At 49.0% G+C, this 71040-nt stretch overlaps 1 protein-coding gene across 1 annotated transcript; it reads left to right on the top strand.

Annotated features, from left to right (window-relative positions):
• The first annotated feature begins 21124 nt into the window (after nt 1–21124).
• On the top strand, nt 21125–47435 carry TRIB2 (tribbles pseudokinase 2). Its single transcript, XM_042933648.1, has 3 exons — nt 21125–22802; nt 27551–27843; nt 44935–47435. The coding sequence occupies exons 1-3, from the start codon at nt 22533–22535 to the stop codon at nt 45401–45403; spliced, it is 1032 nt and encodes a 343-aa protein (XP_042789582.1). The 5' UTR covers nt 21125–22532; the 3' UTR covers nt 45404–47435.
• The last annotated feature ends 23605 nt before the right edge of the window (nt 47436–71040 follow it).

Here is a 71040-nt window from a genome sequence, read left to right as displayed (position 1 = left end):
CATTTTTCTAATTTTTCTTCTATATCTGTGATCTTTTTGTCTCCCACTCTCTGTCCCTTCCTCCCACCTCGAAATTTTCCCTTAATCTGTGCCTCTTAAAAATCCAGGATTTGAGGGCACCTTGGTGGTTCAGTCAGATAAGCATCCAAATTCGGCTCAGGTCATGATCTCCAGGTCTATGGGTTCAAGCCCCGCTTCGGGGTCTGTTCTGACAGCTCAGAGCCTGGAGCCTGCTTCAGATTCTGTGTCTCCCTCTCTCTCTCTCTGCCTCTCCCTCCCTCACACTCTGTCTCTCAAAAATTAATGAACGTTCAAATTTTTTTTTTAACCCAGGATTTGGGTCAAGACAGTTCTGCGTAAATACGTTTCAGGGCAATTTGTGATAGTGCAAGGCTCTGATGTTCTTTTTAGGTACTACTTGCATTCTTTTAAATGTCCTGAAAAATCACCATTCATGTTTCCTTAGGAGAACCTCTCTAAGAAGCAGCGAGAAATTCCAAGATATGGTCAAAAATGGGATCCTTTTTTGTTGTCACAAGCCAAAAAAGTTTTAAAACCCTCATTTTAAAGCCATATCATTACCCATATGCCAGCTATAAAATAGTATCTCAAGGGACAACTCTGTGTCCTGTCCGTTCTTATATTGCACTGGTCTAGAGGAAAAGCGACATGTTTCAGAGTCTTTGCTGCAGCACGTGGCCGTAGAATGTCAGAATAAACTGGTCACAAAGGGTTTCAGAGAATGTTACGGTGAGCTTCTGGCACAAAGACCAGGAGATTTCAGTGCTTCCTTATTGCTCAACGTGACACTGAATTGTCCAAGCAAACAAGCGTGATAAAAGGGTTTTCTGTACACCACGAATCGTGTATACAAGAGTGTACTTCCCTACCCTGCGCCTCTATTAGTCATTTCTATCTTTATTGGAGGCTTAACCATTAATGCCTCAGGGCTAATGCCTTTTAAAAATAGCTCAGACAAGAATGCTGAGGCCATTTTAATGTGACGATGTATAAGTTGTCAGGCATGTGTCTTTGGACCTCGGGATCCTAGTTATAAAACACATATGTTCCGGGGTGCCTGGGTGGCTTGGTTGGTCAAGCATCCGACTTCGGCTCAGGTCATGATCTCACAGTCCGTGAGTTCGAGCCCCGCGTTGGGCTCTGTGCTGACCGCTCAGAGCCTGCAGCCTGTTTCAGATTCTGTGTCTCCCTCTCTCTCTGCCCCTCCCCTGTTCATGCTCTGTCTCTCTCTGTCTCAAAAATAAATAAAACCCTAAAAAAAAAAAAAGTAAAACACATATGTTCCAAAGCTCATAGATATTTGCGAGAACTTTGCACCTGAAATGAAGGCAAGGTGAAGCAATCCAACAGTGATCATTCATGCAATCCCAGAACATTCTAGATACAGCTTTGGTCCATGCGAGCGGTGTAATCACCGTTCTCACGTGGCTGTGACCCTTTTCATTTTTAGGTGACACTTCCACATATGTCATTTCATTGGATTTATGCAGTCAACTTTGAGGAGGATAGAACGATGTTACAAGTCTCTTATATTTTTATAGAAAAATTAAAAAAGAGCCAGGTTTCCCTTTTTCAAGTGTTTTTGTTTTTTACATGACTTCATTTGATCCCGAAAACAATCTGATGGGAAAGTCGGCATAAAATTAGACCCCCTCTGTGCCCAAGGCTGTTGGAGTTGAAAGTAACATCTCGCAACCTCGACCGGTTGAAAGGGAAATTTATTGAGAGGATTACCTTTCCAACTCACGTGACAAGTTAACAACATCCTACCAGGCTGACTGCATAGGAACTGAGATAGAGAAGACGGAGGCACTCTCTCTCCACCACGGGTCACCCTGAATTTTTGATTTCTGCTTTTCTTCATCTATTTGGCTCGATTGATTTCCTCAGGACCCACCATGGCCGGCAGCCCCCAGCTCCCTGTCTGACTACATAGTCCCCCCCAATCCAACACCATCATCTGAGTATTTTCGGAGTCTCCTAAAGACATAAAAAATCTGCACTACTCACCCCTTCCTGTGAACTTGTTCCCTTGGGTTAAAGTGTTACCTTCACCCAATCAGCCATGGATGGGGATGTGAGAAGTTTCTGGAAACTGTTGCATCCAATTCATTTCCAATAACATTCTCTATGTTCCAGACACTGGGATAAATATTTTATATGAATTTTCCTATTTTATCTAGTTAACAACAGTATGTACAGGTAGTATCATTATTTTTATTTTCCAGATGAGGACACATTCACTGACTTGTCAAATACCACAATTAGAAAGTTGTAGAGCCATTCTTTTTTGGACTGGGCATTTGAATCCAAAGCTGTGCTTTTAGTCACTGTGCCATACCGCTAAATTTAGTACTATCTCAACTTTAAGAAATCATTTTGAGATGTTGATGGAGCTTAAGCTTTGATCCCAAAGTTTATCTGGATCCTTAAATGTCTCAGAATTACCGAAAAATAAAGGAAGACCAATGTGGGATACACACATTCATAGACACACACTGACTAAAACAGTGTGGCAGGGGCGCCTGGGTGGCTCAGTCGGTCGGGTGTCATGATCGCATGGTTTGTGAGTTCCGGCCCCGCATCAGGCTTTCCGCTTTCAGCACAGAGCCTACTTCAGACCCTCGGTCTCCCTCTCTGTCTACCTCTCCCCTGCTCACTGTTGCTCAATCTCTCTTTCTCCCTCCCTCCCTCTCTCTCTCTCTCTCAAAAATAAATCAGCATTAAAAAATTTTTTTACTATTAAAAAAAAGCAGTGTGGTGTGGTAAGGTTCAAGGTAATAAAATAAGGATTTCAGAAAATGATCCATTTTACATTTGATGAAGCTAATAATTCGATCGCCGGAGGAAGAATAAACTCTCCACAAAATGGGGCAAAGCTATTAGGTCTCAGGACAGAGTGATACTTCACAACATACAGAATTTTTCATTTTAAATTCTGGATGCATTAAAGGCAGACATTATTTACTTAATACATATTTACGAAACATCACTATTACTTCATGGTACACAAGCCAGCATTAACTCCTATGCGAAATGATTCTTATATCAGTTACACCATGTCAGTTCTCCTTGAGTCCAATTTTTCACTCAGCAAACATGTACTAAGCACTCTTTCTGGGTCAGGGACAGGACAGCAAAGTTAAAAAGCACAGTCTTCGCTCTTAATTGCCAACTGTGTTATCCTTCGGTGTTTCTCATAAAACCCAGTTGAATTCCGGTCTACAAAGAGTTTTGAACACTCATTGATGGCCAAGCACTTTTCAACCCTTTGAGCACATAGTGGAAGAAAAAGAAAAGGAAGAGGACGAGGAGGAAAAGAAGGAGGAGGAGGAAAGAAAGGAGAAAGGGAGGGAGGGGGATATGATTCGTCCCTGCAATTAGGAAAAGTATATTCCAGCTGAGAAGATACACAAACAAATTATTTCGATATCATATGACAAATGCCAAAAAGGATGTAATGGCAGACTGCTCAGAATGCACACAGGAAGGGCATTTAGCTGAGTGTGGACATCCCAGGAAGACTTCCTCAAGGTGGTGACGCCGGAGGAGAGACATCAACAGAAACCAACCAGCAGAATAAGGAATAGGTACGTATTGAATAAGTACGCGCTGAATGGATCGAATAGACAATGAATGGTTCATTGGATGGATCAATATAAGTGGATGGAAGAATCAAAAACACCTAACATGTGATTTCTGACCCCTAGGCTTTTAATGCCCCCACTGGGGAAAAGAAACAGAAGCACAGGAACTCAATCATTCAACCAGGACAAATCTGTAGAGAACTTCCCTGTCACAGCGCTTTGGGCAGCGGGGAACAGAACACAGGACCGAAACAAGGCCTAAGGCCTAAGTGTTTGAAAATGAACCTCCGGGCTCACGAACTCTCCAGATAGGAGTTTGGTTATTCACAGCTCCACTCTACCAGACCTCTGGACAACTGTGGGCCAGTTCTTCTGGACAAGAGAAAACAACAGCCCTAGGGTGTGTTTCCTTTGCTCATACTACCCTACCACAACGCGACTTCACTTTGGACACTAGGGGCGTAGATTTTCCTCACATCGGGCAATTCTGTGACATGTCCTACTACATGTCCTACTAAATAGTGGATGTCCTACTATTTAACTCGCTTCTGACCTGGAGATAGTGTCAGTTTCCACACGTTCAGGACTCGGTCTAATTAAGATTGCCCTTTCACTGCCCAACACACACACACACACACACGCACGCACGCACGCGCGCGCGCGCGCACACACAAGCTTCAGATGCCAATCACAAGTCCAGTTCTCACCAGTGCTTCCAGCAGATAGGTTATAAATCAGAAGTTCCTACAACCCCCTTCCAGGCTTACGTTGCATTTGCCAGAGCAGCTCACGGAACCCAGGAAACCAGTTTGCTTACCAGAGTACCAGTTTATTACAAAGGATATTTAAAGACACCAAAGACTGGCCAGACGAAAAGATACCTAGGGCGGGGTCTGGAAGGGTCCTGAGCACAAGAGTTTCCGTCCTCATGGAGTTTGGAGTGCATTACCCCCTAGTACGCAGATGGTTCACCAACCTAGGGTTCTCCGAATCTACTTTTCTGGGTTTTTATGGAGGCTCTTTGACACAGGCATGACTGAGTAAATCAGTGGCTGTTGGTGCTGAGCTCAGTCTCCAGCCCCTCTCCATTGCCTGGAGGTTGGAGGTAGGGCTGACATTTCCCACCCCGTTATCAAGGCTGGTTCCCCTGGCAATCAGCCCCCTTCCCAGGGGGCTTTCCAAAAGTCAGCCCATTAACAGAAACTCAGGTGTAACTGAAAGGGGCGTGTCATGAATGAGAGAAGTCACCCAACTCACCTTTACTGTCCCTGGAGCTATTTCGGCAACTGAGGGCAAAACAAAATAACAAAAGATGACCCCATGGCTCTCAGGTAGGAAATCACAAGGATTTTTTTTTTTAGGAGCTGTGTGCCAGGAACAGGGAGGAAGACCAAATACGTATTTATTATAAGTCACAGTATCCCATCTTGACTTTCCCTTTAAGGTCGCAAGATGCTGTTAAAGCCTCAAACATCACATCCTCACATTGCAATTTCAAAGGCAAGAGAAGGGCTTCTCCCTGGGAAATACTTTTTTTTTTTTTCACCAGAGGGAAAGGGAAACCCCTTTCCAAAGTTTTCTTAACTATCCTTAGTTCCCTTGGTCAAGATGACAACGTTAGGCCTTGCTCCTTTGCAAGGAAGGCCGGGAACAAAGCATCTGGCATTTCACGTTCCATACAGGCACCCGTAGAAAGGTGGGAGAATGGCTATTGACTATGCAGACAATCGTGACTGCACATCAGCTAAGCAAATACGAAAACCTGTGATGATGCTCTATACGCTAAGGTGATACATGGGAACATCAATTCCTAGGTATGAAGAAGAAGTAATAATAGTTCTGTAACTTTTACTCTTTCTTCATGCTTCTTTTATGCACAGGGCTGTCCCCATAATAAAAGAAGCACCTTTCTTTTAAATATCATATTCCTAGCAATGCAGAAAACACCTTTTTCTCTTCCTTGGTCTTATACGTTACAGCAACACCATGGTAATGAATGACTCCACTAGAAGGCTGGAGCTGAGAAGAAAGGAACGTCTATTCCATGTGGGGATTTTTTTTTTTTTTAATCTTTATTTATTTTTGAGAGACAGAGAGAGCACAGGTGGGGGAGGAACAAGAGAGAGAGCGAGACACGGAATCCGAAGCAGGCTCCAGGCTCTGAGCTGTCAGCACAGAACTCGGACGCGGAACTCGAACCCACGAACCGTGAGACAATGACCTGAGCTGAAGTCGGACGCTTAACCGACTGAGCCACCCAGATGCCCCCCTTGTGGGGATCTTTACTAGATGCCGGTCACATGTCACGTCCTGAAGTTGTTCCATTAACCCCGTGGGCCAGACAGACATCTGATGGAAAGTGTGGCCCAGTGGGTCAAGTATTCGTCCGAAGTCAGAGAGCTGAGAGCTTGGTCCAGCTTGGTGTCCGTCTTTGGCTTATCTGCCTCTGAAGAGCATCTTGCTATTAGAGCATCGACACGTCCGGAGGTGATTTCACGAGTGCTTGAATGTGCCAAACATTCTGCCCTCGTAAGCACTCCTGCTGGAAAAACTCAGCACTGACAGAATGCAGAAGATGTCTCCTTGAAGCCCACTGTTCCTTATTAATTTATTACATCACTGGGCCTCACACTGTGGCGCCCATTTCCACAGTCCAGGAAATTTACACAGATTGTGCAATGCCAACCATAAATCATCGTCGAAACAACTATGAGAACAAAAATACCAAGGGTTTGCCTGAGGTTTGCAGAACCTCTCATCCGAAGGATTACGTAATTTGTTTTGAACCTACACATTCATTATTCATTCAACAGATATTAACAGAGGGTCCGCCATGCATCATGTCCTGTGCACTGGTAGCTGTTTATAAATGCTGACTTGTGACCAGTCTCTAATTCAACAAACAGTTCCTGATTGTCTACCAAGCGCCAAATGATGTGGTAGATTCTGAAGGCTTAAAAAGGTAAAGGAAAGCAGGGTCCCTGCATTCTAGAGCTCTGTTTGAGAAACGTGTTTCAATCTCTCCCGGAAGAAGATATGGTTCGGCCCTTTTCTCTGACGTAGGAGCGTAGTAACATGTATGAAGTCATAGGACAGGTGCTGGTATTTCTATTTTCAGCCCCTCCAGATGTATTCTCTACTCACCTTTTCACTTCTCGGTGCCACACTGAGACCAATTCCTGCGGCCTGCTTACTCTGCGCTCCCTTGCCTGATGGCTTTGGGTTTGACCAACCAGAGGCACCGGTGAGAAACTGGACGGGGAGAGGGGAGAAGATACAACTAAGGTTATTTCTTCTGTGCTCCGTCTTTGCATCCATATTGCATGCCTGGGACGGGCCGTGGGACCTCTGGACGGGGTCTCCCACCGGGTGGCCTCTTGCCAAGTTCTGGGTGGGTCTCCTCCAGAGTGCCAATTCTCAATGGGCTCCAGTAACCCTGTTTTCCTTTGTCCTTTGGCCGTGGGAGTGGTAACTGCTTCGTGCCTATTCTCCAGTGCTCCCCAGCTAGTGTCTGGGTGCCTAACTAATTCTTCCTTATTTGTTCTCTTAACCCGCACACACATCTGCAAGGGGGAGCCTGTACTGAAATCTCTTCGTGTGAACCATCTGGGGCAAATTCTGTTCCTTGCTGGGACCGTAGCTAATCAGAATATCAAAGCTGATGAAAATTGAGAAATCATCTGATCTCTCCTTTCCATTTTGCAGGGACAGAAATCAGATCCAGAGAGGGCCCGCCTCTCCAGCCAATGTTCCTGGATGTGCATCCCAGACCACCCCCACCCCACATCCCCCCCGCCAGGGTGAGGCTAGTTTCCCCTGCGGGGCCTGACCTTCCAAGCTTTGGACAACAGCCCCTCCTGCAAGCTTTTAAGCTTGCAAGCTAAGGACATGAATGAACTGAGTCATCCCTGTAGAGCTTCATTAATTTTAAGGCAACTTAAGATTTCTGAGTCATAGGTTTCAGTCATTTAGACTTTCCCAGCTGGTACTGTACTTGCCCACACACATTTTTCTTTAAAGATTGCATCTGTGTCTAGATGTGGGGCTCTGCCCACCCTTCATCAGTTTCTGAGAGAAACGACCTCATAGAGGGAGACGTGCAGGGCTGTGCCTCTCCCATTTGCATGTGTATTTTAGTCTCTGCCTGTCTCTAGTCTCTAGTCTTAATGGAATTAGCAGTCTGCAGCTTGATCCAGACTCTCTCCACCGGAGACATGCCCAATTCCAAATTCTATATCCAACACAATATTTTACCCAGCCTCCCGAGGAAACTCAGTTATGCCATATGGTGACTCCACTCACTGAATAATATTTAGCAACTTGATGAACAAGGACTGAATCATATCTTAACCATCTTGGCCAAATATTGTTTTATATAGCAACAGTATTAGTAATATATATGTTTTATTTTTTTTTCCACTAGTGCTTCCTGCTACGCCCACTGAAAATTAAGAGCTAGACCTCACCGAAAGTAGACTGCACAATAAGAATTCTCGCTCATTAGCGATCGTCAATTCAATATTGCATTGTATGTATGATACATTCAGAATGTCTGCTTTTTCTTTTCCTCTAGAACAGCTGCTGGGATTGAGCAATAGTCTCCCGGGGTAACGCAGCAGGGAATCCTGGGGCATTTCCCAGACACTGAAAACAAAGACGATGTATCCATGGGGAGCACAGGGCTCTAGCTCTCTCCCTCCCACCAGGGAGAAGTCCCAAATTCTCAGGATGTGGGGAAGAATATTAGCAAACCTCTGGGGGCGGGGGGGCGGGCTCTGTGTGTGGCTAGGTGATCTTAAGAAAGTCACTTTCCTCTTTGAGCCACAGTTCAGTTGTCTAACAGGGATAATAAAGAACACCCATTATAAACTGTAATAAGACACAAGGGCTGGGTCAGTCAGTTGTAATGTGCGGGTGCTGTTTAAGCCTTACAGATGCAACGGTGAGTGAGATATGATCCATGCTTTCAGCGAACTAACAAGTTGAAAATGGGAATAGGCAGAGATCATCTCAACGAAAAATGGCTTGGCTGAGATAGAGCTATGCGCAGTAGAGAGACTCTTAGCTCAACCCGAGAATTCCCGAGAGACAGTGCTCAAGATGAATCTTGGCCAGATTTATGGAGGTGAGTAGAATATTCCACACGGTCAAGACCACTGAGCATCAGTTACTGGAGCATATATTGCATTGCACAGAATGATTAAAAACAAAAAACCAAAAAACAAGCCATATGTGTAGCTGTTAAAAATATTAGTTATTAGTGCAAACATCAGTATTATCTGAAAATCCAGAAAGGGGTGTTGGGGGGAGTCTTCATACTATGGCAGATGCAACTCACCTCCCCAGACCCTCATGGCAGCTACTGTGCCCATCTCCATGGGAAATTGTTTGCTGTAAAATGTTGAACTTATTAGAACTAGGAGAAAGGAATCATCGTAAATTATCTAGATGCTCCTTAGTATGCAAATCCCTAAAGAAGGGAACCCACTATCTTCCTCTTCAGAGAAACATGTGTTGCTTTCCATAATCTAGTAAAGTTTCCTATGGCAGCTGGGCTACCAATGTTTGAAAAATGAATGCTAAAAAAAACTCCTCGTTGGAATACTGACTGTTAGAGATGGAGGAGACTTGAGCATCATTTAATCTAATGTCCTTAAGTTACAGACGAGGCAACTGAGTTCTGGAGTGAAAAATTAACTGGATCATAGGCCCAGTGGCAGAGCAAGAGCAGATATGAGGTCCCCTGGATGATGTCAAGGCTTTCCTAAGGATGGGATGACTTCTAAAAACCTCTAGACCAAAGCAATCATTGTTTTCTTGATGGATTTGCATTCTCTGGGCAACACTGGGTACATAGGTACCCAACACTGTGACAAATGCAGAACAGAGGAGACAAGAGAAGACTAGTCCTTACTCCTGATCCCCTGAGAAAGTAATGTTCACCTCACACAATCGTGACAGATTAATCAGCATTCATCATAAAGTCATTGTCAAATGATGCTGTGCTCTTCAGGAAAGAAGACATTTCCTTAACGCGTTTGTCAGAAGAAGGAGGGCTTGAGATTGATTCAGCCTCTATTTATGAAATATGTTCTCATTATAGGTATTTTTTTACCCCTCTGGGTATGACTTCTGGAAGAATTGCCTAGCAGACTGAGTAAGATAACTATACTACATTATCCCAGGTTTCTATTACTGAGTAAAAAACTAAGCTGATACTTAATGGTGTGTGTAGAACAGCCACAACTTTATGATATCATAATTTTGTGGGGCAGGGATTTGGGAAAATGGCATAACTGGGGCACCTCTGTGGTATTCTCTTGGTTACTGCTCTGGTGCAGAGGAATCAAGTAAGGTTTATTCTTATGCTTGGAGCCTTATCAACATTTGTCTGGAAGGCTTGGTTCCCTTTGGCCCCCTCCCTCTCCAAGTAGCCTTTTGGACCTTTCTGGGTGGTTTTGTCAGCAGGATAGTCGATCGGACTTAATGCACGGTAGCTTAGGGTTCTGAGAGACTAATGAGGAAGCCTCCAGTCTTCTCAAAGTCAAGACCTTAGCCTGGCCGTGCATAATATCCACCATTGTCTACTGGTCCAAGAAGTCTCAGACCAGTCATTATATCAAGGGAGGCGAATGAACCCCACCTCTGAATGGGAGGAGTGTCAAAAATGTATGGTTGTCTTTAACTGGCACATTTATCTTTCTACTGTGGTTACCTCGTGTGTATAAGAAAATCTTGGTAATTTACAGCCCGAGGAAAAATGTGACAAAAAAAACATGAAAACTCTCAGAAAATGCGAAAACAGAGCAGTGTATGAGAAGCCTTTGTCATTACGTTGTAAGTTCTTCTGTGGTGCTTGATGCATAGAAGGTGATCCATCAACAGAACTGAGCTAATGGACAGACATTTGTTACTATACTTCTTGTTATGTGAGTGAATTTCTCACACTGAACCTCCCAGGAAAGGTGCCAGGGGAATCTTATTGCAAAACTAGCAGTTTATTGGGTTGACAAAGAGAACATTCAATTAAGGCGATTTTCAGAACACAATGGAATCATTTTAGTTGTGAAATGTGGACTTAAAAAGTAATCATTTAGAAACGTCCAGAAAATATTTGAAGACCGGATGACAACATTGCAGCCCCTTTCACTCAAGCACAGGCAGAGGGCCCTGGGTGGACAGAGAAGTACAGAGGCACAGACGGATTTGGGTCAATCCCAGGTCCCTCTGCCCCACTCCAAGGTCCAGCCTCTTTTCACAACCCTAGGCTTCTAAGAGAATGCCATTCATGGATCGACTTATCCAGAAAACAATGAGAGCAACCAACATGTGCCCATAACTGTCCTAGTACTATGAGTATAGAGGGAAATCAAATATGGCCCTAAGTCTCAAGGACCTCCATGTCTCCAGATTGGGGCGTTTTCTACCCATTCTTAGAATCCAGGGAAATGGTTGTTTGTCTTGAGGTGGATCAAGATGGTGGAGGGGCAGAGAAACTGAGATACCCCATTGCCTAGCCACGGAACCACCATGTCAGAGGGAAAAAATCCTTCAACGATATCAGAGGTGGCAACTCTGTCAGTGTGGGCCAATAACTTTTAGCTTCTACCCCTTCCAGTTAAGCCTAATAATCTCCATCCCAGCTTCTGATATGTCAGCCTAGGCAATGCCAAGGCAGGCAGCTTCTAAAATGGCTCCCAATCATCCCTGTCCCCTGGTAGGCACATCCTTGTGTAATCATCTCCTGTCGAGTTCGTGGTGGTCCTGGCTGCTTGCTTTGAATGAGTAGAATATGGCGAAGTGATATGGGATGTCACTTCCAAGGTTAGGCTAAAAAAAGATGGTGACGTCCGTCCAGCTTGTCCCCTCTCTCTAGCCCTTCTCAAATGGTTGCTCTAATGAAGCAAACTGCCATGCTATGAGCCGCCCTATGGAGAGACCCAGTGGCCCAGAACCAAGAGTGGTTTCTGGTCAACATCCATGGAACAAATGAGACCTTCAGGCCAGCCACATGCAAGGACTTGAATTCTGCCAGGAAGTCTATGGAGTTGGAGGCAGAAGCTTTGGAGAGCAATTTGTAATGCAGCAATCAATAATACAACATAAAAGAAGAAAATTCAGTGAGGTCAGCTCTGAGTCTAGTGTACTTTCTACTACATCATGTGATTTCTGGCGAATAAGCATCTTTCATTCAGAGGCCAGGGAACATCTGGCCGGTGGAACGAAGGCCAAGCATTTTAGCTCAACTTTCATACTCCCCGTGGTCTGGCAGATACATCCCCCTGGCTATATCTTCTCCTAGAAGACACCTGCTGATGTTCTTGACCTGCTCATGTCCTGCTCTGACTTCAAGGTCGGCTCAAATGCTTTCCTTGCTTCATGACCTGGTTAGAAAGATTATTTTTCTTCTCCAGAATTTTATAGACGTATATGTCCCCTGCTCTGTGCCAAGGAGGACTCTAAAGGACCAAGAAGCACACCAAATCCCCTGTTTTCCCTAGTTTATAATTCTCTAGTTTTACAATTGTAGTTTTTTATGACTGCTTTTTAGAATTTACGTCACTGTTGCATGCCTCAACTCAATGATTAATTCCGAAGACGAAGATACGGTCTCAGGAATCTCTGTGATGTTCATAGTAACAAAGTCCCAGAGCGCAGAAACCGCCAATCACTAAATAGTGTCCCTGCTCCCATGCATATGTTGAAGTGCAGACCCGCACAGATGCACAGTGGGACCGTATTTGGAGACGGGGCCAGTGAAGAGGAAATCAAGGCCAAATGAGATCATAAGGGTGAGGCGCTAGCCCAGTAAGACTGGCACCCTTAAAGAAGAGAGAGACACCAGGAGTGTGCACACACAGAGAAAAAGCCACGAGAGGACACGGAGAAGGTGACCATCTGTAAGATAAGGAGAAAGACCCCAGGAGAAACCAACTCTGCCGACACCTTGATCTTGGACTTCCAGCCTCTAAAACTATGAGAAAACAAAATCCTCTTGCGGAAGCCACCCAGTCAGTGGAACTGTGTAACCTGAGCAGATTAATACACTGTCTTTGGACAAGAGCCCAGGCAGGTGCCACGGCTCTAACGACACCTGAGGATGGACTATGGGTAGATCCATAGCGGTGTGACAGAGTCCAAAGCAGCGGGTTCAGACTCATGTGAATTCCAATTCTCTCTCCACCCCGTACCAGCCAACGAGAGCACCTCACCCTTGCTGTATCTAGGCTTTCCCTTCCTGGAAATGGGGTTTGTCATGCCCAGTGGACACGAGGATCATGAGGAAGATAGGGAGGTAGTGTTTGCAAAGTGCTCTTCACGAAGTAAGTGCAGAAAAACATTTACTTGTTTCCTTCTTCCTTTCCTTCTTTCTCCTGGGGAAAGACAGGATCAGAAACGCGGCCAGAGCCGTCTTTTGGAGCCTGAGGCAAAAGGAAACATCACAAATGCTGATCTAGTCTTTATTTAAAATCTGGCTATGTTTTTCATCACGGATAATTTTTTTTCTTTGATTTTTATTATTCTTTCAGATATTGCGTGAAAATATGATTTCTCTTGATTACTGAGGTTTTTGGGGTCCCTTTAAATTTTGTCCCTGAGGCAGGTGCTTTACTCTCCTTAGTTAGTTTGGGCCCTGGCTACAGAATTCATAAAGAAAGACTCCTTTGGCCTGAGTAGCAAGTGGGTTAAGATTCTTTTTGACTGGGATACGTGGATGGCTCAGTGGGTTAAGCTCGTGGTTTCGGCTCAGGTCATGATCTCCCGGTTCGTGAGTTTGAGCCCCGGGTGGGGACCTGGCCTGATAGTGTGTAGCCTGCTGGGGATTCTCTGTCTCCCTCTCTCTCTGCCCCTCCCTCTCTCTCCCTCCCTCTCTGTCTCTCCTCTCAAAATAAATAAATTGGTTCTTTTTGATTGTCCCTACCTGTGAATCAAAGTCTGGCCCTGCACCCCAGACTCTGGCAGGCAGTATATACAACTCCGTGGTCTGTGATAAGGGCTGACTCTCTCTTGTCGCTTGGGGATGAGGCCTCCTTGTATGCATCACGGCTTTTTCTTTTTTCTTCTTTCTTCCCGCCTGAGATGACATAGGGAGGGGCCTTGGAAGGAGAGGAGATGATGAGGTAAGTAAAGGATTTTCAAAATGTGATCTTTTGTCAGTTTCACCCGTGTTTCCCTGAGGAATTTTCATGGACTTTGAGAACAGGAATGGATCCCAGATGGCAAGGCTTTGCAAAGCTCCTGATGGAACCTGAATTTCTGGCTGGGATTCCCAGCAGGGCTTTTGGACTTGAATGCTGTGCCCCAGGGGCTGTCTCTCCTCACCAGAGGGGAGGCAGGGGACCTTCTTGTCTCTTCAGCTTTATTGTCCGGTGCAGGGTCTGGGGCGAGGCAGGGAGAGAAGCAGGGGGACTAGGAGGAGGGGCAGGCCAGCGAGGAGGAGCCACGTGTCCTGGCAGTGCTTAGTCGTGGTGATGGTGGTGCCCCTGTGGTGGTACAGGCGAACCCAAGTGGTCCACTTGTGTCACTTAACTCTCAAGACAACTGTGAGGTCTGCCCTGCTATCGTGACATTTTAAAGAAGGAGAAACTGAGGACGAGGGCTATCCGTAACGGACCTAAGGTCACAGAGCTGCTGAAGTTCAGAGTCAACGCTCACCAAACGTCTTCTTGACCTGTTGAGTGATGGTTGTTTGACTTTTGCCCTGAGCTCTTTCCCAGATGCTGTCTCCTCAAGTCTGTTAGGGATCAAGCCCTGTGGTCACTGCACAGCTGTGCCCTATAGAAAGCATGGTACTTCCAGGGACAAAAATCCCCCAAAGGGCATAGTTTTTAGTAGGCTCTTTTGTTATGCAAATGAAGAGAATGAACCACGGGCCAGGTGCAAACTCGTATTTACAACAAGGGACTTTGTTTCGTCAACCTGTCTAGTTTACACACGGGGCACGGTGCGCCAAGCCCCCAGACTCACACATACAGAAGGACTCATTTCCTCGGGTGTTGGGTTCACGGCTGGAAGAACCATCCATCCAATGGAGAACAAGTCTCAAGCTTTCTGACTTCTGGGACCCAGTTTGAAGGATATAAAATGCCATGTTGTCTCCAGTGGTGGCAACTGAACTTTGGTACATTTTTAATGGCCCCATTGGGAAAAACATATCATGAAACCGGTTACCTGTTTACATTTTGTACTGTATTAACCACAAAAGCCCATGTGCGTATTTCAAAGCAAATCACACAGAGAAGGGGGGACGGGCCATGCGCTCTGCCTGTGGTCGGCTGAGCGGGCTGCCCCACGAAGAGCTGAGTTGCCATGCTGTGACCTGGTCTGGTGTCAGCCCGCCTGGGGCTCTAGGGCTCACCTTTCTGCTTAGATATACCTTCCCCGTTCGGACCTTTTCCAGGGGCAAACAAATGAACTTGTACGTAAGGACCCCAACATATGATCCCCACACTGTTGTAAATGTAAAATGATATTTGGACACAGATGGAAACAGAGAGAGGAGAGAAATAGAGGCGGAAAGGGGGAAAAAGGAGCAAGGACAAGAAGGAAGCAGTGGGTAGGAATCAGGGCTGTATTATAAAGCGCACACTGGGTATGTTATCAGATGGACTGGTTTTGCGCTCACGAGCTAGCAATTTAACTTGCTTGAGCGATCATTTGATTTAGCCTAGTCCCCCTGTAAGGAAAGTATTAACTCCACTCTACCAAGGCCAGGAGAGTGGCCTTCAGGGCCCTAAAACTTGTGGGACTTCTCCTTCTGGGTGGATCTGGGGGCTAGGTACGGAAACACACAGCAGATTTACCAGCACACCTGCAGACTGAGTCCCTTTTGACAGAAATCTAGCATTAATAGCCTGGAACAAGCTGGTTCATTTTCCCTGCTTTCACTTCTCTGTTAGCTGCTCAGAAATAGGTAACCGGAGTCTGTCTGCAAGACCCAGAGAATTCCCCGGTGCTGGGGTTTCTACCCTCTTCTTATTTGGAGAGCAACAAAAAAATCCTCGTCTATTCCTTTCACTGGGAAGTACACAGCAACTATTTTCTTGTGGGGGAAGGAAAGCGACAAAACCGGGGCTTGGGAGAAAATGGTTCCTACCTGGCAATTTCTTTTGTATTTATACATTGGCCTTTCCCCAGTGGACCAGTCATCCAAAAAGAAAAACACATCCCCTACCTAGCCGGGATAACACAAACAAGAAGTCACCTTTTAATAGGTACTATTAGGAATCACCTTGGAAATCAACAACCGCTTTCTGAGCATAAGCCCCTTTTAAAACTTTGAGAAAAGAACTCACTGTTATGGGAGGGTTTTGAGTCAGCCGTTCGGCTCAAAGATTTAGAACTCTCTAGAAAGGCTGTTGACAGGTAATGTGAAACATCATAGAGTTTCAGAAGAAATTCATTGCCCTATCTCCCTTCCTCCCCAACACACGTGAACACACCCACGCACACACATACACACACACGCGCGCGCACGCGCACACACACCCCCCTGTACAGCATTGAGCAATGGGGTGCCATGGAAAATATTAATTAGTCTATCTGGGTCCTGGTTCCTTCATGTATAAAGTGGGAGTAATAACACTTATTTTGAAGGTTTGTATAAGAACCAGGGAGAAAGAAAGTGGTACTCAAAAGGCATAATTAAATATAACCAATATTAAAGTTAGTAATAGAGAAGATTCCAAAGTAATGTGGCAATTTATGACATGAGGCCTGGAAGCAAACCACAGGCCTCGTCGCCACTGGAAATGCATCACCCTGTCATGACGATACTTAACCCCCAGGATCACGGTGACCCTGGCCAAATGCATCTCCAGTGGCTACAGCAGTGAAGGCGTATGCACCTTCTTCCCTGGATCTTTTCTTTCCTCCGTACACAGAGGAGTGACAGAAACCCTTTCCAGAGTTGGCAGAATGTGCAAGGAAGGCAACAAGGAATATGAAATTGAACGCAGAATAATGAAACGCTGATAAGGGACCTGGGGAGAGAGTGAAGAACTCAGTTTAGGCAGGGGGTCTCCCAGATTCACTGTAGATCAGGGTGTCCCCGCGGCACCCTGATTTTGTTTTGCGTACGTTGGTTAGTTAAATCTTGCACGGAGGAGTAATTAGGGGGATTTATCTTGGTGACTTTTCCTGACCCTCATGCCAAGCGATCTGTAGATCCTATCAGGCGTATCTAGACTGCAACTCACACGTTAACACCACAAATCTCATTACTGGCCAAACACTCCCATGCCTCCTTGGGTTTGAACACGCCGTTCAAAGCCTGAGGAATCCACGAAGCCAGATAGAACCGGGAACATGAACTTTAGCTGAAAGAGATGAGCAAGGTGAAGGGAACACCTTGGAAGGGAGTATCCTGGGAACCACGGAGGCACCAGACATGGAGGGAGGTGTAACTCGACTCCTAGACACAGAGGTGGAAACCCCCAGTTCACGGAGTGGTGAGCAGCTGGTGGGTATGTGACAGTAAGATTGGAAGATGAAGCTGTTAAGAAGTTTCTGAATTCCAGCCCAATGGATCTAAACTCCAGGTTCCACATACAGCCAAGGAAACGGTTCTGTACGCCTCCAGGGATGCCATTCACAGAGACCTTAATGGGAATGGAATGTCCTGGAGTCGTGGAGTCTGCAGTGAGCACATCAGCATAAGGTGGCACTTCTTGCCATTTGTTCTGGAACTTTGTCACAGAGTTTTGAGCCCAGGTATGGCCTGCCGTAAGAGCTGCTTAAGGAAGATGGATGTGATCACCTTTGGTAGATGTTAGCCTGTAAGTGATACGGTAGTCATAGGAATTCTTTCTCAAAAACCGCCTATTTGGGGGACGCCTGGGTGGCTGAGTCAGTTAAGCGTCCGACTTCAGCTGAGGTCATGATCTCGCAGTTTGTGAGTTCGAGCCCCGCGTCGGGCTCTGGGCTGACAGCTCAGAGCCGGGAGCCTGCTTCGGATTGTGTGTCTTCCTCTCTCTCTCTGCCCCTTCCCTACCTGTGCTCTGTCTCTCTCTCTCTCAAAAATAAACATGAAAAAAACTAAAAAAAAAACAAACACCCGCTCATTTGATCAACACCACCCTTAGCTTAGGACTTCACACAGCAGGCCTACTACATGGTTGCTAAATGAATAAACAAAAGAGCACTGGCAAGAAGAAACGAATGAGCCCTTGAAGCCCTTTCAACATACAGAATGTTCTGGAGAGCATTCACATCAGGCTAGTAACCTAAGGCCAATGGCTTTGAATGTCCTACAGAGTGGACTGGTTAAAATGCATCTCCCTCCTCTAATTGCCACATATGTTATCACACCCGCTGTTGTATTTGGCCATCCCTGTAACTGCATGTTTAACCACTCCTTACTGGTACTATAAGGATTTTAACTATTTCATCTATCTATTATTATTATTATTATTATTATTAATTATCGCATGTTGGATTGCTCTCTGTGGGTCTATATTCCGATAATCATAATAGTAATAATAGTTATTACTATTATTGTAATGACAATTAATCCTATCACGTACAAGACCTTGAGCTAGTACTTTATATGCACCATCCATCATTTTCATGTCTTAGGTAAAATTCAGATTATAATTTCACTTTGTAATAAAGATATTCTAAATTCATCCGAGGTCACATGGCTGACAAGCAAATGAATGAAGAGCCCACCCACATCGTCCTGCCATTTGCTTTTTTACAATCTGAGCACACAGTTATCGTTAATATGCATAAAAATAAAAATATTGAAGGCGCTTGGTATAATTATCTAATTTATCCTGCACCGCAGTAGCTCCCAAAGAACATGAATCTGGCATTTGAGAATGGGCGGGAAGTAGCCAGTGTATATTTTCGTCAGAAGTCGTAAATATACCATCAGCCACGTACAGCATGTTACACACCACTCTCAGTTTATAAATTCCTTGATCTCTCCTGCTACTGAGCTGTCTCTTTCCTTGGAAGCTCGCTGGTCTTTCCTCCATATGACCGACCTCCAGCTTGATCTTTCTAAAACCCCAATCTGCCCCCTCCACGTGCAAGTTCCACATCAGCCTTGACTCTATGTCCCATCTACCAAGAGGAGCATGGTCTCCAGCTGGTCTTTTAATCCCTTCCCATTCGAATTCCAACCCATTTGGCCAGCCGCAGGCCTGGCCACTGCTCCCAAAATGTCAATCCGGGAGCCGTGGCGAGTTACTAGAAATCTCGCTTTTGCACATTCTTTCTTTCTGCCTGAAATGCCAACTACAATCTCTTATTCATGTTATTTTATGACTCACAGAGCTTTTTCAAGGTCCATGAAGATAGGAAATATACACATTTTAAAATCATTGTATCTCCATACTCAGTGTCTGTCACATAGTAGGTTTCAATAAATATTTGCTCTGGATTAATTCAAGGTAAAAAAAAAAAACAAAAAAAACAAACACATTTTCTGGGAAAACTCCCAGAAGTCCAGGAAAAGTTGCTTCTTCCTGTGTGCTCCCATGAGGCTTTGATATCCTAATTGCCACATTGTTATGCAATGAAATTATGCATTTCCATGCCTTTCTCTGGGGCTAGACTCTGAGCTCCTGGGTGGCAGAGACCAAATCTTACTCATACTTGGGTCCTTAACAACCAGCACAGGGCCTGGCTTAGAGTAAGCCTTCCTAGATTTCCTGGAATTGAAAATGTAATTCTAAAGCAATCACGTGAGCTGAGCAGGGCGGGTGTTATGCTTCTCATTTCACAGTTGAAGAAACAGGGACCCAGGGAGGAGAAAAGTCTTGACTCAATTTTCATTTGAAATCAGAGGCCCAGACAGGGCTTGGGACCAGGCCTCCCAACCCCTAGTTATAAAGCGCTGTTGGTGGCCACTGAACAGAGGAGACCAGGGTCTTCCTGACTCATCTGCAGAGGCTGCCTCAGGTCTGCTCCCGAGATGGGCATAAGCATGTGAGTGTCTTCAGGGGGCAGAACTGGATGAAAGGAATCTGCTTAGCAGTCACGGGGATAGTCTGGGGGAGCTCGTGAACTCCCCTGCGGCCAGGCACTGAATCCTAGGCAGGTTTGTCAGCACTAAGATGCTGAGAAGCGCCAGGAGGCACGGGGCCATTTTTTGACCTTCTTTTCAAACTCTGGTCCTGTGGTGGTGGCCTGCCACACACCCAGTGTCCTCTCTGGCCAACTTCCCAGGAACTTCTTATCACCAGAATAACCCGGGTGTCCGTAACTATAAATAGGCCCCCTTTCTACTCAAAAGCGTCCTACTGTGGACAATAAATTACACGGATCCCTTTTCCCTCCCGCACTGGAAAATATGCGTAGGAACATGTAGAAGCTCAGAGGGCTCCAAGAGTCTTTTAAACTCTCCTTTCTCAGTCTCTTGCTTGCTTGCTTGCTTGATTTATTTATTTATTTATTTATTTTTATTTTTTATGTTCATCCCCCAACCAGATTGCTTCTGGTTTACCAAGAGGCACTAGATGAGGACCTGGAGTTCCTAGCCTCCGCAGGAGTTCAAGCCCCTTTGCCTGGTGTGTTTATGCCCCAGACAGAGAACCTGAGTCTGTCTCCCCAGGAAATCGAGAATAATGGGCGGGGAGGGCCAGTGGCTAAACTGCACCCGATTCTCCAAATTGAGTGCATCTGTCCTACTTGCGTGTTCTGGGGAGAAGGGTGGCTAAGAGAAGAGATCCCTTGCAGCCCAGCACTTGCCCGCAGGTGTCTGTTTCACTGGGCCACCAAGGACCTCGGGGCACTGTCCCGAGTGCAGAGGAAGAATTAGGGCTTGCATTTGGTCCGAGTCCAAAGGTGTCTTCAGCTGAAAAGGCTCAAAGCGCCGGGAGTGCGGAGTGGGTGGAGGGGTAGGGAGGAGGGCGACACCAACCCAAAGGGTGACTGTTTTTAGATGCGGAGTAAGGTGTTGGGGAAAGATAATGAAACCGATTTTTGAAACCCCGCGCAACACCGCTGGTTCAAGGGATCGCCAACGGGAAAGAGCTCCTGGCTCCGAGCGGCGTGTGAGCCGCGGTGGCCCGAGGCTCACAGGGTGCCTGGCTTCCCGGGGGGGAAGCGCCTGGAAGATGAACTAGGCGAGCACAAGTACGCTGAGCACTGACGGCGCTGCGTGGGGGAGACGCGTGGGTAGCTGCGGCCGGGGGACTCCAGCACCGCCGCCCGCCGTGGCGCCGCGACCCCCCCCCCCCCCACTCCCCACTCCCCGCGGCGGGTGCACTCTCTCCCGAGCCCGGGGCCGCGGAAGGATATCGCGCTGCCACCTCGCCGGGGCCGAGCCGGAGAGCCGCGAGGCCGGCGCCCGCGCCCGGGCCGGGAGCTGCAATGGCAGTGGCAGCGGCTGGCGGGCGCGGGGAGCCGCCCGCTGATTGATGGGCGCCCGGCTCAATGAGGGGGGCTCGGGCGGGGGCGGGGCGGGGCCGGCCCTGGGCTGAGCCAGTCGCGGGTGCCGCGGGGAGGGGCGGGGGGGCGGAGGCTCCGTGGAAATGTGTCGGTGACATTGAATGGGGAGACGGAGCGCGAGCGAGGCGCGCGCGCGCACACCCGCGCACACAGGGCCCCGCTCGCTCCGAGATCCCCGGCCACGTAAGTAACTATTAATACCGCCTCGCCGGGAGTTGCGGGCGTGCTGAGCTCGGGGATTGGCCTCGGGCACGATCGGCCATCCCCTTCAATTTTAAATACACATTCCGCTTACCTCGGGGGGAGAAAGAAAGAAAGAAAAAATAATAATAAAAGACGAAGAAGAAGAGCCATCAATTTTCTCCAAAACAGACCCCACCGGGCAATTTGGGCTTTTCGGGTAGGGGAGACGGAGTTGTCGTAAATTATTCCAAGGCAAGATCCAGGTATCCAGCGGGAAAGGAACGCCGCAGGTTGGCTGGGCTGGGGGCGCATCCCCTTCCAGCGCCCGGAGGATCCCCCGGAAGCTCGTGCCGGGGGAATCGGAGACCGCCGAGCCACCCTCGTCCCTGCCCGCACTTCTCCCTTTTTTTTTTTTTTTTTTCTTTTTTCTTTTTTCGGAGGACGATCTGGAGCACGAGCGAGCAGCGACAGCATGAGCCTGTGCTGACCTCCGCCCGGCGGGCCAACCCGGGCTTTGTCGCGGTACCTGCGCCCGGCCCGCGCCGCAACTCCGTGCCCGGCTTTTGCAATCTTTTGTTGGTAGCGCTGACCGCTCCAAGTTAAATGCTCCCTCGCTATTCTTTTTTTTTCTGTTCTTTTTTTGTCTGTTTGTTTAAATTTTGGAGAGCTCTTGCGATCTTGGAAAAGCCTCAGACGCCATCTACAGTTAAAACGTAGGTAACTACCCTCTCCGGCGCCCCCTCTTCCACGCCCCCCACCCTTTCCACCAAAAAAGGGGGTGCAGCGCGGATTCTGTCTGCCGTGCGGCGCGAGCCGGTAGACCCGTGCTTATTTCCTTTTTCTTTTTGTTTGGTTTTCTAACGCGTTGAGACTGAGCCGCCGCCGTGCGCCCCTGGAAGATTGCACGAACTACGGCTGGGCTCCTCCGCCCCGTCTGCGTTTCGGAAGCCTGCGTGGGGATCGCTTCGGGAGACCGGGCGCTGCAGCTCCCCACCTTAGCAATCCGGTTACTCGCCTAGCTAGATCCGCGTTGGAAAGCGAGCGGGAGAGAGAGAGAAACTAAAAGTGCCGGGATTCTGCAGATCGCTGGCTGCTTTGGGGTAACAAAGGGACCCGAGTTGCTGCCGACTGAGCACCCCCGGGAGCCGGGCTCGGAGCAGACAAGGTGCCCGGCGGCGCCCATTTGGGGGCTTCTAACTCTTTCTCCACGTCGCCCCTCTCCCGTCCCCTCCCCTCTCGTTCCCTTTTAAAATCCGTGGCACCGAGGCGCCTGCAGCCGCACTCGCCAGCGACTCATCTCTCCAGCGGGTTTTTTGTTTGCCGAGTGCGATCCCCACACTCATGAACATACACAGGTCTACCCCCATCACAATAGCAAGATATGGGAGATCGCGGAACAAAACCCAGGATTTCGAAGAGTTGTCGTCTATAAGGTCCGCCGAGCCCAGCCAGAGTTTCAGCCCGAACCTCGGCTCCCCGAGCCCGCCCGAGACTCCGAACTTGTCGCATTGCGTTTCTTGCATCGGGAAATACTTATTGTTGGAACCTCTGGAGGGAGACCACGTTTTTCGTGCCGTGCATCTGCACAGCGGGGAGGAGCTGGTGTGCAAGGTAAAGAGCCCGGGGTTTGTTTTTGCTTTTTGTCTTTTAAAAAGATTCCCCGGCTGTTTGGAGGGGGCGGGAGGTCGCCGAGCTCCGGAGCCTTGGGGAGGGAGACTCGCGGGATAATTACCCGTGGCCTCGTTAAATGGGTTTATTTATTTGTTCACGTTCGGCTAGTTGCGAAGTTTTTAGAGCGTTGCAGACAATGGGGCGGGCTGCGGCGGGGGCGTTTTGGGGAGAGCCTGGGGCGGGGAGGGCGGCGGGGACGGCGCGGGGGCCACGGCGGACACGCGTGCTCCCGAACGCTTGTGGAGCGCCTCGGCTCAAGGCCGGGTCCCGCCGCCCAAGGGATTTCTCCCTGTGTCTAGCCCCCTCCCCTTCCACCGTGGAGTAGGGAATCCCCCGCTAATTTTAAGGCACTGATGTCTGGGTTCCCTTCGCAGCCATTGTTCTTAGGAGCGTGCAGGTGTTGAACCTTTGTTCGGAAGGTGCCCTTTAAAAGACACACACAAAGGTGTCCCCTCTGGCGGAGCCAGGGCCCAGCGCGGGGAAGGAGTTTACAAAGAGCTCTCTACTGCCTGCAGCCTTGAAAGGAGGGTTGGGGGTGGAAATCAAAGCCGCCAGCGCACCTTAGGGTGTAGGAAATAGTGAGCCCTTTGGGTCCTTCTCTCCTCTCGTTTTTTCTCATCTCCGGACTTCCGTGCCTGAACACCACCCCCCCCTCGCGCCCCCCACCCCCAGCCCACACCTTTGCCTGTATGGTTTACAGGCTGGCGTTTGGAGCCCCAGACATTCGCAGTGCTAATTCAGAGCCGGGCACTTCAGTTTCCTTTTTGTCTCTGACCCCCAACAGTGACTGGTGTGTGTGTCTTTGTGTGTGTGCACTCCAGAGGAGGGGGGATGAGAGGGGGGATAGTTGCAAAAAGAGAGAGAGAGAGAGAGAGATTGGGAGAGAGAGAGAATAGAGTAGAGCCTACCGCTACCCAGGCATTGGACATAGATCAAGAATTCATTGTCACTTATTTTTACATTTGCTCACTCTTGGTTTTCCTGGGGGTCTGGGGGGGGGGAGGCTAGAGGGGTGGTGAGCAATGAGGACCTTTGCTGTCTTTGAAATGGGCACTCTGCACAGCTGTGCTACAAAAAAATGCATCACACTTTTACCATCAACCACAGACTGCTTTATTTCATAGGGGACTGGACTCTTGCAGTGTAAATAAGGGTTTTGTGGGGGCTTCAGTCAGTTTTGCAATTGCTCAGTTCAGATCTTGGGAAAGTCAGGGACTCTTTAAATATAGCTCTCTCCTTGTACTGAGCATCTGGTATTTTGCATCTTCTCCCAAGTTATTGAGACTCAGAGCAACTGTGCCCGGTTAACCAAAATTCAGTAGGCTATTCAGAGCTGGATTGAATTCTCAGAAGACCTACAACGTTGCACAATAGGGGCGTCATCCTTTGAAATGAATGAATTCCACCGAGCTGCCACTGTCCTATGAAATATGCACAATCGCCCCGCAGTGAGTGTGTTCACTCCTTTTGCTCAACTTCAGTACAACATTTCAATATTTTTCAAAGGCTGGAGACGCTTGCACGGAAAGGGATTCTGCCTCCAAATTCTGCAGGAGCATCTTGCTGTTATTTCTTTGTTTAAAGGCAGAGGTGATTCGCCCCTGCTGTTTCTTTCTCCCTCCAGATTCTTCAAGGCATATTTCACTTGGGGCTGACCTTACAGTGTCATCCGTGGACTTGCTCTTTGGCCTGAAACTGTACTTAATCTGCTGGTTTAGTTATTGCAAAGATTGAATCAGCCCCTCACCAATTACTGTGTGGCTGCGAGCGTATTTAAGTGCAGTATCATTGTTCCGCTGGACAGAGGTCATCCCTTTAAGACACGGCAGCCTCTGTTTTCCTGCCTTTCTACCAGAGGTGACATGGGTGACGACTTTTTATGCAGGCACCCTTGTCCATATCCTAGGAAGCTCCAAGTGGTTTTTATAAGGCTGCTTCCATGAGCCACCCTCAGAAATACAGTGTGAACTCAGCTTACTGTGGGGCACTGTGAAATCTACACAGTGCCTCAAGTTCCTTTTGATGTCTCAGAATATAGAGTTCATGTCTCCTAGCTCTATGTTGACCCAAGGAGAAAGTCTTTGCAAAAACTGATCGAATGTAAAGATGCCATTATTATAGAGGACCCTAGAGAGAATTCTACAGGATGCTATTCGGGGTCATTTAACCAACATAAGCAAGCCTGTTTATTGTCTCCAGGAACCTACTTTAAGCTAGGCAAATGGAAGAAGGGAGCTTCAGGGGGTCTTTACCTTATCATTTTCATGGAAATGATGGTAGTACAGTGCAGATTGACATAATTAGTGCCTTGGCATAATGGGCACTTTTTTTTTTTTTTTTTTTTTTGGTAAATGCTATTAATGATGGCCTAATCTCACTGCCTTATCTCAGCTGTCACATTATGTAACTAAGGTTCCAAATTAAACATTTAAAAGAAGCCGGCAACCAGGCGTATGGCTTGATTTTGCATTTGAAGGTTATGGTTTAAATACCAGTCCAACCCCATAAAGGCCTGTTATAGCTGCTAATAAAAGTTTGGTTCCTACCCATTTGGGAGAACCTAAGTATTTGTTTTGTTTTTCATGCTCTGTCCACCATCTTGGAATTTGATCTCTTCTACAAAGGGTACTGGCTATTTCTTGAAGCTGCCGTGAATATGTTTCTTTCTTTTTTTTTTTTTTAAAGAAATTTCTGTGTCCATTCAGTTTCTCATCAGTAGAGCAGGATAACAGATTGAGGGTGTTGAGCAAAAAATCCCCTTTTATTTTTCAAAAAAATGCAACTTGAAGGAAGAAGGAGATTGTAAATAATGTTAACTCATGAGCACTGGCGACTGGAGCCCGCAGCCTGATGCTTCAGAACACAGCATGCCCGTTACATAATGCAGAGTGTTTATGTTAGCCACTGCAACATGTCTGTTACTCTCTGTGAAATTTTTGAGGCTTTACTTGGTTTCTGCTGCCCACAGCCTGGGTGTTAAAGTTGACTCAGGGCATTTCGGATTCCTAATTGAATGGACCTCTGAGGTCACTGCTCGTAGGTCATCATTTGACAATATCAGGGTGTGATTTGTGGTCTCTGGAGATAATGAAGTATTCATTCTTAAATTTTAGGTTATAGTGGTAGCAGCCGTGCCGTCTTCCTGAGATGCCTCATTATGGTTCATTCACAACGTTACTGTTACTTTGCTTCCTCGCCCCGGGTTAGCACCAGCCCTCTGAGGTTCTCACTATCCTTGTTGGACTCACCGATTTCTTTCGGTTTTTGATCCTAAGAGCCTGTGTGCCTGGATGGGTTTGGGAAGGTCTGTGAGTCCCCTTAAAAATGAATCCCCTATTGTGCGTGCGTCGGAGACTGGCATTGTCAGCGAAGAGGGGACAGAGCTCTTACCAGCTTCTCCTGTGGGACCCAAAAAAGGTCAACGGTGTTCTAAGTCAACATCTTCCGTCTCTGAAGGGGAGGGAGGCCCAGTGACCCTGAGTGCTTTAGCCATCTTATCCAGATTATTGGGGCCCAAGCCAGGATTAGAGCCTCGGTGTGGTGATTTCTAGGCCACGCTGCAAAATGGGGATCAAGGAGAGGATGTTCTAACTAATGAAAAAAGATTTAAGAAGCTAAATGGTGGTATGCCTGTAGCACTGAGTGTTGTTGGAGCATTCCTGGCCTCCAGTGCTTTCCAGCAAAGCCCCTCATGCCTGCCCCTCACTCCTGCAGGCACAGAACAGAGTCATGTGCCCACATTCCCAGGCAGATAGGAAAACCACATTCCAAACCCAGGGATTTGTAGTCCTGATTTAGTGGAGGTCTTAAAATGAATGAAAGCTTTTTCTTATGACCTCAAAAATTCTCGGTAGTGTTAATCCCTCTTAGGTTGCTTTCAGAAAGGTATTGGGGATGGATTTTCTTTTTAAACAACCCCACAATGAGGTGGCATTTCACAGGCTAATTTTGATTCACAGAAAATCATTGCATAACTGATTCATTAAGCTAGATAGCCGTGCAGGAAATAGAGAAGCGTGTCTGCTTTCCTATTAACAGCCTGTGTCCTATTCCTAATTCTGCCGCTGGGGCTTGATTTGACTCGCTCCCTGAGCCTCGATTTGCACATCCGTAAAACGAAGGTACTGAATTAGATAACCTTAAGGCAGAGTCTACGTTTTTGACTGTTAATTGCTCAGGTCTTACAGTGCTGTGCAACGTAGTTGCAAAGCATAAAATCTGTTGTCCACAATCGCTGTAGTGGTACAGAGATGTACATTTTTGCTCCGTCTTGCTTTTGGAAGGCGAACAAGGTGTCGTCTGTGCAGCTCGGGGTGGGCCACCTTCCGATTTTGCTTTTGTTCCTGTCTCAGCGGAGGTGATCGGGACTTCCCGTTTGTGTGCTGTATGACCTCGCGCAAACCGCTTTGACCTTTATTTGCTCGTATAATCCTCCCCACGCTGTGGGTCAAGCGCCATTTGCCCATTTTGCACGTGACCGTTCGGAAGCTCAGAGAGATCCAGCGGCTTATTCAAGGCGACCCAGCTTTGGGAGCGGCCGGCAGGGCCGGTGTGGTCTGGGTCCACGTTCGGTGTGCTTTCTCGTCCCCTCAGAAGCCTGTACGGTGGGAGGTGCCCGCACCCTGTGATTTTCTTGGTCGTACAAGAGGGGTCGCTGACTCTCCGTCTTGTTGTGACCCCTGCCCTAGGTGTTTGATATCAGCTGCTACCAGGAATCCCTGGCCCCGTGCTTTTGCCTGACTGCCCACAGCAACATCAACCAAATCACCGAAATTCTCCTGGGGGAGACCAAAGCCTATGTGTTCTTTGAGCGAAGCTATGGGGACATGCATTCCTTTGTCCGCACCTGCAAGAAGCTGAGGGAGGAGGAGGCGGCCAGACTTTTCTACCAAATCGCCTCGGCCGTGGCCCACTGCCACGACGGGGGGCTGGTGCTGCGGGACCTAAAGCTGCGGAAATTCATCTTTAAGGACGAAGAGAGGTGAGTACCCTTCCTGTCCAGACCTGACACTCTAACAGGCTGTCCAGGATGGACTTTTTTTTTTTTGCTGCCTGCTGTCCAGGTGAGAAGAGAGGGTGGGAGGACAGGGGTGGGGGGGTGGGGAGTGAATGAATATTGCAGCGTTCTAAGCGCCCTCGGAAAACAAGTCGCTGCTCCTCTAAAGGCGTTACGGGATGCTCAGAGGGCAGGTGCCAGGACAGTCTGTGACCCGGTCGTTATTTTTGTTGTGGTGTCGTCAGCTCTGAAGGGTGGCTGCAAGCCTGTGTGGCGTTTTCAAGGTGCACGAGGCACGATGGTGACAATCGTGCCTTCAGAACGCTCGGGGCTTGGCATCAGTCATTTAGAGCCCATTCGTTCGTTCCCTCATTCAGGAATACCTCAGGGTGCTTGTGGGTGTCAGTAAAGTGTGCGTGTATAAATCACAATTCTCAGTACTCTGAAGATCCGTGTGCATGAGCTAGTTGACTCACCTATAAAGGAATGTTCCAAGCCCTAAAAGAAGATGATCTCCCGGGTCGGATGGGAACTGGGGGCTGGGATGTGAGTTTTAACTAGGACTTGGAAGGCAAGAAAGATATTCTATAGGAGACGCGATGTCGGACCAGACCTGAAAGATGATGAACATGTTACGGCCAATGTGGGAAGGACCCGTGTTGCCGGTGAGGAACCTTCCAGTGCAGATGCACAGCCGGGTGAAGGTCTGGCTTATTGGAGGCGACAGCTGGACAGGCTGCTGGGCATCTGAGTTCCATTCACGCTTCTTCCATTAACTCGTCGCGTTCTGTTGAGCAAACCCACTGGGGCCTGCTTTGTCTTCCAGCTGACTTCCATTGTTAAAACTCTTCCCAAGCCACTTACTTTTCTCTTTTGAAGAATGTGAGTTCTCACAGGGGTGGAGGCCACGGATTCATATTCGTTGCCGACTCGTCCAAAAATTGTTCTAGGGTTTCTACACACGTGGGTCGTGGAGTTACCACGACTGCCTTGGGCATCCTCACCTCCTACTAGGAAAGTGGTTGGTGAAGTGAAGGTCCGTTGTCACAGAGCTGTTAAGAGCCGTCCTGAGTGCAAAGCCGATACGTGCCATTCATTCACTCGCTGGGCAGATCTGTGCATCTGGTACAGATCTTCCTCTCAGACCTTCCTACCTTCCAGTCAGTTTGGCCTGTGATATCGTAGGCTGCTGCTTCTCGACGTCGGGTGGTGTGCACTTCGTTTTTTGTTTTGTTTTGTTTTTTTTCATCTTTATGGGTTGAGCTAATTGGGAAATGTCTGGGAAGCATTTTGGGATTAGCAAAGGTAAAGGGCCTGTGGTTACTTAACCCAAATGGGATAATGTCATGAGCATTTGCAATCCAGCTGAGTATTCAAGGTTCAGAGGGCCCGTGGCCACAGAGATTGGTTATTGTTCCACATTTTTACCCATAAACAGATATCTTAGGCATTTGTGGCAGCCAGTATCCTGGTCCTTTACAGTGCAGGGATTTGACCCTTATTAATAAACTGAAGAAGAGGGAGCCATTCAGAAATCTAGAACCTGGGGCCACACTTAACCATTTCTCGTCTTCAGCTCAGATGTGTCTGCCCTCGGAGCCTGGAGACTCGGGTTTGTACCCCGGTTTCATCTTTAATAATCTCTGACCATTTAGATTGGTCCCCGCCTTCTGGGCTCAAGTTTCTCATCCTTTTATTGTCCTGGCTCTGTTTTATTGGTTCTGAGGTTTTTCTGCGTTACAATAGATGTGTGTGCTTCTTTGAATATTCTCATTGGGAAGTAAGTTCGGCTGTGACTCCCAGCAGAATCCCGACAGAGATACTTTATCCTTCTGTGTGCTACCTTTCTTGGACACGGAGTAACTCTAACTTCTAAAATGAGAGGTTAACAGGTTATTGTTGAGCTTAATTCTCTCTGCAGGTTGGGGTGGGTATCCTTGTGTTCATTTCATAGAGGAAGACTCAGAATGTGTGAAATCTCTACGTGACAGACAGGAAAGAGACAGGAAAGGACCTGTGCTCTGTTAAATCAGCTCTCAAGAAATCCATCTGCCTGCCCTGGGCAGTAAGGGCAACGATGCCCTCTTTCACGGGGGTCCAGGTTTTTAAGCATCACCTTTGATCGTGCCTCTTTAGAGAGGAATTTCACACGGCAGCGAGTATAGGGGGTGGTGCGTCCAGCGATAGCACATGTATGTAAATACATACTTAGGAAGTGGGTCACAGTAGGGTGGACGCCCCCAGGTCAGAACAAGGGGGCACGTGTAAACTCTGGGGCCTCCAGGGGGCCATCCTTCAGTCCTGTCATGTTTGTTGCTGCCTGGAATCAGAGCCCCGGGGTGAGGGTGTGCTGGCCCCAGTGCCCACGGCTAGCTGGAAACAAATAAGGGGCTGAGTCAGACCTGGCTTGTCCTTTATGGTGGCAAAGCAAAAATCCTTGATGTCCCAGTGCCTAGAGAAGAAATACCAAGATGTCGGGGTACCTGGGTGGCTCAGTCGGTTAAACATCCAACTCTTGAATTTTGGCTCAGGTCATGATCTCATGGTTCCTGAGTTGGAGCCCCACATCGGCCTCCATGCTGACAGTGTGGAGCCTGCTTGGGATTCTCTGTCTCCCTCACTTCCCCTCATGCACACACCCTCTCTCTCAAAATAAATAAACAAACTTAAAAAAAAAATAGAAATGCCAAGAGGTCAGAAGCTTCCGACACAAGGACTGTGCATTTCTGGTGTTGATTTTGGAGTTTGTGTTGGACATTTGCAAAAGAGCATGACCCTTTCTAGAAAGATCTAGAAAGAAGCATCCCATGTGAATGTGAAACCAGAATACTTCACCGGAGCACGCATGGCAAAGCTAAATCCTTTTTAACTTTAGAGAGCAATTTCCTTCTGAGAGGGGAAACGTAAGTGACGGGGAGGAAGCTGGTCATCATCTGTCCCTGGCGTGTCTGAGAGCACCTGAGCCCCGTGCAGCCTCGCATCGCTGCGGGACTGTCAGGGGGAAGGAAGATTCCTCATCTGATTGGCGAGGTGACTGGGTTGCACAGGAGCTAAGTGACCTTTCTCAAGGTCACTGCCGGCATGCCCATGGAGCTGGCCTGGAAATCCTACCATTTGACTCCAGAGCTCTTTCCCTATCCCTCACCTTGCTGAAGGCTCGGTGGACTTGTCCTTCTTAGCATGATCGGCGTCTCCGTCTGGGCAGCTCTGAGAAGGTCGCTCTCATTCTCAAGGACACTCTGAATGTTCTGATCGGTAGCCGATAGGAACTTTGTTTCCAGCCAGCTGTCAAACTTTTTGTGAAAGAGGAATAATGCCTTGTAGCCTTTCTCCTTGTCGTTTTGGTTTTTAACGTCTCGTTCTCAGAGCGTGAGTCTCTGGTTTTGTCACTCAACGTGTTTCTCCCTCCGTGTGTCCAACAGCCATTGGGTTTCGCAGCAGAGTTTCTCTTTGTTGGTCTGCACAGTGGCCCGCATGGAGCAGCCCGGGGGGGCAGTGGTCTGGGACCTCACTGGGACCTTGCTGCTGGCAGCTCTCGCCATCCATGCTAATCAGCAGGACCTCCTCAGTAGGTATTTCGATAGCACTAGAGCCTATGCCTCTCCTGACGTCATGGCACCTGTAAGAAAACAATGGGTTGAATTGGAAAGGCCTTTGAAACGTTGAACGATGGAGTCTGTGTCTGTGTTCGGACCCTTTATGCATTGGTCCTATGGGGGAAAAACACAGAGGAGGCTTTTGGAAGTCCTGTGTTATTAAGCTTCCCATCACCAGACCCCTCCTTTGCGCATGGCCTTTGATCTCTCAAGGATGTGCTTCTTACTGGTTGATTCTCTTGCAAGGGGTTGAAGGTGAAAGCCCTCGCCCCCCCCCCCCCCCCCCCCCCCCCCCCCCCCCCCCCGGGTTCCTAAGGAGACCCGCCTGTGAGCTGACTTCCTATGCATGGATTTCAGATCCTGCACTGTAACTGAATCCATGACCAACCCGTGAGAATATTCTTGGTGGCGCTGTGAGGGCCATCAGTCCAGGTTCCCAGAAACAGCTCTGAAGATGCCACCCCATGTTCTGTTAGGGCCTGATGGCAGTGTGCCTTGTCTCGCTGTGTTGAAGCCGCAGCACCTCAGATTCTTTGGCTTCCGTTTTATTTTGGTTTGGGTTCTAGATGCAGATTGTCTCTACCTCTCATTAGCTACCCGGTCTGGGAGGAGTCCTTTAATGCTTCTGAGCTGCGGATTCCTCGGAACAGAAGTAAGGTCTGCATCCCTGTTGGTGGTTGTGAGAGCTGAGTGTCGTGATCCAGAGGCGCACAGGGTGGGGCAGGGGCTCGCGATGGCCAGCAGCTCCTAAAGTCATGGGTAACATGGTGCCTGCCACTATGGAAGAGCCGTTCCCAAGGCGCCGGAAGTGCATGGAGAATGGGCTCCGCCCCTTGGGCCGCCATTTCACAAGGAGTGAACCCTTGGGGGTCTAAGGGTTCAGATTTAAGCCACATTGCCCTCTCGGTTAATGACAGGCATTGCATCAGTGCCGCGGGGAGGGGGGTGGGACCGGTGACCAGCAGGGCAAAAGCTCAAAGGGCAGGGTGGGCGGCTCAGCAAGGCCACGAGGTAGACGAGATGTCCGCAGGGGAAGGAGCGTTCGAGGCGCATGCGCTCCCCCGGCCCCGCGCGGCCGCGGTGTTCCCAGCCTTGTGCTGCTGCTGTCTCCTCCGTCCCTGGGACGTTTCTGCAGCACGGACCTGCAGTTTTGTTTTTGTTTTGAGGAAGTTAAACCCTTATCCTGATTGGGCTCGCTCTGGACACACCCTTTGCGTCCACAGTTTCGGCAGTAAAATCGGAGATGGGCTGATGGGGTCAGAGGGGCCCCCTGTGGGTGGGAGCCCTGAATTAGATAGAGGGCAGTGACCGTGCCGCTCTGCCCGGGCAGCCCGTTCTGGGAGGCCTCGTGTTTGAATTTGAGCCTCCAGGGGAAGGCCCGAGGCTGGGAGAAGACCCCTTACTCCCACGGGGAGGCCGAGGCACTGGATTCTAGGCCCTGCTCCTGCCCTCCTTACTGAACTTAATCTTGAGAAGTTACATAAGCTCTTCTGTCCAGATTGCCTCCTCTGCAGAGTGGAAGTAACAAGGAGACTTTCTTTGTGAAATTAAATGAATTAATGCGGGTGAACCCGGTGCTTGGAACCTGATCAGCCATCAGCCAGCGGTAGCTCCTGCGGTCCTCACATCCTGTGCACTTAGTGACAGGATGACACTGGGTGACACAGGGCCAGCTGGCCGACTCAGATGTGGGGAGCCCTTTAAGCTGCTGCAGCCTGGGGCTCCCACCGTGGTGCCTGTTTCGGCCAGCTTGATGTCTCTTCTCCCTTGGGACAAGGCTCCTTGCCACCCCCCTCCCCCAGCGCCCTGCTCCCCCGGTCGCAGTTCAGTGTTGACATTTCACCGCACAGAAATACCCCATGTGAATGGAGAAACATGCCTCTGTACGTGTTTCTTCTTTGCTTAGAAGATTTTTATCTCTTGACGTCACAGGTTTGATTTCCTCTGCTTCGTGGAAGCTAATCAGTGCCTGCTTCTGCGGGAGGGAGGCCGGACCCTTTTTAGAAACCCCGCAGCCCTGGGGGCCCTCGTGTAACCATCTACCCGGGCACCCGACCTGTGTGTCCTGTGGGGCCCAGGCCTTGTGTTGCCCTGACCTGCCAGTCTCTCTCTCTTTCAGTATCTAGCAAAGTATAGAGATCCTGTCCTGCTTTCTTTCGTTAGTAGCGATTTACATTAAGTGCTAAGTTCACCGTATTTCAGGAAAATATCTTACCTTTTTGCTTCCCAGGAGACAGAGCTCCTGGAATTCACTTATTTATGTGGACCATTCTTATTACTTCAGGCATGCCAACCCTTGGGGAAGGCTCACTCCCCCACTTCTCCCTGGATGGGTAAGCGATCCCCCCCCGACCACAGCACCCCTGCAGTCTCCCCTCTCACATTGTACACGTGCATCCCTAGACCGTCCCCGTCTCCTCCTGGGCTGGGAGCTTCTTGGGGACTGAGGCTGCCTCGGTTTCCCTGCTGCCGGAACACGGTGGGCACTGCGTGAACGAAGATCTCCTTTATTGAGCGCGTGCGTCTCAGATTGGATTCTCATGACGGAATGAGAGAAGAGAGAAGTGGGGGTGAGTACAGATCGTTGGCCTCTAGATCATTCCCCAGATCGGGAGCCCCTGAAAGGCTCCGTCTTATCGGTCTCCCACGGAGACATCTTTGCAAAGAAAGCTCCTTTCAGCCTTCCGCCTCAAATGAGAAATTAACCCATCGTTGCCATTTGGATTTAATGATTTGCACAGAATGACATTTGAGACAGTGCGGTCAGTGTCTGTGGCCGGGTGTCGCGTTTATGAAAAGCTTCTCTAATCACAGTGAGAGGGGAGAGCATTCTCAGGGTTCCTCGCTTAGAAGTGGGCTAAATAGTCGGCATCCTTCAGTAGGATTTCTGGCTGAGCTGCTTACTGCTTGGGCTTAATCAGTTAGTTGACGGGCTGGACTGAGACCCTGGGAAGGTGAGGCCAAGGGCACGGCCGTAGGAGTTTTTACTGCCTCACTGAGCCGTTTGACCTTGGCCTACCTCCTCTGGCGTGGGTTGGAGATGGTGAACTTCCAGTGCCCAGCACGGTGCCGGGCGCACTGCAGAGCCTTAAGAGGATAGCGGTCATGACTGGTCATCAGCTGCCGGCTTTGGGCCTCACCACCCAACCACCCGGAGATCCCTCTGTTTACCCAGCAACCTGTCACGGGCCAGGCACTGTTCTAGGTGCTGTGGCAACTGCCGTGGCAAACGAGACCGAAGGCTTTCCCTCGTGGGACTTACAGTTTAGTGAAATAATACCTAGATACACCATGTGCCAGGCCCTCTTCTAAATACAAGGGCAGTTAAGTGAACTGATTTAATCCGAATTAACCACTGTATGTATATTCACCAGACCAGCTTAAAACCAGTGAGGAGGGGCGCCTGGGTGGCTCAGTCGGTTGGGCCTCTGACTCTTGATTTTGACTCAGGTCATGATTCCAGGGTCGTGGGATCGAGCCCCGCATTGGGCTCTGCACTGAGCACGGAGCCTGCTTGAGATCTCCCTCCTCCTCCTCCTCCTCCTCCCCCTCTGTCCCTCTCCCCTGCTAGCTCACAGGCTCTCACTGTCTCTCAAATTAAAAAAAAAAACAAACAAAAAACAGTAAGTTAGTGCTATTATCACCATTTTATGGATGAGGGAACTGAGGCTCAGGGTCCCACAGCTAATCAGCGGGAGGCCTGGGGATTTGTACCCAGGATATGGGACTCCCGAGCTTAGGCTCTGGAAAGACCACACTGGCTGTTGGAAATGGACACCAGCTAAAATTCCGCCCCTTGTGTCCGATCCCCAGAAAGAATTTTCTCATGCAAATAGGCAACAAGTAAACACCAGCAGGACCTGACCGGCCGGAGTCTAAGTGAAGCTCAGTGCTTGACCTTCTCTGAGCAGTCATGGGCCACTAGTTCACTAACCCCCTGGACAGTCCTGTGATGTCCCGTTTTGTTTTCTGTACAGAACTGTGAAATGGGGTCTGTTTATCTTTCTGTCTTCCCTACCTGGCCCAGGACTGGCATTGTAAATACTTGGTGAATGTCTGACAGTTGTCTAAGTGGGTGTGTGAATAGCCCCCTACGCCCAGGAGGCATAAATATTATAAGAAAAATCCCCTAGATATATTGATGGCAGGAGGCAGTAGATGGAAACACATTTTAAATGTCCTTTATCCAGTACTCTTGGGAGTTTCTCTAAAGCATGAAATAGAGTCCAGCCTGTTTGAAATTTCTTTGGACTGTAGAGAGTACAGTTCTTAAGCAGAATCATGCCCGGATACCCTGAACTCCAGACAGCATGTTGGAGCTGGGGGCATCTGAGACATGGGAGTCGTGCTACTTTGCAAATATTGATTAAGCATCTATTTTGTACCACATACAGCGCTAGGTGTTAGGGGTACAAGAATCGCTAAGGGGAGTTGTTGCCTGATGGAAGACAAAGTGTAATAGTGACTTTTCGTACCATGTTACGGGTTGCGGGTGGGCATTAGAGAGCCCTGTGGGAGCAGGAAGAGAATGTTCCAGCGGTGGAGTGGGGTGTAGAGAATGACCGCGTCAGTGAGGAAATAGGTTCCTTCTTGGGTTAGTCTGAGTGAAGTAGAGAGAAGGGGAGGTGTCGGGAAGGATGAGTAAAGGCCAAGAGACATGAATGAGCCTGTGCAGGGGGGATGATGTACTGGTGGAGGGTGCTATATGGGGGTCAGAGATAAGACTAAAGAGGGAAGCACAGGTCTAGGGCCTGGGTGCATGCCCTTGTCCTTAAACTTGACCTGAAATCCAGGAAATGCTACTGAAGGGTTTTTCTAGACAAGACAGGATGGGGTCAGGTTGTGATTCTGGAAGCGTATGGGCAGAATGGATGTGTATTGACTGAGGCTGAACCAGGCCCCAAGCGGTGGGATCAAGGAGGAGTGGGTAAGAGGTAGAATTAACCCCAACCCTTGGATTTTTGCAAATGAAGAAATGAGGAGGGAATGCCCTTCTCCAAAGTTCTACAACGTGTTGGCGGTGTGACCCAGAGCAGGGCTCAGGTTTTCTGGCTCCCAGAATCGGTCTAGTATGTGCCTGGGCCATCTGGGTGAGGCCCAGGTTAGGACTCTGCCAAGTGGAAATCCCTGCCTGGCCCAGCGCTGGACCACTGCTCCCAGTGCTCCCTGGGTCGGTGGGGTCAGAGGGACTTGGCCTGAGCCCTGCTGCTGCCCTGCCAGTCGTCCTGGGTGGGAATGTTCTGGACCCTGAGTCAGCCTGACCACGCAGCAGGGCCGGAGCAGGAGCTTGAGGGGCGCCTGGCTCCCTCTCCCTGGGAGAATCCAGGTTGGGTGGGCCCTCAGAGCAGTGCTGTCCTGCCCTGGCAGGAGGTTGCCTGCGGAGCCTTTTCTGAAAGGCTGAATCGATTGACTCGGGATCAGGGGATCCTTTGGGATCGCGTCTCCCTGCAGAGGAGCAGGAGTCCTGAACAGAGGACTGAGGAGGAGCTCTGAGCGGCGCTGCCTGTCTCTGGGTTCCCCGTCTGTTCCTGTGGAGACACGGGCTGCCCTCGGATGGTGTCTCCCTGCAGTGGGACGGCCTCAGGGGTGGGATGCGATGGCTTCCCCGCTGTCCTGTGGTCATAGTGTGTCAGGGCTCAGACGTGCACCAGCACGCAGACAGCACAGGCCTTTCTGTTGTGGCCAGCCAGCGGTGCTGTGGAAACATCTGGGTGCTTGAGTCGGATCGGGCTTCTCATCACGACCGTACTGTTCCCTAGCAACTTCGTTCATCTTGGTAAGCTGTGACTTTTCTGGCGCATCACACGGGTGCAGGAACCCCCCCCCCCCCACCTCCCTGACTATGGTCAGGTAGTGAGAGGATATACCACCTGGGAGAACCAAGCAGCCCCTCCCTGTAGACTTCCCTCACCTGGACCCGACATGCCTCCCTGTTGGTTACCTGCTGCCCTCCTGCTGATCTGGAAGCAGCTTGACCTTGGTGTCGGTCTGGTCACTGAATCTACAGGATCTGGTACTTCAGTGGCTCTCAGGGGTAACTATTGGAGAAAATCTGCGCACTCAGGAAGCAGAGAACTTGAATGACGATTTATCTGGCAGAGTTTAGCAGTCTGTGGCTGTCACGTCGGCTTGATGGCAGCCTACGGTGTGGGACAGTCCGTGGCTGGGCACCCCCAGCGGTAGCCCCTGGTGAGACCCTTGCTTGCACAAGCCAGCTGGCAGCCAAGGGCAGCTTTTCAGTACTGGGCAGAGTGAAGCCAGACCTGGCCGCATTTGACCTGTCTCAGTTGACCCTTCGCCTGCTTGGACAACCGCTGCCCCCCCCCCCCCCCCCCCCCCCCCCCCCCATGGAATGGCCTTCAGTGACTTCTCTGAATTCCACTGACCTCAGGACACCGGACTTCCCGTCCCGGCCAGGCCCACTTGGTCTGGCTGAACTCCCAGCCCAGCCCCACCCCGGCCCACCCTGTCCTGATCCCTTCCTGCCGAGAGCCCAAGGTGGTGTTTAAAGGTTTAAAGACAAAGCATGATTTGCTTGGCCAGGCCACTGTTGACTTTTTTGGACAGAGCACTGATTTGGAAGCTGAAAACCTGGTTTTGAGTCCCAGCTCTGCCATCGCTTGCTAGGTGGCCTTGGGCAAGTCACATCTGCTCTCTGTGTCTCAGTGTTTTCGTCTGGGAAATGAGAGGGTCCAGCCGCCTCTCTCTGCCTCGTGAGCTTCCACAGTTAGGTCACGTGAGTGTGGGTTTTTGTCTGTGATCTAGTGCTCAGTAAACCTGGGGCCTTCCTTTCACAGGTTTTCTGTCTTTGTCACTCAGGAAATCTGTGTTGCTGGTGACAGGATGTGTTTTGGGGCGGGCACCAGCACGAAAAGCCTCCAGATGTGGACTCAGAACTGTTTCCTCCATTATCCCGTCTGCGGGCTAGGACATTTAATCCCCTGTGCCTCAGTTTCCTTATTTCTAAAGAGGTTTGCGTGTATCATAATACTTGCCTTTCAGTTTTGTTATGAGAAATAGAGATGCGGACTGAAAAACTCCCAGCACCTAGTAGATGTCTTATTCACGGTCACTGTTGTTGTCACCATAATTGTCATTGTTATTATGAAGCTGTCACGGAGGAGACAGTGCAGTTCCTGTAGTTTCGATTAAAGACAATTTATGATTGAGAATTTTGAAGTTAGAAGAGCCCTTTTCGGGCCCTGCAGGTATGTTTACATTGTACAGAAGGGAAACTGAGGCCGAAAGGTCTGGCTGTGGTCACACTGGTCTTGGGCCTGGGGCCACGGGGAGCCATGCAGGCCTCGGCTGCGAGTGGGTGGGACACTGCTCCTTGGAGGCGGGAGTAGAGCCGTATCCTGCTGGTCTGGCTTCCTCACCTGGCTGGGGATCTGATGGCACAAGGCCGGTAGCCAAGTGCACAGGCTGCCCCCGCGCGAGCCTTTTCCATTCAGAAATTAAAGCAAAGCAGGCTGGTTCCTGCCTGTGCCAGGGACGAGTTGCAAAATGCATGCAGGGATACAGATTCTTAGCCAAGTGGATTCCACCCCAGGCTAATGGCTCTTTCCTCCAAGAAGCTGCCTGGAGGTCGCCACTGTCATTCGTAGCTTTTTTGGTGACAGCAGTTGTCCACCCTCCCTGCCTCTATTCTTCATGTACCATTCTATTCCCACCGCCTCCCGGTAGCCCACTCTGATTTCCCTAGGAGTTAAGGAAGTGAGAAGAATGAGCAGGGCACATATTTGGGGGTAGAACATTCCAGGCCAAGGGGGAAACAAGTGCAAAGGGCCCAGGAAGGAACATGGGCAGAGAATTCACATCCACTTGGATCTGCCTGAGGCTTGTTCCTCTGTCTTGTCTCGTAGGCTCTGGGGTTGAAGGCGGGGTGGGGCTTATCTTACTAATAAGATGGGTTAGAGTCGCCACCATTTCTTTGCAGATTTCCTGTGCTAGGCTTTTCGGAAGGTACTTGCGTTGTTTCGTTTAATCCCCATAAAAACGGAGAAGATGGCTGTCACACGTCCTGTCCCTAACCCCAGTGCCTACTTTAAATGCCCTGCCCATTCGTTAGTGGAACATCTGAATTCCTAGGACCACTGTGCCCTTGTTGATTGTTCTGGAAATCGATTCCTTTGCCTGGGAATTTATGATCAGGGGACAGCAGAAGTTGATAGAGGGTTCATTTGCATCGTCCCTAGCGGCCAGGTGCAGGTGCTCTGCCAGGCACCCCTCCCCCCACGCTCTGAAGAGGAGAGAGGGGCAGCCCTGCTCCCCAGAGGGGGAAGCCAAGCCCCAGAGACCTTCTGAGGGTCCCTGCAGTTGGGCGGCAGGTCTGGCGCTGGGACTACAGCCCAGCCCCAGGGTCCCAACGTGTACGCCCGGAAGGTTCTGGTTTAAAAGACGCAATCCAGGCTGCTTGCCTTGACTCTCACCCAGGACTGATGTAAACAAGTTCGGGGTGTTCCGAGAAGGAGACAAGGTCAGAAGAATGCTTGCGAACCCTGCCCTTCCTCCCCATCTTTTTTCCTAGGCTTCTCTTCCTCTTCTCGCCTTGCCTGCCTGGGATGTCGGTGCCCCTGGCCCTGGGCGCGTGTGTGCTGCCCCGGGGAGGGGGTCTCGTGGACGGGGACGCCCTGGTTGCTGTTCCCTGGGCCGGGTGCTCGGGTGGGTGGGGCAGGCCGAGGGCAGGGGGGGCTGGCTGCTTGGAGCCAAGGGAAAGGTGAGCGCCCCGCCCCCGACTGGCCTCGCTGGCCTTGCTGGCTCACCCCTTCTGAGCATTGGGCTCAGCGTCCACATACAGGGATGACAGTTGCTGCCTTGGAAGCTGATGTTAGAAACTTTAAAGAGGAAGTGTATGTAGATACCTGGCGGGTGTTGAAGGGCACACTCTGGCACATCGCACAGTGAGCCAAACGTGACAGGTGGATCCGAAGCCCGGCTTCTGAAGGGAGGCAGGGGAAGTGGCCAGGGCAGTGGGGGGTCAGCTGGGGCGGGGGGGGGGGGCAGACAAACATCAGCAGCACGTGGGTGCCCTTTCTGTTACGCTCTCGGGTTCACTGGGTATTTGCACAGCCACCAAGTGCTGGAGGTGGAGGGGGAGAGAGGCGAGTGCCGGTGAGTGGGTTCCTCAACAAGATTGAACCCTTGGCCACGGGTGAAGGCTTTTTTCCTCTGATCTGGAAAAGGGTTCCAGAAGAGGCATCGGGGTGGAAATAGGGTCTCTGCTACCTGGGGGAGCGGGTGGGTCACAGGGGGAAGGTGACCGTCGCCGTCAAGTGTTGTGTCCTGGAAGGGGATAAGTCTGGAAAAGGGCTGCAGATGTGGTTTAGCATAAGGAGCTTGAGGTGGTGACGTCTGTCCCCTGCAAGGGCTCCGCCAGGAGCAGTTCATGGGTCTGAAGGCACATCTGTACCTGTCCTCACCCCACCAGGGACTGAGGTGTTGGAATTTACAAAGCCTGTTCCCGTGGATGCTCGACCTGACATCCTCTTAATCCCGGCCAGGCGGGCAGAGCAGGGCTCTTGTTCCTTCAGAGGTGAGCACACTGGAGCTCTGAGGGGTTCCTGGTGTGACTGTCCCTTTCACTCTGATTGACGTGGTGTGACTGTCCCTTTCACTCTCAGAGGGTCTGCTGTGTGGCAAGCCCCGGTCTGGGTGCAGGAGATACAGCCATAAAGAGAGGCGATGTTCTCCACATACAAAGCGACCTCAGCCACCTGCTCCTGAGCTCCTGGAGGTGGCAACGAGGGGATCGCCCTTGCAGGGACCGCGGGAACCAATGCAGGACTGAACGACGATTCCCGGCGCCGTTGTGGGGCCTGCGAGTCCCGGGGGCGGGTGCTACAGGATGTAGGATGGTCAGCCAGGGGCTCTTTAATGAAGCTCCTTTGAGCAGAGACCTGAAAGAAGGAAGAAGGTGAGCAGGAGTGAGACGCCCCTGGATCTGATAGAAGAACATTCCGGGAGGACTGTGGCGGGTGGTCGGTGTGTTTGAGGGACCGTAAAGAGGCTGGAACGGGGCGGGGGGTCAAGAGGCCTGGGGCTCACCTCGCAGCCTTGGGGAGAACGTCTCCCAGACCCACTGGACACCGGACCGTCCCTTGCTGCACAGCTAATTATCGTTGCCGCAGCAGCTGGAGTTATTCCTGTAGGCATTCTGCTGTCACGACAGTGACCTTGGAGGCCAGGAGTCTGGCCAGCTCCTGAGCCAGGCGGGGCTGCTGCTGGTGAGGGTCGGGCGAAGGAGGCTGTTGAGGGAACCTCCTTGGGCTCGTGATTTGAGCCCCCTCCCCTCCCCTCTCTGGGTTTCCGTGACTCAACTCCTATCCCGGAACATCTCGTGAGGCTGGTGTGGGCCTGCCCCACCTGCCACCTTAGGTTAGAAAGAGCAGCAGGAAGAAGGAGATTTGCTTTCCAGCAGCCCCATTCCAGATCAACACATCTAGGCCCTTCCTGTGTCTTGAGATCATTCACTGAGGAGGGAGGAGAGGAACAGAGCGTGTGTGTTCCAGGTTATAGTGGAATATGGGCGAGCAAGGAACGAGGGCGCGTTGCTATAGATGCGAATCCCAGGATGTTAAAACGGGCAGAGACTTTCAGGCTGTCTGGTCCAGACGGATGTGCGAACGCGCTCAATGCTGCTGAACTGTCCAGTGAAAAATGGTTAAAATGATACATTTTATGTATACTGTACCATAATAAGAAAATTAGGGGTGCTCAGGTGGCTCAGTTGGTTAAGCGTCCAACTTTGGCTCAGGTCTTGATGTCGTGGTTCGTGGGTTCGAGCCCCGCGTCGGGCTCAGTGCTGACAGCTCGGAGCCTGGAGCCCGCTTCGGATTCTGTGTCTTCTTGTCTCTCTGCCCCTCCCCCACTCACATTTTGTCTCTCAAAAATAAATAAATAAAAAGAAATTAAAATTAAAAAGGACACTACCTTGTCCAGCACCCCTCTTCAAGTTTAAGAAACAAAGAGATTGAGGGGCACCTGAGTGGCTCAGTAGGTTGGGCGTCCGACTTCGGCTCAGGTCTTGATGTCACAGTTCATGGGTTCGAGCCCCACGTCAGGCTCTGTGCTGCCAGCTTGGAGCCTGGAGCCTGCTTCCGATTCTGTGTCTCCCTCTCTCTCTGCCCCTTGCCTGCTCACACTCTGTCTCTCTCTCTGTCAAAAATAAACATAAAAAAAAAATGTAAAAAGAAACAAAGAGATTGACTTCCCAGAGCCACACCACTGGTAAAAGATGTAGTGTGGCCTGGAATCTGCCCCCTGTCTTCCCCGTCCCCCTGCCCCGGGCTCCCAGCCCGGTCCCTTTACCAGTGACACGGCCATTTATGGCTCATGGACAGAAATGAGTGCAGGGGAATGCGGTCACTCCTTAGTCTTTGAGACTTCTGTAATCCAAGTATGAGATCTTAGAATCAACCCAGGGTTTCATCACGTTTTGCTTATAGAGAGCTAACTTGATGACCCTGAACCTCGTCTTGCTTCCGTGGCTCCCTGAGTAGCCTTGGTGACCGCCCTGAAGGGGTAAGCCCTGTAGCCCAAGGGAGAAGGAGGATCAGTAGTTCATGGACCCGAGTCACAAGTCGGATCTGGGAGGAGAGCCCCGTTGCGGTTTTTCCTCCTCCCCGGCCATTTGAGCCCCATGGCGCCTCTGGACGACAGGACACGTGCTCTGGTGCGCACTTCTGAGATGAAGGAGGCAGCTGTTGCAATGACACCGACCTCGCGGGACCTCGTAGGCACTGTCCGTGAGGCCCTACCCCCTCACTCCGGCCCCTCAGCCCTGTCCCTTGTCACCTTCGTGGCAGGCATTCGTCTGTGTGATGGAATGGGCCCGAGTCTGCGGTCTGACAGCTCCTGGACATGAGCCGTGGAGGGTTCTGGACGGGAGAACAGGAGGAGGATTTCCATCCTAAGCTCTGGAAGGTAGCGGTACCTAGCTTTCCACTCAAGGAACGGCAGGGCAGGGAAGCGGGAATTCTCGAAAGGCCCCTGAATCAAGGAGAGATGCCGGTCTTAGGGGCTTATGGTGCTGGGTCGGGGGCAGCCGTCAGCCTTGAACAAGTCCTTTCACATCTCGGTCCTCAGCTTTGTTCACTGCAAGTACGTATTATTTTTAGGAATTTAACTTCCAAAAGTATTTACTGAGCACTTATTTTATGCCCAGTGGTCACGTCAAGCCCTGCTGTGCAGAGATGGGTGCTAGGCCCTGGGGACTCTGAGTTCAACGTGGGATTTCTCCGTCTCTGTTCAGGAGTGCATCCAGGAGGGTCCCGGAACCCGTCAGCCAGCTCATTCGTCCTTAAATGGCAAGGGGCAGGGGCACCTGGGCGGCTCAGCTGGTAAAGAGACCGACTTTGGCTCAGGTCATGATCTCGCGGTTCACGAGTTCAAGCCCCACGTCGGGCTCTGTGCTGACAGCTCAGAGCTTGGAGCCTGCTTCCGATTCTGTGTCTCCCTCTCCCTCTGTCCCTGCCCCACTCGTGTGATCTCTCTCTCAAAAATAAATAAACAAAAAATAAATAAATAAGTAAACGGCGAGGGCAGATCGACAGACATGCCCCTGCACTCGTGAGAAATCAGCATCGTGCGTGAGTTGTCACAGGTAGAAGATACAGCAACCAGGTCACATTAGTATTACGTAAGTCAGGGACCAGCCCCTGGGAATGTGATTGGCAGGACGGGAGGCAACTTCCACAGCAAACCTTGGCCAGGGGAGGTCAGCCCTGGGAGGGCTTAGCTGCTGGTAGTGGATGCCCGCTCGAATACATTCCCCAGCCCTGCCCGTGTCCTGGAGAGGCAGCTTGGTATTGGGGAAGGAGGGACAGGTTGATGAAGCAAAGTGTGGGGCAGGTCTTCTCTATTTCCCAGCTAAAAGGCGGTGAACAAATTATTCCTACTCAAGCTCTCCGAGCCTGGGTGTTCTTATCTGTAAAATGGGATCATAAAATCTTCCATGTGTACCGAAAGGACTGTTAATAAAGCCAAGATACCGTTGAGTAAAAGGTCCTTCCATACCGTGTTCTATCACGTCAGCCGGAAGCTTGCCGGAACGTGTGGACAGAGCTTCTGGGAGCTTCCCAGTTGGCTGGATCGGAGTCCAAATCCTGTGACTCCCCATCACTACCTAAGGGCGTCTTTGAGAATAGCACTGGGTCTCTTACTGCCTCATCACTGAGATGGGGAGATAGTCAAGTCATTTAGAGTCTGTTTACTCGCTGGAGGTGTGGGACCCTCCCACCCCCAGTAGATCTTAAGCCTCGTGCAAATTCCCTGTCACTCTTGTTCACTCCTGGGGCCTCCTGCCCTGGAACAGTGTCTGGCACCTAGAAGGCACCTAGAAGTCATGTTTGGCTGGTTGAATGAATGAATGAATGAATGGTCTTGGAAACATTAAAGCAGGAGCCGTGTGATGTGACGGCGATGAGATTCGTGTGCGTCAGAGCGCCCGTAGGAGCTCACGCTTTCCTCTCTCTTGCAGGACCCGGGTCAAGCTGGAAAGCCTGGAAGATGCCTACATCCTGCGGGGGGACGATGACTCCCTGTCAGACAAGCACGGCTGCCCGGCTTACGTAAGCCCAGAGATCTTGAACACCAGCGGCAGCTACTCGGGCAAAGCAGCCGACGTGTGGAGCCTGGGAGTGATGCTCTACACCATGTTGGTGGGGCGGTACCCTTTCCATGACATTGAGCCCAGTTCCCTCTTCAGCAAGATCCGGCGGGGCCAGTTCAACATTCCAGAGACCCTGTCCCCCAAGGCCAAGTGCCTCATCCGAAGCATCCTGCGGCGGGAGCCCTCAGAGCGGCTGACCTCGCAGGAAATTCTGGACCATCCCTGGTTTTCTACAGATTTTAGCGTCTCGAATTCAGGATATGGTGCTAAGGAGGCGTCTGATCAGCTGGTGCCGGATGTCAACATGGAGGAGAACTTGGACCCTTTCTTTAACTGAGCTCACGCCCCACAGAGACTTAAGCAGGTACCGGGAGCGAGAGAGGGCAGAGGAAAGTCCTTCCGGGGAACGCACGTCGCCTGGCTTGGTGTTAAGACAGACACTGACACTCAACGTTTTCTCGGTTCAGAGAAGGAGAACCTTCAAGGAGCTGACCGAACATGTAGCATGGGGGCGAGAGATGTGGGGTGGGAGTCTGGGGTCAGGTCGGAGGGGTGGGAGCCCCTGGCGCTTCCCCCTTCCCTGACGCGGCCCCCGGAGCCCACCCTTTCAGCGGGGCTGTTGCTGCCTACCCCACTTTTCATTTGTTCCAAAATAGTTGCAGATCCTGACGGAGCCCAAACTCTCTGCCTCAACCACACATCTTGGCATCGCACTGTTAGCTTTTAACTTCTTGTCACGATTCAGGGAAGGTACAATTGGCCAAGGATTCTTTCTTTCTTTCTTTCTTCCTTTTTTCTTTTTTTTTTTTTTTTTGAAACAAGCCAGCCACCTACCTGATAATTATTAATGGGGTTCATTTAAAAAACAATTCGGTGCACACAGACTGACATGAAACCTGGGTGCTAAAGCTAAAAGAAAATAAAAGTCCAGTTTGTGTCTCTTAATCGCTCTTTTCAACTCATTTCTTCTAAATAAACGATTTGCCATCCTGGTCAGGAAATGACACGTTGATGCTCTGCTCCCTGAAGGGGGAAGAAAAAAAAAAAAAAAAAAGTCTGTCCTTTAACAAAGTTACTCTGTTTTGTGTCCATGGGTTTGTGGCAGGAAGCTATTAGAAGTCAAACTTCCAGAGGCATTACCGCTATTAGAGTTTAAAGAAAAGAAAGGAAGGGAAGGGAAGGAAAAAAGAGAAACCCACTCCCGAATTTCTTTCCTTTGAACAAGGAGGGCTGCCTTATAGATGGTCCTCTCTGCTGGGACGATGGCACCGGGGCCAGGTTAGCGGGAGGGGCATATTGAGAGTCTGAAGCTTTTTGCAACACTCTGGTCTCAACGAAACCTCTTGTCTCTGTTTTATTGGATAACCAGTGACGCAGAGCAGGTTGTCGCACGTGATGAAATCCAGGGCAGCTATTTTGTTTCCTTTAGGAAGAACGATCCTTTTGGCTCGGAAGGCCCTCTGGTTTGGACAGAAACCCTCGGTAGAGACAAGCGGGAAGAAACATCAGCTGAAAGCTAGGATGTTATAAATACAAACAGCTCTCTGTCCCAATACGCACCTTTGTGTTTTCAAGAACTCTTCTATTTATTAAGGAAAATGTCACATTGTGATGTATTAAGCGAGTACTTCAATTACGGGTTGACTTGGGATGACGTTACATGCTGTAGTTAACATTTATATATATATTTTTTTTCCTCGTTTGAGTATCTCTGTCCCTGAAATAACCTTTTGTTTGGCTTTTCTAGATAGCTTTGTTTGATTTCGAGTGGCAACTGTTTTTTATTACGGCTTTTCTATTGCTGTATGATACAGAACACTTTTGGCATAAATATTTGTGTTTCCAGTACCTCAGTTGTTTGGATTTTACCGCCTGTATACGTTTTGTGAAATGGTCATGTTTTTGGGTAGGTAACACGTGGACTCTAGTATGTAAATGTTACTTGAATCTGTGCTTCATTATAGTATGTAGCATGTATGTGCAGACCTTGGATGCTTTATGCCTGTTCAGCAGGGGCTCAGCCTTCACGTTCCCAGGAGGGCGGCTTAACCGTTCATAGTCAGGAGACAAGGCGGCCATGATTCTATTTTGATAACGGAAGATAACAAAGGAGAGAGGTTTTTGTTTGTTTGGGTTTTTTTGTTTTGTTTTTTTGTTTCTGTTTTTGTTTTTCACATTCTGAAGATGGTGCTGTGTCAAGAAGGACCTGTTTTTCTTCCCCGTCCCCTATTTTTTAAGTCCCCTGGAGGAGGAAAGGTTGGTGGCATGCATGCTGGGAATCTATGGCCTCTGGTGCTTTGTCCTGTATTTGGTTTAATGTTTTTGTCCTAATCTCTTCAATCAATAAAATTGTGCGTATTTAACTAAAATTCCGGGGTCCTGCAAATGATGATTCTCTGCCGTCTGTGGTTTGTGGGCACTGCGCACCAGCCCGGAACCCCTGACGTCCTCTCGGGGGTTCGCTCTTGTAGGCCGAGCCACTGCGACTGTTGGTACAAAGCGAGAGCCAGCTTCCGTCGCGTTTGGGCCTATGCTGGCCAATTTAGAGGGGGTATCTCACTGAATTCATCGCCACTGCCGCCTTCGGAGGTGTGAATTATGTTCCCATCACAGATTAGGAAATAAGCCCAGAAAGGTGCATAACTTGCCTGGGGTTAAAGCACCTGTAAGGGATCGAGTCAGGCGCTGACTCCCGTCGGTTCAGTCCTGAAGCTCGTCATGCTCTCTAGGATGTTAGATCCCAGCGGCTTCCAGGCAAGTGTATGGTGGTTTTGAAGGAGCCAAGCTTTCCTGCACTCAAATCACCCAGGCTTCCAGACAGTTCCCTAGGAAAAGGCCTATCTGCTGCAAGCCCCATTGGAAACCTTCAAGGAGACCACCCGACTGCCAGAAACTAATGTCTACCCAGCAGCCCTTCCCCAAGGCGGATCCACAGGGTGTCAAAGTAGGTGGGCCCTACAGGGAATCCCATCTATGCCGCACCCCATTTGCTAGAAGTTCCTACAGTCCAGGGGGTCCATTCAACCCCAAAACGTCGAGTGACTGCTTTCTCTGTCACGTCAGTGCAGGTTAGGGAAACAGGAAAGAAAGGCGAACAAACGAAGGTGGTGGGCAGAATGGAGTAGCGGGGTAAACACGGATTCATGGAAACCCAGGTTTGCCCAAGTCTGTCGGGAGGTGTCCTGGAAGCAGCCGAATCAGAATCCAGAAAGAAGGGGCTTCGGGTAATGACAGAAGACAAACCGGTAGCACTAAGCAGAGGGAACTGTGTGTGAGAACTTTCTAGACACCTGCCCAAGTGAGCGCCCCTGAGGCCAAGCTGTGGATAGAACTCCTCAAGGTCCTGGCGAAGACTGGGGTGGGTGGCATGGGGGGGGGAGGTGATGTGGCTGAAGCGGAGGCTTTCTAGCCGATGGGACCAACCTTCTAAATTCACAAGGTGTTTATCGTCCTGCAACGTTACTTCCGCATCCCCAGCTGCCCCCGGCCCTGTGCCTGGCACGCGGGAGGTGTTCAATGAACGACTGTGAATCGATGTTGAATTTGTGTGGGGACACTGCACGCTGCTCAGTTGCCCTCCGACTCCAGGTTTCTAGAAAACAGCCTTCGCAAGTTCTTGTTTTTAATTTTTTTTTTTAACTTTTATTCAGTATTGAGAGACAGAGAGTGAGTGGGGGAGGGGCAGAGAGGGAGGGAGACACAGGATCGGAAGCAGGCTCCAGGCTCTGAGCTGTCAGCACAGAGCCCGACGCGGGGGCTCGAACTCACGAACAGTGAGCTCATGACCTGAGCCGAAGTCGGACGCTTAACCGACAGAGTCACCCAGGCACCCCTAGACTTTGCAAGTTTTGAAGCCCACCGGTGGCTTTTGCTAGGGCACTGATAGTCTGATCCAATTTCTTTGCTCTTTCACTGCCTGTGATTGAGCAGAAATGGGCCCGCTGCCTAATGGATGCCTGTTTGAATTGTATCCTGTCAAACCTTCGCATGTGTGGCTGCTGGGGGGCGGGGGGTGTTGGCACGCACACTCCCAGCCTCTCTAGGAACCTCTCCCTCGGTGGGAACCCAGGATCAGCAAACTCCCACCCCCCTTCATGTCTCAAGGCTTTGCCAGCAGAAATCTTTTATTTCTTAGTCTCCTTGGGCATTGCCGCTTCATCCCTCTGCTACTTAATCTGAACCCGGAGCAGGGCGAGGAGGCCTGGGCCACTGGGAGTGAGGGCAGGGGTTGGGAAGTAACGTTCAGGGCCCTGAACTTTTACCCTCTAATAGCCGCGACCGGGAAAATCACTTCACTTTTATAAGGACCGAGGATGCTGTAAAGATTAAACTGACCGAGGCATGTCAAGGGAACGTCTTGTGCTTGGCCAGGATGATGACTATTTCCGTCATCAAGGGCGTACCAGGGTGGGGTGCTTCTGACTGAGGGGTTGCTGCTGGATTTGAGGATTATCAAGCCTTCTCAAAGCTATCAAGAAGAGGTGACGGGGACCCACGGAGACGCCTCCCCTACCATAACCGAAGCTGGCGTCTCCCCTGTGTAGTTCTGACTTATGGGCAGGAAGATGAAGTTTCTGTCGCTAGACATGTTTGAAGACTACTGAACGAGTCCAACTATTGATAAAGCCTTGACAAAGCAACTTAACAAAAAAATTTTTTTTAACATTTATTCATTTTTGCGACACAGAGAGACAGCGTGAGTGGGGGAGGGGCAGAGAGAGGGAGACACAGAATCCGAAGCAGGCTCCAGGCTCTGCACACAGCCCGATGCAGGGCTCGAACTCGTGAACCGGGAGATCATGACCTGAGCCGAAGTCGGTCGCTTACCCGACTGAGCCACTCAGGGTCTCCAAACGAAGCAACTTTGATAAGGCATCCAAGGTCCGGAGAAATCAAAGGCATTGCTAGAGTCACCGAGAGAGTAGGTAATAGGCTTTGAACTGGAGGACCGAGGTGTGCAAGAGCTTTGTAGGCGGGTGGCCCTGTATGAACTTCAGGGGTTTTGTTACTCACCTGACTTTTCTCACTGTGATCTTAGATCCTGTCCACGGTGGCCTTCACCCTTGACCCAGGCCGTTCTCTTCACTGACTAGCTCAGTAACTGATCTTTGATGGGTGTCAGATGGTAATTGGCAGTAATTATGCACGATACGCCAATATATCGAATGTCTAAACCAAAATGTTCTTATTCATCATCGGTGCCTTTTAGGTGTTCCCATTCATCCAAGTCAGACAATCGCCCAGTGTCGCAACAGCACACAAGGGCCAGGTAACTCAGCTCTGGAGATAGAGTCCCTTGCTGAGCCCAGAGATAACCCCCATTGGGTCTGTATGATTTCCGTGCACGTTGAGTCTCTCTCTATATGTTGTCGCTGCAGGAGACCAGACTTGCAAATAAAGGCTTGGCCAGAAAAAAATGAAGGGAAGGAGAAAATAAGGATCAACATTTCCTATTTAACCCACTGATAAAGCTTGCAAGGGAGGTAGCAAGTTTTACAAATGAGCAGCGAGCCTCCAAGAGATTAAAGTAATTGAAGGATGCCATCCAGGAATCCCACGCTGCCACAGGGAAATGCCGATGCATCTCAGCACAGAGACCTAAATACTGAATCGGGCGGGGGGAGGGCTGGGACTCGCCCTCCCCCATCCCCGAAACACTGCAAAGAATGTTTTCTGCGGCTCCCAGAGGCCTGGGACTGGAGACCCAGTCTCCAGTCTGGGAGCTGAGTGTACCATCAGGCTTTCCCCGAACTGAATCACGGTTCAACCGGATTTGGACAGCAACTTCTGCACACCTGAATTTCCTTCCTTCCCCAAAGAGAACCTTCATCCAGACTGTTGTTGAAGCTTTTAGAGCGTGGGCATGTAGATGTAATGAAAAGTCAGCGGGGTTTGGAACGGGAAGGTCTCGGTTCACACGCCCGTTTCTGGCGTGGCAAGTCCCTTCGCTTGTTGCGCCTCTGCTGCCTCTGTGCGTGAAATGGGGACAAAGGGTTATTGGGATGGTAACGAATTTCCTGTTATTTTACACGCTATGTAAACTGTAAAGTAGTCCACACGTGCTTTTTCCAAGGACAGATGGCCCGAGCAATGTTGCATCTTTTAGGTGCTAAAATTAAAATTCTAAGTCGGATGCAAGCGTGGGAGCCAACTAGGACTCCAGCAGGTGAGGAAGCAGCTCGGGAGAATGGCCCCCCGGGCTCCCCTTCCCAAGATGCAGCTGCTCCAGCGGTGAGGCTGCTCCTCTGACATCCCTTCAGGGTTCCTGGTCTAGGATCCCAGGCTCTGAGACCTCAGCCCAGGCGAAGAAATAGGTAGAGATACAGGGAGCGCCACCAAAGAAAGGAGCTTGGGCCATCAGCCTGAGGCTCCCCAGCGATATTGTTTCTGACCTTAACCTCACAGATCCTTAGCCCAGACCGTGCCTGCGAGAACCTCCCAGCCCTTCTTCATTCATCTGTGATGAGCTGCCAACACCTTACCTCTACCTGGAGGCCTGAGAGACATGGTGCTTTCTCCTAAGTAACAGACGTATGATCAGGCCACGTGTAGTTTACTTTGACGATGGTGTCCCTGACCGTCGGATCTTTAAAAAACTTTGGCGAAGGGGTGGGCTGTTGGATCTTCATAAGGTTTATCTCCCACCCTTTAATTACAGGCATCTTACCAAGACGAGCCTCTGCTAGCTCACCGTTCCTGATTGCATGTTATCAACATAAAGGATAAAGGCGATGCTTTGTGGGTGTCCAGACGGCCCAGCTCTCTGGAGAGAGACACATTGTAAAAGAAAGCAGTTCCATTGGGAATGCAAGCTGGTGCAGCCACTCTGGAAAACAGTTTGGAGGTTCCTCAAAAAACTAAAAATAGAACTACCCTACGACCCAGCAATTGCACTACTGGGCATTTATCCACGGGATACAGGTGTGCTGTTTCGAAGGGACACATGCACCCCCGTGTTTATAGCAGCACGATCCACAATAGCCAAAGTATGGAGAGAGCCCAAATGTCCATCGATGGACGAATGGATAAAGAGGATGTGGTCTATATATGCAGTGGAGTATGACTTGGCGATCAAAAAGAATGAAATCTTGCCATTTGCAACTACGTGGATGGAACTGGAGGGTATTATGCCAAGTGAAATTAGTCAGAGAAAGACAATAATCATATAACTTCACTCATATGGGGACTTTAAGAGACAAAACAGATGAACATAAGGGAAGGGAAACAAAAATAATATAAAAACAGGGAGGGGGACAAAACAGAAGAGACTGTTAAATATGGAGAACAAACTGAGGGTTACTGGAGGGGTTGTGGGAGGGGGGATGGGCTAAATGGGTAAGGGACTTAAGGAATCTACTCCTGAAATCTTTGTTACACTGTATGCTAATTTAGATGTAAATTTTAAAAAATAAAAAATAGTTAAAAAAATAACAAAAAATAAAAAAATAATAAACATTAAAAAAAAAAACTTCAAGCAATAAATATCACAGAGTCCCCATTCTCTGAGCTCAACATTAGAAATCAATAAACAAGTAATGAGAAAAAAAAATCCATACAAAAAGATACGATAAAAAGGGGGAAACCGAATAAAGGTCAATTAATATTGATTCATTTAAAAGATATGAAATTCACAAATTATCCAGCAAGAGCAAAGGAAGAAGAAAATGAATGTACAATATTAGGAATGAAAATGGGATATAACCCCTGAGGGAGCAGGGATTTAAAAGCAATAAAAATAATTTTGAGCTTTATACCAATGAATTTCAGAACCTAAATTAAATGGAAGGCTTTTTGGAAAAAAGTATGAACTGTGACAATTGGTTCAAGAAACAATTTAAAACTATTAAAAATTAAATAATTAATCTTAAAAAATAAACAACTTTCAAAAAAAAAAAAAAAAGAAAGCAGTACCATTAACGTAACTCTGGACAAGCTGGTGAATCAGCACAGACTGCTTTTTTTTCCCCCAGAAATCTCTACACCCAACATGGGGCTCAAACTCGCGACCCTGAGATCAAGAGTCTCAGGCTCTTCCAACTGAACCAGCCAGGTGCCCCATTATGCTATAGTTCTATAGGTTAATCAGACACATAGAACTCAGCCAAAATGAAGGCATCAACAGGACAGCTTTCTTTTCTGGAAGCTCTGGGGGAGAATCCATTCTTGCCATGTCCAGCTTTCAGAGGCCTCCAGCATTCCTTAGCTTGTAGCTTCCTTCCTCCTCTGGTATCACATCATCCCTCCGGTTCTGCTTTCATTATCTCGTCTCTTCCTCTGACCTTCTTTCGCCTTCCTTTTATTCATTTAAGGAACTTTCTTTTTAAATTTTTTTTTTTAATGTTTATTTATTTTTGAGACAGAGAGAGACAGAGCATGAACGGGGGAGGGGCAGAGAGAGAGGGAGACACAGAATCGGAAGAAGGCTCCAGGCTCTGAGCCATCAGCCCAGAGCCCAACGCGGGGCTCGAACTCACGAACTGTGAGATCGTGACCTGAGCTGAAGTCAGACGCTCAACCGACTGAGCCACCCAGGTGCCCCCATTTAAGGAACTTTCTAATTAAACATTAATTCCATCAGCAACCTTAGTTTCAGGTAAACTGATGTATTCAGAGGTTCTAGGGATTAGGACTTGGGTATCTTCGAGGGAAGGTGACTATTCTGCCTACCGCAGGAAGTAAGCCTTATACCCAAGGAGAATATTCCCCAAGTCAATAGACTCTGCCTTATCTAGTTTTATGGTCTAGTCCCCTTGATTAAGAATCTTTAGGGGCGCCTGGGTGGCTCAGTCTGTTGTGTCTGACGTTGGCTCAGGTCATGATCTTGCGGTTTGTGAGTTTGAGCCCCATGTCCGGCTCTGTGCTGACAGCTCGGAGCCTGGAGCCTGCTTTGGATTCTGTGTCTCCCTCTCTCTCTGCCCCTCCCCGACTCATGTTCTGTCTCTCTCTGCCTCTCAAAAATAAACATTAAAAAAAATTTTTTTTTAAAAGAATCTTTAAACTCTGGGACCTTAAGTGCTGACTGGTTCCCTAATACATGCTGGCCAGTTAGTATAGCTATTTTGGGGTACAGTCCCAGTGTTCCCTTATCAGGTCCCACATGGAGCCACAATGACATTTTGGGTTTCTGGCTATCCTTGTCAATCCTACTATGTGACCAGAGGTCCTTGAAATGTCTAGGAAATCATTAAAGTACATGCTTGTAGCTGGGTCAAGCAGTCGCTACGGATAATTTACTGACTTGGTAATTCCAAAAGAAAAGAGTCTGAAGGAGGCTGTGTTGTCTCCAGGTGTCTCCCCACATAGGAGAAGGGCTACTTCTTTTCATTTATTTATTTATTTAAATATTTATTCATTTTTGAGATACAGAGACAGAACCCTAACAGGAGTGGCGCGGAGAGAGAGGGAGACACAGACCCCGAACCAGGCTCCAGGCTCTGGGCCCTGAGCTCCAAGCTGTCAGCACAGAGCCTGACACGGGGCTCGAACTTATAAACCAGGAGCTCATGACGTGAGCCGAAGTCAGGCTCTCCTATTTATTAACTTTTAATGTTTATTTGTTTATCTTGAGAGCGATAGTGAGAGTGTGAGCAGGGGAGGGCCAGAGAGAGGGGAGGGCCAGAGAAGGGGGGTGTAGAGGATCCCAAGCAGGCTCTATGCTGTCAGGGCAGAGCCCCACGTGGGGCTCAAACCCACAAACCATGAGATCATGACCTGAGCCGAAATCAAAAGCAGATTGCTTAACCAACGGAGCCACCCAGGCACCCCTGTCTTGCTTTTTTTTTTTTTTTTAATTTATTTTTGAGAGAGAGAGACAGAGTGCAAGTGAGGGAGGGGCAGAGAGAGAGACAGACAGACAGACAGACAGAATCTGAAGCAGGCTCCAGGCTCTGAGCTGTCAGTACAGAATTGAATGTGGGGCTCGAACTCATGAACTGTGCGGTCATGACCTGAGCCGACTGAGCCACCCAGGCGCCCCCAGGCGCCCCCAGGGAGGGGAGGGACACTTCTTCAGACTTTGAGGCATCAGGATTCTGCGGAGCCAAAATCTTGGCCGGGGGGGACCCACCCAGATGCATCAGTGACCCAGGTTTTCCCAGCCAGGGCCTTGACTTTAGTACCATAAACCTGCCTCAGCTGCATTGAATCGTCTTTGCAGCTCTCTACTTTGTATGAAATCCTGAGTCTAAAGCTTCGGCAGTTCGTGTTCTTTCACTAACCCAGACGCAGGCTCCCCCAGAGGCCCTCTGGTCTTCGCACTGTTTCTAATTGTCCGGCAACTGTCCTCAACTTCTCACTGTCCTCTGCATTAGAGTGCAATCTCCTCCTCCTGTTCACTGATCACCCCCACTTTCCAAACGCCTGGATCGGCGCTCCGGCCAGGCCATAGCCCTTGACCACAGACACTCTCGGAGAGCTCCCGCCGGTGAAACTTTTAGCTGCCAGCCACCACTTTGTTCTAGAAGCTATCTGTGTTCCACCTACCAACTGGTATGGAGTCCTCAATGCAGCTGGGTGGTACGTAATCTGATCTCCAAACCCCATCTTGACACCTGTTTTCTTGGACCCCTTACGTGTGGTATCGTCGCGCCAGTTGGGGCTGCCCAAAGCAGAAGCTAAGTATGAACCTACTGGGGTGGAATACCTGTGGAAGGAAATGGGGGGAAGCAGGGTCGGGCAGTCCATCCTTGGCGATGGTTGCCATCAGAGGCCAGGCCCTGTACCGCCATCTTGCTCGGTCCTCAGCTGGGCCACCCTGAGAAGGACCTGGGATTCTTACAAGCTGCCGGCTGCTAACAGTCGCACCCGAGGAATCCTTTCCTCGAGGGGGATCCCAGCTGGCGCCTTCCCGCCATCCCCCCCTCCCCACCTTGGTCTACACCATCTGTGGGGTAGATCGAGTAGACAACTTTCAAGGAAATGTAAATTCCACTCCAGAGATTGAGTTTCTCAATTTAAACATGCTCCGATCACATCTTCTCCGAGACCGGCACGAAGCATGGTCTTCTTACTGCCAGGAGCTCATAAGCTTGTTGGAGAGACACAGGGTTAAGGCGTTACATTTTCAGAGCCTATGGACTCCCAGTTCTCCGATCGTTCCTCATTAAAAAGTAATAAATTCCAACTTCAAAGGGAAGTACACATTCTCCCTTGGAACGACTCAGCCCACAACAAGGAGAAACAATGTGTCACGTCCTTGGGCCAACTTTTACTCTTCTGGGAAGAAAGTGAGATCTCTGGGGCCTGGCAGGAATCTGAAGGTCCAGGGCCTCCCTCCCCCTGGCTGGGGTGGCCTGGAGCCCCAGAATCTGGAATGGTGGTCTGGATGGACTTCCTGGGGATGTGCCTGGAAGAAGTTTCCGAGGAGGAGACCCCCCTGCCCCCGGCATGAGTATTGCCGATTATCACCCTCTACTACCGACACCTGTCCCCACAGGGCCCTGGGAAGTGGAGCTAGGAGATAGAGATTTATCCTGTGAGACCAGCTCTGGACACGGATTAGCGTCCTTTCCCAGGAAGACACAGAGCCAGGGTGGGTGGCCAGGTGTTTTCACTTGTAATATAATAAGCACCTACGGGTGCCTGAGTGGCTCAGTCGGTTAAGTGTCCAACTTCGGCTCAGGTCAGGATCTCGAGGTTGGTGAGTTCGAGCCCCGCGTCGGGCTCTGTGCTGACAGCTCCGAGCCTGGAGCCTGCTTGAGTTCTGTGTCTCCCTCTCTCTCTGTCCCTCCCCTGCTCTCTCTCTCTCTCTCTGTCTCTCTCAAAAGTAAACATTAAAAAAAAATAAGCATCTAACTGAACCAGATTTAGGGCATGAATAGGAATTTTAAAATCGAAAGATTTGTGTTAGTGATAAAAACGAACATGAATCTTAAATCTTCTGTACGTCTTACATCGTATGATTGCTATCTTTAACTATTTGCTGCTTGGATGGCAAAGAAACTTAAGAATCGTCGAGTCTGGTCTCCCTTTTGCATGGTTGAGGACACTGAAAGTCAGGGAAGGAAAGAAACGTGGTCGCCATTCTCACATCAACCTTCTCTGCAGTCACCTCTTCCAGGAAGCTATGCGTGAGCTGCTACCCTGCCTAAGGGTCACACTCTACCTCTGAACCGTGGTCTCCAGTACAGCAGGGTTCAGCCTGACCCGCCTCTATCCCCAGTGGCCCCCACCGGTCTTAGCACAGAGCCAGGACCCATCAAGTGAGTGTTGAGTGACCGAAGATCAGACACATCCTCAGCGTCGAGGCAGAGAACCGTGTCTAACACAGTAATTCAGAGCACAGGAGCATGATGGGAATCTCACAGCTGAGATGGGGGTACCAAGCAGGGAGGAAGGACAGTTGCAGGGAGAACCATTACAGACCATTGTTTGCAGATTCCAGCATTTCGAATCCAGCTGGCAGCTGGGGTGGTATATACACAGTGGCAAAGACTAGAGTCCAGCCACCATCTCATCGAGTGTCTGAATCCTTCATACCCTTCGAGGGACTGAAATCTACGCATCACAGGCATCTGGAGGAGGTTCCGTGTTCCGCGGGGTCTGGCAAGTGGCTGGCTGTCACCCAATGTTCGCGGAGAGGACGAATGCTGGCTTTAACAGACTGTTGGAGCTTCGCAAAGCTGAAGCACTGGCTACCTTTTCTGCCAGGGAGAGCAATTTTGAAGTCATCTCAAGGCGACGGGGGTTCTTTTCAATTATTTCCCACTGCTCACCAGTGTCAGTTTGAAATCTGTTGAGATGCTTGGAGTAACGGCCTGGGGATGTTCGGTGCAGTATAAACGTGAGACCGTTCCAGGTAGATAAGTCTCTCAAAGGACAGTACTCTTTTGGCTAAAGCTTCACAATCTTCGCACCCCGTCTATCGAGCTGGATTTTCTGGTGTTTTCCCCAAGAGTCTCTCTTCAACGTATTTTCCTGATGAGGAGACTTTTGTTAACTTTATTGTAACAAGGACACTTTTGTTCAACTGTGCGAAACTACATTTCCAGAACGCACATCCCTCGAAATGGAAGTCTGCTATGTCATTAAACCAGCCTTCTTAAGCCACACGTGTATCGTCCTCCCCAGATGAGATTCTGACCTTACCCCATGGGAAATGCCTCTGTGAATCTTAAACGGCCCGATCACGAGAGCAGAACCCTGGACTCAATAATCTTCATCACAGAGTCCCAGAGAAATTTCAGTAGCCGTTGGCAGTTAACAGGCAGCATAACGAATGAGAGATGAGGAAGTCGGGGCTCAAATTCCAGTGCTGCTAGTATTTCAGTATGTGAATTTGGCTAACTCGCTTAGACTCTCCAGGCCCAAGTGTGATTTATAAAACCGGAATATTGACAACTATTTGGCTGATTTCTGAAACTTCTGTGAATGGAATTAGCCCTGAAGGGATGGGGGTGGGGTGGGGACTGAAAACATCAAGGGCAGGGGGAGGGCCAGGCGGACCAGTGCACTTACTTGCCTACGCTTGTACTTTGAGCTGCTTAGTTGCAGACTGTCCGGAAGGACATCCCTCCCTCCCCCCGCCCCTCCCCCCCCCCCACCAGCAGGGAGAAGGGCTTGGAAGGTGCAGTTGTGTCTTTGATACAAGGAACAGTCAATGACCATAAAGGTTATTGACTCAGTTTCCCCACGGCCTGTGACACACCTCCTGTGACACGGATGTCCCAACAATTCACGTCTCTGTGATTCTGGTGCTTTGGTGAGACCTGGGGATAGCAGAATTGTCAATCGTATCGGCATTGTTATAGCTAAGCCCCTCCTCATGGATCTTACACGTAGTTATCCATTGACTTAAGTCACTGTACTCTTTCTGGATAAAAAAAAAGTTTCATACAACTTTAAGAAAAGAAACCAAAGAATAAAAGGATAGAGGATGAAAAAGAAAATAGCTTAAAACTGTAGGGTAATTGCTTTTAGGATCGAACATAGATTTGATAATGACCTCCACCTTCATTTCCTCTCTTTTTTCCTTTCTCCCTCTCTCTCCCTTTGTATATTCATTCAGTCAGACATTAAATCTGCAAATATTGTTGATGACTTCTGCACCAAGCATTACTCGGGGAATACAGACATGAGGGACACATCATTCCTGCACATAAAGGACTCAGGGTGCAATGGGGAAGTTGACGAGAGACTAGACTATCACCATGCTCCTTGAGAATTGCTCTAACATAGGTAATCTGGAGGCATTCTGGGGCCTCTCGATCCAGCCTATGGGATCACAGGGGAAGTATAAAAGGATGCACAGAACAAAACAAAACAAAACAAAACAACAACAACAAAAAAGACATATGGCGAGACCAAATCCTGAAGGATGAGTAACATTTGTGAGGCAAGAAGGCGCATAAGTATTTTTAGGTAGAATGATCGGAGGGCACATCCGTAGGAGACTATGGTATGTTCTTGGCCTCTGCCCAAAGCTAGAACAATAGGTTATGAAAGGCACAGGGTCTGAGCAAATAAAATTCATTAATTAATCATGGAAAACACATCTTTCCTGTCATCAAACTCTGACAATTTTTTTCTCAGGTGTTATAAAGAGCATCTAGTAATATGATAAACCATGTTGTCAGGATCACCTCTGTCCCAGGCACAGACACAAATTTTACCTAATTATACCTCACAGTCCCTTCAAAGCCCCCAGGAGTGTGTGCTCGGCTTTGACACAGGTGGCCCAGCCTGCCAGAGAATACAGAAGCTTCACGAAAGAGAGATGCTTCTTTGGGGACTGACGCCATCTAGAAAGACACTCTGGAAAGACGCCTCTAAATGTGAGCCTTGATTGATTTCCGAGGATTAAAATTTCTGCCAAAGAGGATTATGTAACTCCTGTTACTGGGTTTGCTGAGAGGTTGGCCTCACCCTCTGGTTTCGGGATGTTCATGTTGTAGAACACCACAGGGGACAGCCCGGATTGGGCAAAATCAGTGCAGGAATGATTAGAGCAAATTCCGTCCCATGTCAGCAGCTCCGGGAGCATTTTGTCCTCTTGGGCCATTTTCCCTTCTGGATCTCAAGTCCAACTCAATGATCTGCTTTCACCAAGACTCACAGTTTATGTTGCCGGTATCATACCAGTTGGAGAGAATAGTTTTATCCTGGTTTTCACAAAGCTTATTTTCTCACATTTATTAAAAGAAAACATAGCTGCACATGCCTACAGACATAATGGGGTTGACAATATAGGGAGTAAAATGTCATTGTCTGAATTTTGGCTCTACCTTTTTGAAACAGAACGATGTTGCCTAAGTTGCTTTTCTGTGTTCCTTTGTCCGTAATTTGGGGACGAGATTACCTACCTTATTTGTCTATTCTAATATTTAGAAAATAGGATAAGACATGCAAGAGATTCAATCATGGCTTCCTGAGAGGTTCGATCATGGCTTCCTGTGATGGTTGGATGGCCAGTTTCAGTCTGTCTCTTAATTTGCTTATTTTGAACCCTCAGAATTTCTGGAACCAAACATTTGCTAAGAGGAAAGAGAAAAGAAGCATGACTACCAATTGGCAGTAGATGAATCCACGGTTTCCCTAGGAAGTCTCTGGATGTTCCGTGTGCCCAATAGGCCTTTCTGCAGCACAGTGCAAAGGGTGCTGGGCTGAGCGGGACCAGGGCCAGGGCTGGAGGTGACCTCAGGTGTCCCCATGCATAGCAGTTCAATCACTCAGGAGACGTCCTATGGAAACAAGGAGAGGAATGCCGGGAGGTGTTGCAATGTTATTTCAGAGACTTCATCTGCTTAGTATTATAGTTCCCCTCAGTTAACCCTCAGAGGTTTTGGACTCTGTCTGGTGTGAAAATTTTTTCTGTTTAGAAAGAGTCCCGCTCATTGCTCATTACTTTAGCAGACTGCACATTAGGAGAACTTGTTTATCCTGCTAAGTGAGTCATCAATATCCTGCTCTATACTAAGTCATGCAATGGCAGATTTGGAAGGGAGCTCATTGCTCATCTAACTCAGCTCCCTCACTTTACAGATGGGGAAATGGAGGCCCGAAGGAGAGAGGAATTTGCACAGAATCACACCATCCTGGACCTGGGCCTTTCTCATGATCCCAAGTCCCATGTGCAACCTACTAAATGCAATAGGTGTCTGCAGCGTTCTGGAGGGACTAGGTGGAAAGGGACCCGTGCTAAATACTATAGTATAGATACTAACATTCGCAGGAACTATGGAAGAAATTTATATTTAAGAAGAGAAATATGGAACTTAGTGAGGGAGACACAAATGGGAAGTAACTCTATCAGTCTGTCTACATAAAAAGCTATTTGTGCATTTATTCCCTGACCCCAGTGCTAGGCACTGGGTTACGGGAGAGAACAAGACAAATGTGGTCCCTGCCCTCACTAAATTGATGATCTAGTGAGCTCGAGAGCCTATGCCCCATAAATGGTTTTAAACTTGGTTACTTGAAGCCCTAGGGTCCCACAGAAATGACTCAAGGTCTACCACGTGGCTGCAAAGGAGATCGAGTTGGACTCTCCATCGCTCCCTCCACTCACCCACCTTGTGCTATTTTGTCTTTTTTGATACTGGGACTTCATGTAAGATTTCACTTGAAGACAAGATTCCTTTGCTTAATCCATTAAGGTGACCCATGCTGCCTCTTTTTATTATTCAGAAAATTTTCATTCCTAAGTGCAAAAACCCTACCCAGAATATTCTGACAACAGAAACAATACAATGTATTGGAAATCTTTGGATACATCAGGTTTTAGGTTCAGCCAGGTCAATAAGCTCAATAATAAGCTCTCTCTTCCTTTCTCTCTTTATTTCTCCATTCTGCTTATCTTTGGTTGGCTTCATTAGTCCTAATTGGCCTCCAACAGTGGTGATATGACTGTTGGCAGCCCAAGATTTATAACTTCCAGCAGAAGGAAACATCTTCTCTCCCTATATGTATATACCTAGCCCAGGGAAGAATATTATTGGTTCTGCTGGGGTCTCTTGCTTATCTCTGAACCAATCAGTGGAGCCAAGGGCATAAGGATACTCTTACTAGCCAACCAGTGCTCAGGTGTCCACTCCAGTGGATAGAACTGGGCACTGTGAGGGACAGTCTCGGCAGCATTAAAAAAAAAATGGAAGAATAGTTTTATAAGAGAAAAAAAAAAGGATGAGAATTTACAGAGAGGAAGACCAAAGCTATGGTATCATAGTCTCTTATATTACTTCTTTCTCTTCAAATTGTTACAGTATCCCTTGATAACTTTCACCTATTCTACTTATTCTTTTGTAATATTGACTAACTCTAAAAACGATTCCAGACAGCTCAAAATAAAGCATAGCAAAACTAGGACTCAAATCTTTGATTTCAAAGTAAAAGGCATGATGGAGTGACCATCACACTTTTCTTAGATGATGTTGCTGGGAGAAGACACAATCTTAGCTGTGAATTTCTAGCATTCCAGGTAGAAGGAGGAGGAGAAGAAGGGGAATGGAGAGGGGGAGGGGAGGGGGAGGGGGGAAGGGGACAAGAAGGAGAAGAAGAAGAAGAAGAAGGAATAAGAAGAAGAAGAAGGAAGAGGAAGAAGAAGAAGAAGAAGAAGAAGAAGAAGAAGAAGAAGAAGAAAGAAGAAGAAGAAGAAGAAGAAAGAAGAAGAAGAAGAAGAAGAAGAAGAAGAAGAAGAAGAAGAAATAAGAAGAAGAAGGAAGAAGAAGAAGAAGAAGAAAAAGAAGAAGAAAAAGAAGAAGAAGAAGAAGAAGAAGGAGGAAGAAGAAGAAGAAGAAGAAGAAGAAGAAGAAGAAGAAGAAGAAAGAAGAAGAAGAAGAAGAAATAAGAAGAAGAAGGAAGAAGAAGAAGAAGAAGAAGAAGAAGAAGAAGAAGAAGAAGAAAAAGAAGAAGAAGGAGGAGGGGGAGGAGGAGGAAGAGGAGAAGGTATGGGAGAAGGAGAAGGTGGAGGAGAAGGAGAAGGTGGGGGAGGAAGACAGGGTGCACGATTTTCATTGTCTAATATTAGAATCTAGTTGCCCGGAGGTAACTAGGTTTTTTCTAACACTGATATCTGCGTTGAGTTTGTCCCAGAAACCTTTGTCTCTGAGGCATTTGTGTAATTCGTGTCAGTTTGTTTGTTTGTTTGGCCAGTATTTAATCTTTCTAGCCAATCTCTACAGCCCAAATGTTTCTTTTCCTAACCTTTGTGGAAAGTAAACAGAGCCAGCATCTTCTGAAGACGTGATTCAAATGAGAGTGGCACACTACTGAGGGCTGGAGAGTACAGAAAAAGGTAACAAAACTGAGGGCCAACTGACCACTCCTGAAGTTTCTGGGGCACAGGAAGCACCGGCCACCACCATGCTGTCCTGAGAGGGGACTGTTTTCCTGCTGTCTCAGTAAGAATAGGGGACCCATGAGAACTCATTGTAAATGAAGACAGCTTCTTCGAGAAAGTCACTACACAGGGGTCACCGTCAAAAAACTTGGATACCAACGGTGTTAATGCTCGGTGCATCACCGCTGCACTGTCATTTCGGGGACAAGAAGTGCGAAGAAGCAACCCCTCTATTTTCCAGGTAGGAGAATGCACACGAATTCCACATAAAGGCAAAAAGGGCTTGGTACTCTTAAAACATAATGCTCGTGAGAGCCGGGCACTGTAGCTTGTTTCTGGCTCTGTGCTCCTCTGCTATGAGTGACTGTCAAAATCTCTTTTTAGATGGACTTTGTTCTCAAATTCTGTGTTCAAGGCACATCGTGGTTTAAATGATTGGTAAGATTTCTTTGGGTTCTAAATGTCCATATCTAGATCATATTTTTTAATAATACAAATTCTAGAAAATGATGCCTATTTGGTTAAGTACAAATACTGTTTTCCACATGTAGGTTCTGGAAGTCGGTCTTGTTAATTGGCAGTAAACTCTCACATTTCCAGCATATTCTTGGTTTTTTTCTTTCCTGTTTTTCTTAACAAAACTTACGTTGCGCTGAAAAAGATCTTGAACGTCTATTGCTCTTACTAGTTTACTCTTTATGAACAGCCCTCTTCCGCCTACACAAATATGAAAGATTCGAAGTTTCTTTTTAAAGATCTTTCTTCTCTGTAGCTTCTTATGACACGCACTTGGGTGTGTCAGTCCCCAAAGAGCCTTGTTCCACGCCGTCCTGCCTTGTATGAGGGCATCCCAAAGTCATGGTCAGCTTTCCCTGCCTCCAGTGAAAGGGCTAGAGATCTCAGCATAAGAACAACACTTCACGTTGGGAAGCTGGTTCATTTACCTATGTGAGGGTGTGTGCGTGTGTTGAAAATAGGCAATAAAGGCTTCATCTAGAAATATTGAGATTCTCCTCCCGGTTCTGCCCATAAACTAAATATATACGGGTTGCTGATGCTGGTACGCCATTTTGCAGTTTGTAATACCCTTGCGTACATGTTATTTCACAAGATCTGCATAACTAACCCTGCACATCGACAGTATCCATCGTGTTTCCTAGATGAGGCAATGGAGGCCCAGATGGTTTAACTGAAGTGCCAAGACAACTAGTGGGGAAGGAGGGGCTCCAGGGCTGGAATCCAGCTCTTGCCAACCCGCTGCAAGAGTGTGGGCTAGCACTTTGTGGTCCTGGGACTCGGTCTCCCTGCTGGGAAGCCAGGAATCCTCACCCCAGTCTACCTAATCCACAGGTATGAGTGTGTTCTGAGGAAATACAAATGCCATTCAGTTCTTACTGACTAAAATCCAAGTCTATTTCAATAGCTCAGCAACATGGTCAAATATCAAAGACCCGAATTTAGCAGCTCCTAAAGTCAAAACAAACCGAGCACCACACAAACCCAGCCTTCTCCTTGGAACAAGGTGGTAGTATTAAGCCCAGAGCCGGCCTAGGATCTATCCAGTGGGCCCTGAAAGGGAGAAATGGGCTTTACATCCACAATTTTGGTGTGGTTGGAGACTTCATTTGCAAGAAAAAAAAAAGTTCCTTACAAGGGAGGAGGAGAAGCCTTTTTGGTGGATACGGAAACTGGAGACGAAATAGGAAAAAAAAAATCATAGATTTGAAAATCTTACAAAAATAACAAATGGATAATTTACAGCTTTGCCTTCATTTATTGGAAAACATTGGAACATGTTCTTAATGCAATTCTTGGGTTCTCTTCCTGCAGCTAGAAATCACTTAGCAGTCATCCTCTTTGTCTCCTCCTTCTTCTTTCCCTCCTTCTTCTTCCCCTTCTTCTTCTCCTTCTCCTTCTTCTTCTTCTTCTTCTTCTTCTTCTTCTTCTTCTTCTTCTTCAGACATTTATTTGGAGCCTGCTGCTCCTGGCTTTCCCTAAGACACCATCTGAGCACTGCCTGCTTTCTCTTGCCACCCAAGCCTTCAGCCTTCAGAGGCTGTGTCTACTTGCCTCCGTGGTCTCTCAGAGCCCCCCACCCTACACTGACTCTCAGAACCGCCCCCTCGCCCCCTCCGTCGCCCTCCCCAGGAAGCTTATAAGAATTCCTAGCCTCAGATTATCATCAGGTCTCCCTTAATTCTGCCCCTTGAACATTGCCAAGTCTTATTCTTCTCACCCAGCGGACCCCAAAACATGACATTTTGCAATCCCTGTGGTTTACAGGGGGCTGTCAGATTTAGAAATAAAAATACAGGATCCTTGGGGCACCCAGGTGGCTCAGTCGTTTGAGCGTCCGACTTTGGCTCAGGTCACGATCTCGTGGTCCGTGAGGTCAAGCCCTGCGTCGGGCTCTGTAATGATGGCTCAGAGCCTGGAGCCTGTTTCAGATTCGGTGTCTCCCTCTTTCTCTCTCCTCCCCCGCTCATGCTCTGTCTCTCCTTTCTTAAAAATAAACAAAAGTTAAAAAAAAAATACAGGATCCTCAGTTAAATTCAAATTTCAGATAATAAGTACTTTTAAGGGAAAGCATATACTAGTGATCCCGCACTTGTGACAGAAGCAGAGCAGGGACTCCTACCTCCATGGCACAGGGTAGATAACGAAGATCCACCAGGATGGAAGACATCACCCAGGATCACACAGGGACGTTGCTGGAATTTGAACCCACGTTGGCTGATCGCAAAGCCCATGCTTTTCCATGGTGATGTGCTGTCTCGGTTACATATTACAGCGTATCTACAGTACTTGACAGTTTTCAAAACACTTTCAGATGCATGATCTTAATTAATCTTCATAGGAACCCTCTGGAATAGGTGCCATATTTAATTTGCTCTAGCACGCTTTTTCTTTTCTTTGCTTAACACTTCAGCATCTCCGATTTCAGGATGTATTTCATTGTCAATAGCATGTCCGTATAATCGGCAGCATTTTTCTGTCTTTTGTAGAAGCGCATAAAATAATGGCAGCTTGGATTCGACTAAATGCAACATTATCATGTATTTTCTGCAGCTGAGAAAACAGCCTCAGGAAAGTCTTGTCCCCCTGACCTTCCACCACCCCCATGTTGAAAGGAAATTATACATACTTTCTCCCCAAGACGCACAATGGAGTTCAGAGAACGCTGTCAGATATCAGTCTTCTCGCAAGAGCGTGGAGGTATACGCTCCCTCTCTCCTCGGTTTCTATGTAGGCTTAGAACTTAAAGATGAAGCAAGGGAAAAAGAATCTCACAAGGGGTGGCTTCTCCCTTTTGTTTAAGTCTTCCAGGGTAACTACAGAGAAAAAACCACAGCTAGCTGCAGTGGCATACAGGTGACGATTCCAAGAACTGAGGGCTAGATCCTACTTCCTTAAGGTCACCGCGTGCCAGGCCCTGCCGGCCAGAGCACGCTCCTGAGAACACACAGACCGCTCACGCCAAACCTGGGTCCTGGCCCAAATGCTAACGACTCAGGCAGCATTGCTACTGCTATTTCCCCCTCGGAGCCCCAGTTACACTGTAGACTGTGCTGGAGGTGATCACTCTTGATATTGGACCCAAACGTCCCAAGGTGGATTCACAGAACCTTCATTCAAGATGATGTCTTTCTTCCTGGGCTCAAAACAGCTAATAATATCAGGAGCGAAACTCCATGAGAAAAGAGAAACCCAGTTTTCAGGAAAAGGGAGGAGGAAGCACAGGAGAAGGAGGAGGAGGAAAAGTTGGAGAAGGAGGAGAGAAGGAGGAGGAGGAGGAGAAAAACTATGAGTTGGTTGGAAGCAGGCAGGTGTGAGATTGAGCTGATTTATATGTTCAGAGCTTAAGGGCAAGAGGCATCTGCCAGAAAGGTGATTATTTCCAGAGAGATGGCTTGAAGTTTATAGAAATGAAGGCATTCAACACGGTCTGGTGTTGAAAGAGAAGGAGCTTATAACCGGAAGTTTGTACGGATCTAACTATGGCACCGTGACGATAGTTAACAGTACTGTTGGTGCACTTGAGAGTTGCTAAGAGAGTAGGTCTTCAAAGTTTTCATCACACATGAAGATCGTACCTATGTGAGTGGTGGATGTGGTGACCATTTTGCAATATATACATGCATCAAGTCATCGGGTCATTACCTTCCACTCGTACAATGTTACATGTCAATCATATCTCAGTGAGGCTGGGAGAAAGAAGGAAAAAGAGAAAAGAGCTGATTCCGGATCAGAAGCCTATCTGTGGATTTCCCCCTGTGCTGATAATAATCAGAAGCTTAATACTTCCCTAGGCTCTCAGTAATAAATCACATCACTTAAACCTCCCATCAAGCCTATGGGTCAGTGTTAATGTTCTCATTTTATAGACAAGGAAACACAGGCTCAAAGACCCCAGGGAGCTTTCTCAAGTTGACAGACTATTCATGGCAGAGTTGGGACCTGAGCCCAGATCTTGGGACTCCAAGAGCTACGTTCTTTTTATTCCTTGCGCCTGTAGCTGCTGGGACCTCAGGAAATAAGGACAGATGTCAAGTTTGATTGAGCGAACTTGGAGAAAATTGGGGAGGGTTAGGTCAGTTGGAAGGAGAATCAGAGGGCATCAAGGGGGTTCAAGAGTTGGCCCCGTGACCCGGAAAGAGGAGAGGTCAGTGTTAGTATCAGAAAAGCCATCTCAATAGCCCCTGGAGCCTTTTAAAAAAATGTATTTATTTTTGAAAGGCAGAGAGAGAGAGAGAGAGAGAGCGGGGGGGGGGGGGCAGGGGAAGAGAGAGCGAGAGAGACAGAGAATCCTAAGCAGGCTCCATGCCGTCAGCACAGAGTGCAACATGGGGCTTGAACCCGCAAACTATGAAGTCATAACCTGAGCCGAAGTCGGATGCTTAACTGACTGAACCACCCAGGTGCCCCAAGCCTGGAGTCTTAGTGGAAGAAGGGACAGGCTTACATTAAGTAGGGGTTCCTGGAACAAAAGTCCTTTGCTAGTGAAGTAGAGGGTTATGAAGAGCATTATTAGCTCTTTCTACTCTAAGAATCTTGATACAGGCAAAAGCCTTCTTTCTTTCTTTCTTTCTCCTCTCCTCTCCTCTCCTCTCCTCTCCTCTCCTCCTCTCCCCTCCCCTCCCCTTCCTCTTTCTTTCTCCCTTTCTCCCTTTCTTTCTTTCTTTCTTTCTCTTTCTTTCTTTCTTTCTCTCTTTCTTTTCTTTTCTTTCTTTCTCTCTCTCTCTCTCTCTCTCTTTCTTTCTTTTTTCTTTCTTTCTTCTTTCTTTCTTTGTTTCACATCATACTTCCTCCATTGCAGCCAAAGTTGCTCAAAATGGTGTAATGGGAGGTGAATCATCTTTGCGATCCTAGGAAATTGGGTTGAGACCAGGCTACATCACGTGCTGATTTATGACCTGAGGCTAGTCATCCAACCTTCCTGAGCGTGCGTCTCCTCGGGTGTGAGACACAGGTGGTATCACCTGTCTCACAAGGCTTCCGAGACCATTCGCACCCAGCTGAGTAGTTCACTCTCTCCCGAGTCCGGTGCTTTGTTCTGTCACAGCCACACAAGCCATATTCCAGTTGCCCTCTTCTTCCTTCTCCCCCGTTACTCTCTCAGCTCCTTGGAGATTTCACATCACTGTGTCTCCAGCGTCATGTGCGGAGAAAGAGAGACTCCCAGAGTCTCCTCAAAAAGGGATGCTGGGAGAGTGGGGAGCAGGAAATGTGGGAAAGAAAAAAGCTGTACGTAGCAAACTCCAGCAATCTAGCAATACATCTCCCATTTCCTCTAAGACCCTCATCATTCTCTGTCCTTCCAATCTCCAAAACCCTGGTCACAAGCCCTGCCTCCAACCAGCGGGCACTTGAATCCTAAAAGGGAGAGTTTGGGGGATAAAGTGTCTTTTCCCAGGGAGGCAGTGAGTTTCTATCAATGAAATGTTGGTGTTTTATAGTTGACATTGGTCGTTCACATCCTCATCTCTCTTGAGTCTAACGATACCCCCTCTGGGACGATGGGCAGACAGTGCTCTTCCCATTGTACAGATGAGGAAACTGAGTCTCCGAGAGGTGAAAATGAGTGTTCAAGGGACGCAGGTGCTAGTGACAAAACCAGAACCGGAAGCCATGCTGCCTGACCCCCCTGTCTGGGCCTCCCGTGCTTCACGTCTCAAAGACGTCGTGAGGCTCATAAGGCTAAAAGTGATGACAGGAGAGACGCTTCCCTAGCCCCTCGGACGTGAGTGGGCTCCCCCGGGCTCCGAGACGGGAGGCGGTGCAGCCCACACTTCCTGCTCACTCATCAGACAGGCCTCCGGGCCCCGGAGGAGAGCGGGTCCCGCAGCACCAGGCTGAGCTGAATCATCGCGAGCGCGACTGTCAGATCGGAGAATGGTGTGGGTGGCCGCGTCCCAGACAGAAGACGCTCGGCCAGATGGAGACGCGCCTGTTAACTTGGATGGGGCTGTGGTTGGTGCCGGATCCCTGGTGCTGCTCTCTTGATGGAGGAGGTGGCTGAGGACTCACTGCCCGTGGATGCCTGGAGCCCTGGAGTGGGGACAAGTCTGAGGGTGACCAGGGGCCACCCAGCCAAGGCGGAAGGTCTGGGGGGGGGGCACTGACAAGTGCAGACACAACGGAGTTCTCGGTAAGGATATTTGGGCAGCAACCACAGCGTGGCAAAGATGCTATTTATACAACACCCATCTGGTGAGCATTCTGGGTGCTTCTCTCCAGACTCACAACTCAAATGCAGCAAGTTCTTATGCTGAAGTCTCAGGCTCACCACTGCTGAGCTGCCTGCCAGGGTCCTGTCCAGAACAGTCCCGCTGAGATGGACAATGTTTTCACGTGGTCCTCCCTTTCTCCTCTCTAGTGACCAGAACAATCATCAGGGCAGCTACCATCCTTCGGCCCTCTGCTCATCATTTCTCATCGTTATCACAATCCTGCCAAGTAGGCGTCATCAACTTCATTATGTGCGTGAGGAAACGGAGATTTGCCACGGTCACCTCCCCAAGGTCACACAATGGTGAGCGACGGGCCCGGGGCATAAGATCAGCTGACTGCCTCTGCTGGGGTCCCCGCGGGTTGGAATCAGGGTCTATCTGACCTCAGAGCCCGGCCGTGGTCTGCGTCCCACCCGGCACCTTCCACTTGCCGTTTCCTCCCTGCCTCCCCGCCCAGGTCCCCAGAGGGAAAGAACCCCTGAAACTCATCTCAGGAGCGAGGCAAGAAGTTTATTGCTGTCGTTGGCCCAGCACTGAGATTTTTTTTTTATGGCTTCAGGCCTCTGGAATTTGTAGGCAAACGTTCCACTTTTGTCTCTGGCCAACCCAACTGCACATTCCACACTGACAAAGCCCGACTGGGAATTGGGAACTTTTCCTCCGGCCACCTCCATCTCCCTCGGCTCTTTCTCTGCCCGTCCTGCTCCTTCTCGTGAGCGCAGGCCTGCAACGCCAAGGGCGCGGGGTCGGCGGCACAACCGGGAGGGCGTCTGGCGACCGCAGGGAGTCCTGCGCGAGCCCACTCGGGGTCTGAAGAGGATGTAGGAAGTCATTTGTTTAGGTTCGTCCCCCACTCTGTCTGGGATGGGAAGAAAAGAGGGAACCAAGCCAGAGAAAGGATCTCAGAACCCCTTTGAGTGCATTTATAGACAGGAGTGAAAAAGACAAAATATAGTGCACAAAGCACTT

This window comes from Panthera leo, chromosome A3 (assembly GCF_018350215.1).
Source record: "Panthera leo isolate Ple1 chromosome A3, P.leo_Ple1_pat1.1, whole genome shotgun sequence".
NCBI classification, from domain to species: domain Eukaryota; kingdom Metazoa; phylum Chordata; class Mammalia; order Carnivora; family Felidae; genus Panthera; species Panthera leo.
Note: the sequence above shows the minus strand (reverse complement) of the source record. Positions and strands in the feature narration are given on the sequence as shown.

Bases quoted from the DNA above. Each gene is read 5' to 3' on its own strand.
- TRIB2 (XM_042933648.1), top strand. From the start codon at position 22,533: ATGAACATACACAGGTCTACCCCCATCACAATAGCAAGATATGGGAGA. The intron at 22,803-27,550 runs GTAAAGAGCCCG...CCCCTGCCCTAG, and splicing joins GGGAGGAGCTGGTGTGCAAG to GTGTTTGATATCAGCTGCTA. The intron at 27,844-44,934 runs GTGAGTACCCTT...TCTCTCTTGCAG, and splicing joins ATCTTTAAGGACGAAGAGAG to GACCCGGGTCAAGCTGGAAA.